The 72089-nt window shown below is 40.6% G+C and overlaps 1 non-coding gene across 1 annotated transcript; it reads left to right on the forward strand.

Moving 5' to 3' along the window:
• Positions 1 to 26077: 26077 nt before the first annotated feature.
• Positions 26078 to 26150, forward strand: trnak-cuu. Its single transcript has one exon. It is a non-coding gene; the product is annotated as a tRNA-Lys (tRNA).
• Positions 26151 to 72089: the final 45939 nt, after the last annotated feature.

Consider the following 72089-nt stretch of genomic DNA (forward strand, 5'->3'; position numbering starts at 1 on the left):
CAATTGTTCCCTTGTGGCTGGCTGCAGTACAGCTCATAAACCTGTCCCCTTCCATGTTAGCAGATGGTACATGCACCAAACTCAAAGTATGTGTCGATTAAATTTTTTCCCATAGATTTTTCTGTCATTTTGAGTAGTTCTTGCCACACTGATATAAGTGTTCATTTTTCTGATCAGTTTTGTTTTAATTAGTTAATTGATGCTATAAAAAGGGGCTGAAAAACCACCTGATCACTATGCACAGACTCTGGCTCCAAATGATGTCACCAGCACAAGATGTCAGCACTTGTATTTGCAATGTTTTGCCTTCACTTTTGTACAATGGAGGGAAGCAGAGTCATGTTGTCACCATATGAATATGCTGATGGCCCACACAGACAGTGTTGTTGTTACAACTTCCAGCCCTATTCTTCTTCAATTTTCTCTCTCTCTCTCTCTCTCTTTCTCTGAAGGGGAGAGAGAATCACATTAGTGACAAGTGGATACAAGGGTAGCTGCTGGAAATCAAGTTTTAAACAAAAAAAATAAACATTTAGTATTGTAACAAGAAAGTTAACCTGATTACCATCTTGAAGACATGGACAAATGTAAATTAAGGCCAACTGAAGGTGCTAGAAGAACAGTCATTATGTTCTGGGGACCATGAACAGAATATTTCATTGCAAACCGTTGGATAGTTCTGTATAAAAAGTTAGACTGACTTTCCTCAAGCCACGCTGCTTGTGTGATAAAGGTGTATATGAAATTTCCTGTTTTATTTGGTAACTGATTTTTGTTAGAATATAAATGACATGTTCTGCACAATGTGGAGAGAAAAGTGCTTTCCAGGAATCCAGCCATAACCTGAACTCTAAGTGTGGAATAATTAAATGTCTTAACATTACAGCTTTTTACACTTAGGAGGAGACAAGCCAGATATGACATCAGATATTCTGCAACTGCCAGGTACAACATCTGGAAGAACATGTGGTAGTCACAGTGATGCAAAGAGCGTACCTATTCCTCTGATCATACGCTCAAGTCACGCACACTTTCATACTCCATATCACTGCTGGAGCCATGCACAAATCTTCACTCAGCAGCATTCATACACACACACACACACAAACATACTGAATGATGAATGTCGCTGCCTCTTCTAATCCTTATTCCCACCCTGTGTCTTTTCAGGTTTCATGCGTTGTCAAGCCCATTGAAACACAGAGACAGAAAATTTGTAATGAGATGAGCATAAGTATATCCTGTACAGACTGACACAAACGTCATCCCTGCACCCACACCCACCCACCCACTCCGTCTCTCTCTACGTCTTTCACTCCTATCTCTTTAATTTACCCTCCTTGGACTCTCTAGTTTTCTAGAGTCTCTCTATTCATCTCGCTTTCTCTTCTCTTCATCTGCCTAACTCTATTTAGCTCAATCTGCTCAATTAGCTCCTTCCCTCAGTGGCAAACAGCTAATATGATATATGCAGTCACCGAGATGTTGACAGCATACTGCTTACCTGCTACTACAAATGAGTTTTCCATATTACTTTTGAAAGGACATGCTGCTGGGAGGTCTGTGTGTGATAGCACAGGCATCAGATTCAACAGAATATAAATTACTGCATACAGTATGAGTAGTGGAAAGGTCTTTTAGTATTATAGCTGTGTATTATTATGTATAGAGCCAGGCATCGATTCAGTTTCATACTACACTGTGCTTTATTGGTCTCCTTGTGTAATTGCAGTCTGAAGTGTGCTTTAGTTTAGCTTAAGGGCTCTAAGCTTGAAATCCAGCATTTTCCAAGCCTACACCAAACTCTTCATTTTATTTCATCTAAAATTTAATTGTTGTAAAGCTATTTTAGCTACTGTTAAACTGAATGAAGATCATGTGTTCATTTTTTGGGTTTTTTTTAATACTGTTCAATTCAATTTATTTATATGGCACCGAATCACACTAAAAATGATCTCATGACACTTTCCGAATAGAGCAGGTCTAGACCAAACTCTTTAATTTAGTCTTTAATACAGAAGGACACTGCATTTACCCATGAACAAGCCACAGTGGTGAGGAAAAACTTCCTTTTAGAAGGCAGAAACCTTGGAGCAGACCCAATACCACTACCACACATAACCTATACAAAAGACCATCGATGTGTTTCTAGAGACTGTCAGAGCTCCTTGACTCCTTGACTCCTTGTGTTTCCAGCTTGGATATAGAGTCTGACAGCAGCTGGCCATTGCTAGTTAGCTCTATTTATAAGCTGGCTGTTCCTGCAGCACTGAGCGGTGGTCAGTCTGTCACACTGTCAAAGTGTCAATGTGTCCTTAACTCCTGTGTCAAACACTGCATAACCCCTAAAGTGGATGTCCTGTGCAGTCCTCTCCATTTTTAAAATCTGCTGGGAGGGAGGGAGGGATTATTAATTTCTCAGGTCAAAATCCAGAAAGTCCAGAGCTTGCTAGAGTATGTCAGATTCATCTTCAACCAACCATAAATGTCTCTCCAAAAATTTGTGTTCATTCAATTGGTGTTAAAAAAAGAAGTGGCAGGATCATCAGGGACATTAGAAGTTATCCTCTGGAGACCATGAAGGTATCTACTAAATTTAATGTGATATTAATGTGATACATATTTAGTGATATTTCAAATTATATTCTGTAATTTAATGACATACTAGATACATATTTTGCAATATGAACAAAGACATGAAAGGCTTTTGTCCGGAGATAAAACATAATTGTAGCCTAGCAACAACAAATTATGTATCTCATCTTGAACAAAGGTGGCAAACAGGTTCAGGGTTAAAAGTAGCACAGAGAGGGAGCTGCCCTCTGTAGTGAATAAAAGTCCTGTCTTTGTGTAAACCCATCACACACTTTGTTCTTTGGCAACATTATCAGCTTTTCCTCAATGTTCTGCAACATCAATTTTTCCAAGTAGTAACAGTAACACAGAGACATCACTGAATTCATAATGAACAGTGAATTACAAACAAACCTTGTCAATAAAACCTGAGAAAATAGCCAACCACTAAATCAACAAAAAAAAAAAATATTGTGAGTACTGTTGGCTTTTCTAAAATAAGTGAATATGGGGCAGGAATTCATGTATGTCTTGAACATTCTACACTACATGTTATAACTTTATATCTGCACATGAACTATTTTGGAATAACTTGATACAAAATTCTTAACAAAACTTCAAAACTACAAAAACTTCTGACAGGGTCTTAGCTTCAAAAACTTAACTTGTAATACGTGGACAGAATTCAATGGTAGCTCCAAAAATGTAGGGGAAGCATATTACCACAGTAACTACCAACTGCTGCTTATTATACTTGCTGCAGCTATCTCTGGCTTTAGCATTAAATACTGTTAGCTCAGAGATTTCATTTTGAGCAAACCAGAGGTGATTGTGAAAAGACAAACCAAAACCAAGTTTTATTTTGTTTATTCAATTCAATTTAATTTCAATTTAATTTTATTTATATAGCACCTTTTACAGTCAAAATTGCCCCTAGGTGCTTTATAGAAATCCAGAGCCTGAACCCCCAAGCAAGCAGACACTGATAGTGTAAAGGAGGAGGGTAAAGGAGGAGAAGAAGAGGTAGACAGGACAGAGAGGATGAAAGAGAGAGAGAGAGAAACATACATGCAGTAAACATCATAAATTACAAAGGACAAACATGACAGGTTGTTATAATTGGAATTCTGAAAGACTATATATAGTATATATTTTTTTTGACTGATATGTTGTTTAAGTTAGTTATATTAGCACTACATAGAAGAACGTCATGGGCAGATGTTGACAGTAGACACTGGTTTGTCAGAGGGCCAGATGCACTTCAACATGTAGATCTGGATGGAGAGAGACCTGCAGAAAGATACAGAGAGAGAAAGAAAGGGAGGGAGAGACACAAAACTACGAGGAGAACTGGACACACAGTTAGTGACATAAAATAATGAACTGTATGTTAATCTGACGAGGGGAGAGGATAGAAGAGGAGAAGGAGGAGGGGAAACTGCTTGGTGGATCATGTTTGTGTCCCCCGGCAGCATAGGCCTATAGCAGCTTAGCTATGATAGAGATTTAAAGATTAACAGTTAGTCAGACCTATTCTACCTGTGGCTATATATCATGACGTGGGTGAAACTATGCCTACCAGCCCTACACACTTTATTTGACGTTAACTATACACTTTACTAAACAGAAAGGTTTTAAGTTTAGTCTTAAAAGTGGAGGTGGTGTCTGCCTGTCGAACCCAGATTGGCAACTGGTTCCACAGCAGGGGTGCCTGATAGCTGAAGACTTGTCCTCCCGTTCTACTTTTATGAATTCTGGGAACTGTAAGTAAACCTGCACTCTGTGATCTGAGTGTTCTATTGGGAATATATGGGACTATTAGATCCTGCAGGTATGATGGGGCGAGTCCATTTAGGGCCTTGTATGTAAGTAGGAGAGGAGGGGCTATGGGGGAAGAACTTGACTGGCCCACACCGAGCATTGACCTCAACTCCACTGAACAATTATGGGATGAATTGGAATGAAGATTGTGAGTCAGGCCTTTTCCAACATCAGTGCCTGACCTCACTATTGCTATACTGCATGAAGGGGCAAAAATTCCCACAGAAAGTCTTCCCAGAAGAGTGGAATCTCAAGGAAATTCAATCGAATGCAACTGGACTTAGTTATTTGTCTTTGAAGACGTTTCACCTCTCATCCAAGAGGCTTCATCAGTTCATGCTCGCTTGACTAGGCTGGGACTAGTCCAACTAGTTCCAAGTAAGAGTTTCTGTGTTGTTATTGCTGACATTCCAGAACAGAATACAATACAAGACAGATGGGTAAAGAACTTGTCAGACAGAGAACTTACCCAACCAGAGAAAGAGGTCTTAGCCAAGGGCTTGAACTTTGCCATGACACCAAAACAGTTACCTATAGTTGATTTGATTACAGCTACAGAATCAGCTATAAAGAAAAACAACTTAACAGAAACCGAAGCCGAACAGCTTAGGTTAAAAGTGTCAGCAGCTCTGTCCAACGCCAAGGCTCCCCCTTCCAACCTCACCTTTGAGGAAAGGAAAGCGGTCACAACACTCAGCAAAGACCCCAGAATCACAATTCTTCCAGCAGATAAAGGACGATGCGCAGTTGTGCTCAATACAACTGACTACCATGCCAAAGTCTCTACACTACTCAGCGACTCAGAAACATATGAAACCCTGAAAAGAGACCCGACTAGTGGCTACAAAAAGAAAGCAATAGAATGTCTACAAAAACTACAGAAAGAAGGGATTATTGACAAAGCACAATATCACCGTCTTTATCCGCAAGATTCTATCCCTTGCTTATATGGACTTCCAAAAATCCACAAAGAAGGGGCTCCACTCAGACCCATTGTCAGCAGCATTAACTTGGTCACCTACCACATTGCCAAACACGTGGCGAACATCCTGGCTCCCTTGGTGGGCAACACCCCCCACCATATACAAAATTCTATTGAATTTGTGAACAAAGTCCGGAACTTAAAAATGGATCCAGATGAAACCATGGTATCCTACGACGTGACTTCTCTGTTCACTTGTATACCAACCATGGAAGCTTTGGAAACAGTAAGAGAGCGTCTTACACAGGACGACTCTCTCCAGGACAGAACAAAACTCAGACCAGAACACATATGCCAACTCCTGGATTTGTGCCTAAACACCACATATTTCCAGTTCAATGGCAAATTTTACAGACAAAAACATGGCTGTGCCATGGGTTCACCAGTATCTCCCATTGTGGCCAACTTATACATGGAGGAAGTGGAACGCAGGGCCCTGAACTCCTTTGAGGGAGCAACACCGAGCCACTGGTTCAGATATGTGGATGACACGTGGGTCAAAATCAAAAGGAAAGAAGTGCAAGCCTTTACTGAACATATCAACTCAGTGGACAGGAACATCAAGTTCACCAGAGAAGATGTTAAAGATAATAGTTTGCCCTTCTTAGACTGTGACGTCCATATAGAAAAGGACAGGAGCCTCCACATTGGGGTATACAGGAAACCCACACACACAGACCAATACCTCCTTTTCGACTCACACCACCCTTTGGAACACAAACTTGGTGTTATCAGAACTCTGCAACACAGAGCTGATAAGGTACCCACCAGCTCACAGGCCCAAGGGGAAGAACATGAACACCTGAGGGATGCCCTCAAAACGTGTGGTTATCCCAGTTGGACCTTTGTGAAAACTGCAGCTGGTTCCAGGAAGAACACCACAAAGGTGGTTGAGGAGGAAAAACAGAACAAAAGAAACAACATAGTCATCCCATATGTATCTGGGGTATCAGAAAAACTCAGGAGGATCTTCAGCAAGCACCGGATCCCAGTGTATTTCAAACCCAGCAACACACTCAGACAGAAACTGGTACATCCCAAAGACAGAACACCACACACTCAGAAAAGCAATCTGGTGTATGCTGTCCAATGCAATGAGGAATGCAAAGACCTCTACATTGGTGAAACTAAACAACCACTACACAAGCGCATGTATCAGCACAGGAGGCCCAACTCCTCAGGCCTAGACTCTGCTGTATACCTACACCTGAAGGAGAAAGCTCACTCCTTTGAGGACAACAATGTCCACATCTTGGACAGAGAGGATAGATGGTTTGAAAGAGGAGTAAAAGAAGCCATCTATGTGAAATTAGAAAAACCATCTCTCAACAGAGGAGGAGGTCTGCGACACCACCTATCTCCAATTTACAATGCTGCCCTTTCATCTCTTCCCAGGAGATTCCACAACTTAGCCTCTAAGGAAAACTGCCATTCACAAAGGACCCCATGTGACTCTAACGACTGTCGTTACAACACAACAGAGCAGTAACGAAGTCGAAACCAACTTTACCATCCCCAACGACTGTCTCAACGACTGTCGTTTGTCACAATGGAACACTAAACGAGCTTATGACACCACTGGTCATGTGAATGCCTCCACAGAGGTTAAATACCTGGGTCTCCACACCAGCTAGTTGGACTAGTCCCAGCCTAGTCAAGCGAGCATGAACTGATGAAGCCTCTTGGATGAGAGGTGAAACGTCTTCAAAGACAAATAACTAAGTCCAGTTGCATTCGATTGAATTTCCTTGAGATAACCATGACCTGGATGAATGAGATTATTCACAGGCCCAGAAGAGTGGAAGTTGTTACAGCTGCAAAACTGTCTATGTATTTAGAATGCAGTGGCATTAAAGTCCCTGTTGGGGTAATGGGCAGGTGGCCGAATACTTGTGTCTATACAGTGTATATTGTTTAAGACTACATAATATTAACGAAGTCCAATAATGCAGCCATTCAGAAAGATGTCATTAAAGGTATTTTTCTTGTCAGAGGCCACTGGAGCTCTTTTTAATTTAAGTTGTGAGAAATGTGATAAATCTCTTGTTAATTGTTTGTGAGAGAGAGTAAAATATTTTTACTTTAATCTTTTCTTTAAGTCCAAAATGTCTTTTCAGTAAATTGTTAACTGTGACTATTTGCCAAATGAGTAAATTTTGTCAAGCTGAACACACTGAGGAAGAGATCAAGTAGTTTGTTTACTGTCCTCTGTGGAATCTCTTCTATGATCAGAGATGTGGGTGTCTTCAAAGAAAGTTCTGACTTCACAACCATGAATAAAAATCATGTCAGGCATGTGGCCATGATAATGTGTAGGGCTGAACAAGGTTATACAACTCTGATGTTTGAACATTCAACAGCTCAGAGACATCATGCTTCTCGTGCTTTTTCTTCCTTTCTTTCTTTCTTTCTTTCTTTTTTTTCCCCTTATACAAAAAGCTTCAGCTCAAACATCCTCCGGTAGAGCAGCATCTGCTTTACCTTTTACCTGTTTACTCAGCCCCTGAAATTTCCATCTGTCTTCTCTTCTCTGATTACACTGGTGCTATAGAGTGGCAAACTACCACTCAAAACAGCCATATGTCAACTATTGATTACTTCAGTCATTCAGTGAGTTCAGGCACTTTGGTTGGACAGAAGGAGCTTCCAGTGTCAGCTGCTAATCGGTGCCAAATTACCCTGATCTGACCTTAAGTGGCATCACTTATCATATTCTTCATTACATGTACTTAGCTTTCACTGCTGTCTACACAATAACCAGTGACTGACAAAAAGATATTAAATACCAAAATGTAGCAACGTAGCTGAGCAAATTTTGACCATGAAATCAGTCACGTAACAGAAGAGTGAAACATATTCTCTCACATTTGAATGTCTGATTTATGAGCATAATCTGAATGTCTAATTCTAAAATACCAAATGTAAAGGAATGTATTATTTATTTACCATTGTATTTTATGCACAAAGTTCCCAATTAAAATTCTGTTAATTCATTGTACAAGGATCCCTCATGGGTCGAAATATAACAGTACATTCGATACTTCTTTCATACTGGTTCAAGTAGTTTCACAAGTAGGCCTCTTAACAGTTGAGTGGAGTCCTTTCAGAGCAGCAGGTGTTTGAGTAGAGCCATGAGAGGACGAAATCATAGTGAAGAAGCTCTGTCCAGTCTTGAAGGGTGAATTTTGTCCATAGGCATTGACTATATATTTACATGTAGGGATTTAAACTGTGTGTTATTCATCAGGGCCAAACATTTTACAACTTTTCAAATAGAAGGAATTATGTAGAATTTCAATTTTGCACTGCAGGTTTGAATGTTGCTTTAGCTGATTCATTGGAAGCTTGTGTCGACCGGTTCACCCTCACCATCTTCATCAGATCGTTGTGACTTTTTGTGGTTTCAAAGCTTCCGGCTCTCTTGTTCATGCTATGTTGCTCTGATTTTTGGCTCTCGGCTCTGCCTAACTTGTGCTTTTGTTCTTGCCTCACCTGCTACTTACATTTTGTGTACTTTTTGACAATGACTCTTTGGATTCGGATCGGTTTTGGTACCTTAACTTTTGTGATTAAAGTGTTTAATCTTTATTCTGAGTCTGAGTGTGGTTTTCAGCATTTGGAATTCTTTAATTATTTGTGCTAATGTAACACATTTACTAGACTATGGAAGCTTTTGTTGGATTTTAACAGACATTTGTGAAGACAAATGTTATTCTCTGCTTGTAAGCGCCTTCTCTCACGCACCACCCCCCTCTCCCTCTCTCTCTCCTTCTCTCTCTCTCTCTCTCTCTCTCTCTCTCTCTCTCTCAACCCAACCAGTCAAGGCAGATGGCCGCCCATCTTGAGCCGGGGTCTGCTCCGAGGTTTCTGCCTTCTAAAAGGCAGTTTTTCCTCACCACTGTCGCCAAGTGCTTGCTCAAGGGGGAATGTTGGGCTCTCTGTATTACAGTTTAATTAAAGAGTTTGATCTAGACCTGCTCTAATTGGAAAGTGTCATGAGATAACTTTCGTTGTGAATTGGTGCTATATAAGTAAACTGAATTGAATTGAAATGAAATGTGTACCACAATCCAGGCCAAACATGTATTTTTTCTTTTCTTATTTGGGGTGTGTCAATTCATATCCACAAAAATATTTGTGCAACTTCGTGTACTTATTTGTAAATGTATTTTAAGTTCACATGCAAAAGCTATAGGCTTTACAAATATACAATATCACCATGTAAGCCATGTGACATTTGTGACTACAGTTTGGATTAGAAGAGTCTAACGTTACCAAGTGTTTGAATCTGTACAACAGAAGACAAGGAGTACAATTGATAAGTAATATAAACTCCCAGTCAAAAGCTTGGACACACCTTCTCATTTAATGATTCTTCTTTATTTTCATGACTTTTTACATTGCAGATTCTCACTGAAGGTATCAAAGGTATGGAATCATGTAGTAAACAAACAGGTGTGAAATTACTCAAAACATGCTTTATATTTTAGATTCTTCAAAATAGCCACCCTGATTACGGCTTTGCACACTCTTGGCATTCTCGTGATGAGCTTCATGAGGTAGTCACCCGAAATGGTTTTCCAACAGTCTTAAGGAGTTCCCAGAGATGCTGAGCACTTGTTGGCCCTTTTACCTTCACTCTGCAGTCCATCTCATCCCAAACCATCTCGATTGGGTTTACGCCTCCTCCTCCATGCTTCACAGTGGGAACCATGCATGTAGAGAGCATCCGTTCATGTCACTACTTCACACAAAGACACAGCGGGTGGAACCAAAGATCTCAAATTTGGACTCATCAGACCAAAGCACAGATTTCCACTGGTCTAATGTCCATTCCTTGTGCTTCTTGGCCCAAACAAATCTCTTCTGCTTGTTGCATTTCCTTGTGCAGTGGTTTCTTAGCAGCTATTTGACTTCCTGAATTCCTGATTCTAGCAGTCTCCTTTGAACAGTTGATGTGGAGATGTGTCTGCTACTAGAACTCTGGGTGGCATTTATCTGAGATCTAATCTGAGGTGCTGTTAACTTGCGATATCTGAGGCTGGTGACTCGGATGAACTTATCCTCAGCTGCAGAGGTGACTCTTGGTCTTTCTTTCCTGGGGTGGTCTTCATGTGATCCAGTTTCATCATAGCGCTTGATGGTTTTTGCGACTGCACTTGGGGACACATTCAAAGTTTTTGCAATTTTGCGGACTGACTGGCCTTCAGTTCTTAAAATAATGGACTCTCGTTTCTCTTTACTTAGCTGATTGGTTCTTGCCATAATATGAATTCTAACAGTTGTCAAATAGAGCTGTCAGCTGTGTACCAAACTGACTTCTGCACAACACAACTGATGATCCCAACCCCATTAAGAAGGCAAGATATTCCACAAATGAACCCTGACGAGGCACACCTGTGAAGTGAAAACCCTTTCAGGTGACTACATCATGAAGCTCATTAAGAGAGGGCCAAGGGTTTGCAGCGCTGTCAACAAAGCAAATGGTGGTTACTTTGCGTAATCTAAAATATAAAACATATTTAACATATTTATTTTAGTTATTTAACATTTTTTTCTTTGCTACATAATTCCATATATCCTGCTTCAAATATTTAGTAGTAAAAATAAAGAAAAAACACTGAATGAGAGTAAGAAGAGAGAATGAGAGAAAGTATAACCTACATTCGTGATCACAATGGGTTCATCAATGTCATCTACAGATGAGTGTGCTGTGCTATGCTTGCCTAATTATTGATATTACCTATGATCTGAAACCTAATGCTAATTGTAGTAGTAGTAGTGTGTATGAAGTAACTCAACTCAAATGGGTTGATTGACAGCAAGATGCTCACATAGTTTGCTGAAATAGTTGGAAAACCTCAGTGTTCCAGGATTGGTTTCTCAGCCGATGACAATAAATCTGGTGCTTAGTTTTTTAAATATCCTTGTAAATAATAATAAGACAGTTATTTAAAGTAGTTCAAAACTACTGTTTGTACTTCAGTGATTATACAAACTGCAGATTGTATCTGTCTGCAACAGAGAGTAACAAGCATTTTAAATGTATGCCAGTAATCAAGTCAGACCTTCACCTCATTGAAAAGGGGAGTCATAAGAGTCATTACTTCACTTTTCACTCAGCGTCCATCCCACTCACCCACACACAGCCCACTGCTCCTGGCTGTCAGTCAAAAGGCCACTGAGCACGCTCTGTAGCTGTTGTTGTCCATGCTTTGATACCCGTGGCAGAAAGCTTCATTGCAGAGCTCTCGAGACTGGTGACCTGAGACCTAGTACAAACACACAGAGCTGCACATTTGCTGCATGCATGTGCAGTTCCTTACACATTCACTCACCCTCTTAGTCTCTCTCACACACACACATACGCGCACACACACAATAAAACTGAGTGTGACACAATGAGAGGGAAATTGAAGTAGAAACTGCTGGGGATTCGGGGATTAGCAGGGATTTCTTTTCACTCTTTTGGGAGCACTGCTTATGGAAAACTCAACCAATCAGAATGCACCCACTTCAGACCAGATGGTCCACACCACCAAGAGCCAGTACCGTTGGTGGGAGCTGCCCAGGCTAACTATACCACATTAACTGTTGAAGGAAATGTGTGTAATAGTGAGTGATTGTGACATTAACTGACATTGTGCTGTGTGTTGTCATTATGAAACTCCACTGTGACCTTAATCCAATGCTGCCAAAGGCATTTTGAAGCTTTTAGACCAACCTCTGACTCTCTCCTCTCTCTTAAGGTCTGCTTCTCTCTTCGTCTCTCACTGTCCATCTGTTGCCTACTTTTCAATGGACAGTTTCAAGGCCCGCTCAGCATTTCAGAGGATTTAAACAGCTCTATTGTAACTTAGAAAGCTGGATTTAGACACTGAGAATGAGCGAGAAATAACGGGAGGGAGAGCGAGAAAGTGTGTGAATATCAGAGAGAGAGAGAGAGAGAGAGAGAGAGAAATCATCCACATAATGCCTCAATGTTATTGTGAAAAAAAAAATTACAACTCCCATGGGTATTAAAATGACACAAAAAGACAAAAAATGAAACAAGTGGATAAACAGATTAAGATAAAGGGAATAAGCTTTAAAACCTTAAATGACGTACCCACACGGAGAGAACAAGTGCAGCAGCAGGAAGATCAGCCATTCTGCAGATTAAAGTCTCTCCAGGTGGGATTAAAGTGCCTTGTTCTATGAATGTTTTCCTGCCTGTACTACCATGTCTGAGGACTTTTCCAATTTTCCAATTCCACATGCCTACTTTGTCTTTCTCATTATAATCTGCAGAGGTCTGCAGCTTAATGCCAATCCTGTGTTTTTTTCATTTGTCCTCATAGAGGTACACAAATTATGTAGACCTAATTTCCCCTCGGGGATGAATAAAGTCATCTATCTAGACGCCCTTGTTCATAGATTTGTTGTTTAAGGCAGATTTCCTAGTTTGGGCTGGTTCATTTCCAACTGAGATAAATCCTAATCCTGTAGCATACAGTTATATTTACATAATGTGTATAATTTACATAAAGCTATAGTAGGCGTACTGCCCCCAAACTATGCTAGCAGGAACCTGTCGACCCACTATGACCCACTAGAAGTGTGTGGTGGTATCTGGAGAAACCATGTGTGTATGTGCCTATTTTTTTCTTCTTATTATTTTGTCAAGTCGGGAACTTTGCTGGACATCAGCCTTGTATCGGCATGAGGGCTTGTATTCCCCATGCTATTAAAGTGTGCAGGGTGTGAGGTTGGACTATAGGCTAAAAATATTGAAACTGGAATTGAAAAGTTACATTTCTGTCTGTCTCTTTCCTCTACTCTGTCTCGGTCATGAATGTACACTATATAGACAAAAGTATCAGCACATACCTCTTTCTTTTTGAATTCAGGTGTGGTATAGGGCTGTTTTTCATGGTTTGTGTTAAGCCCCTTACTTCCAGTGAAGAGAAATCTTAATGCTTCAGCATACCAAGACATTTTGGACAATGCTATTCTTCCGACCTTGTCGCAACAACCCATGGAATGCCCCCCTCCGCCATAGCATGACTGCACCCCAGCACACAAAGTAAGGTCCACAAAGACGTTTCCAAATGAGTTTGGTGCCAAAAAACCTGACTGGTTCACACAGAGCCCCGACCTCACCCCCATCCAATGCCCATGAGATGAATGGGAACAGAGACTGTGAGCCAGGCTCCTCGTCCGACTTGTGCTCGACTCCACAAAAGTTCCACTGCATGTGGGCAAAACCCCCTACAGAAACACTCCAAAATTCCATAGGAAGCCTTCCCAGAAGAGCCAAAGCACTTAGAATGCTATGTCACCAAAGTCCCTATTGGTGTAAGGGTCAGATACCATAATACTTTTGTATATATACTGAATAAAGAGCTGCATGAGTGTGTGGTTGACATGCAGCCCACCTGAATGACCAAAAATGCCCAATGTACGGTTCCTAAGAATGCACACCCCAAGGAGCCAAACCACTACGTCGTGTTGCCCTCCCACCTGATGAACACCATGGAGAGGCTCATCCTCAGCCACCTTTGCTCTGTGGTGAGCACAGCGATGGACACCCTGCAGTTTGCCAACAGGCCAAACATCGCAGTGGATGACGCTGTCATCTCCCTGCTGCACCGGGCACTGACTCACCTGGAGAGTGCTGGGAGTGCTGTGAGAATCACGTTTTTGACTTCTCAAGCACATTCAGTACAATTCAACTAGTGCTGCTGAGAGGGAAGCTCGAGAGAGCAGGAGTGGATGGAAATTTGGCTGCTTGGATCATCGACTACCTCACCAACAGGCCACAGTATGTGAGACTGTGTAACTGTGTGTCTGAGGTGGTGGTCTGCAGCACGGGGGCCCCCCAGGGAACAGTGCTCTCACCTTTCCTCTTCACCCTCTACACCTCGGACTTCATCTACAACACCAGCAGATGTCACCTCCAGAAGTTCTCTGACGACTCTGACGCCATTGTTGGCTGTGTGTCTGAGGGGAATGAGACGGAGTACAGGTCAGTCATCGTGGACTTTGTGGACTGGTGTGAGCGCAACCACCTGTGCTTAAACACCAGTAAAATGAAGGAGATGGTGATTGACTTCCGGAGAAGGATATTACCACATACATCGGTAAACATCCAGGGCTCACACATTGAGATGGTGGACAGTTTTAAGTACCTGGGTGTTCACCTCAACCATAAACTGGACTGGTCACATAACACCGATGCCCTGTACAAGACGGGCCAAAGTCACCTCCACCTTCTGAGGAGACTGAGGTCCTTTGGAGTGTGCAGGCCCTGCTACGGACATTTTATGACTCTGTGGTAGCCTCTGCTACTCACTATGCTGTGGTCTGTTGGGGAACAGGCAGCACGGACCAGGACGGAAAGAGACCTAACAAGCTGGTCAGGAGGGCCAGTTCTGTCCTGGGCTGCCCACTGGACTCTGTGGAGCAGGTGGGTGAGAGGAGGATGTTAGCCAAGCTGACATCCATCATGGATAACACCTCTCACCCTCTGCATCAGACAGTGGAGGCTCTGAGCAGCTCCTTCAGCGGCAGACTGCTACACCCTCAGTGTAGGAAGGAGCTACAGCAGGTCAATTTCCTCCCTATCCTTACAGAACTGTGCAACACTTACCCACAATCACCACCTTCCACCACTATGCTGATATGTATATAACCTGTATGGCGATATATTGTACAGTGTTTATTTTAAAACTGTTAATCTATAAACCCTTTATATTTTTGAAACTGTTCTGAACACTTTTAGCTTTTTGCACCCTATCCTGTTCTTGTGAGCTGCCATGACAAGTTAATTTTCCCCGCTGTAGGATCAATTAAGTTCATCTTATCTTATCTTATAAAAACTCTACACTTTATGTGCAATCTGCAGTCTGTTTACCCAATATTTGTGGAAACATAGAGACAACCAGTACAAACTGTCCAAAAGCTAGGACTATTGTTGTTATATTAAGCAAAGCAGGATGAATACAGTGAAGGAAATGTGTCAGCAGTAGCATTCCATAAAACTCACTCCTCTAGAGTGTTCAAAGATGGTAAGAATAATAGTCTGATGAGATCAGTATTTACAAGCAGTGCTGCTGGGAAGAGGAGTGAACTCCAATGATGATGACACAAATACAGCTTCCATTGGTCGAGAAAGGCCGAATGTCTTGTTTGTCAGGATAGCAGGAAGCAGAAAGCATTGCCTACATCCCTCTGGAATAAGTTCAACTGTTGTCTCTTTGTCTCCTGGAGGGATTTTAATGTGTTCAAGTTTCATGTTTTCATTAGGGGCATAAATAACAAGGCCAAAGGCTAAAAGAAGAAATGGTGCAACCCTAACACAAAAGCGATAAAGCACACACTGCCAAACTGAGGAGAACGGAAGGACAGAACACATTTAAAAAACAAACTCACAACAAAAAGTGAATACTGCTGCCAAGGCTGCAAATTCTTCTGAACTACTTTAATTTTTTAAGGGAATGTATTCCATACAACGACTTGACAAATTAGCGCTTTGAATGAAAGATAAGAATAAAGAATGTGGACATTCCGAAAAGTCAGCTTGCTTTGCAGCAACAGCTATAAATAGCATCACAAACAAAATGCATGGATGAAAATATTAGCTGTACAGCGTGTCAAAATCATTTAAAAAAAAAGTGTGGAAGTACAAAACAGAGTGAGTCCAATCAAACAATAATCCAAACGAAAGCAAGGCAAAAACAACAGAAATAAGTCCAGCAGATAAATGAAGACACAACATGGAGACTAACACAGAGTCACTGGGCACATATAGAATTAAGATGCAGAGAACACACACAAAGCGCAGATGAACCGACAAACTGAGGAGGCTGCACAAAGACTAAAATACACAAGGGAGGGAAAACAAACGAGACACAGGTGAAACTAATCATGGTAAAACAAAAGGTGGCAAAAAGACATACAGGAAATGTAAAGAAACCAAGAGACAAGAGAAGAAAGCTCTAAAATGAAACAGGAACTGACTGAACTGAAACTTCCAACCATGGCACAGGTTACTGTAACTTGACTTAAAAAAGTAAAGACTTATTAGACATACTGCCTCAGTGTTCGTGAATGACATTAGGTGAGCTGCACTTGTGGAATTCTGCTGACATGAACATGATGTCATGCTGAATAATGAGTACAACTAGTGTGCTGTGGTTCACCCCACATGAGCGTACTTCTTGGCTTGTTGCGTTCTTAAGAGCTGTCATATTAACCATTTAAGGTGTGCTGATTGATTCATGACATCAACTCATACTGTGAATAATACACAAGAAAGCAGTCACTGACAAGCACAGTAAATTATTCAATTATTTTTTATTCAGTCTAGCTAGCTAATGTTAACTAGTAAAGATGAAAAGGCAACGAAGCCTCCTTTCATCATTCACTCTTCCGAATGTTTCTTCATTAGCATCTTTCATATTTGCAAGAAAACATTACAAAGACTGTTAAACTGAATCCACAATACCTGCAGGAAATGAAAGCTCTACTATAGATCTACATAGCTCTAATGTTGGCAGTAAATCTTCTGCCAACATTTTATAATCAATTCATTCAATAATCCTCATTTTATTAGTTATAGGCTTCTCAAACTACTTCTTCTTTGGGTCTTCAGTCGATCAGAAGAACAGTTCTTTAGGAGGAGGACATAGAAAGACATGCAGAAAAGACATGGAGGGACAGATAGACAGAGAGACAGACAGAGATTTCTTTTTCTGTAGTTAGGAAACCATCCAAGATCACTAGTTGCTACAGAAAGATTGTGAGGCCCTGGGACTCTGTCACAGAGATATACACATCTCTGATGGGTGTAATTTACTCAACAGACGTGCACAAAAAAACATCTGCAATCTGAGTGGTTACTTATGAGAACTGAAGATTATTGTTATCATCTGTATGACATGAGCCTGTGAAAGCCTATGATGTAAACTCCATGCTGTCATAAATAAACCTAAAACTGCATCCATAATGCTGTGTGATGTCCATATCCAAATCTGAAATTAAAATGCGTCAATGCTGCCCAATAGGAAATAGAATCCCTTAACCTTTTTAACCCTGCCCAAACCATCTGTAAGTCCATTCTTATAAATGCATGTTATTCTGTCGAACTGACCCACAGAACTCATTTCAGATTTAGTTATTAGAGTTCTCTAATATGTCAGTATGTCGGACTGAATTTTTCATGATGATTGATGATTATAGTGTAAAATACATTTTTAGAGTTCCTATCTATATAGTTACTAAATATATTTTCAATTATATGTTGTATCCATAGGGATTAAAACAAGATATGTAATTATTATGTTTTTAGAACACTAAAAAAATTAGTCCAATGGCACAACTTGGCCCAAGGTAGGGGTAAAATGAGCATAATGGAGTGAATTGAGCAACGTTCCGTCTATTGAAGGCAGTGGCTCTTGCCAATGACGTAGCCTCTGAGGTTCAGCATGAGAGATGGTGGCGCTTCCTGAAAAGCTCAAACCAAACCTGACCTAGGTGAAAACCCATCAGTGAAAGAATTTTGCAAGAAAATAACCTCGGGTTTTAACTGTGTAATATAAAAATATAATTTATTTAAAAAGAAGGAACCTGCTCTCTTTTGCTTGGTCCAGTTTTCAAGAATAGAAATGCCATTTTTGCAGAGAGGCACTGACTTAAAGTAATATGTAATTATGTCCAAAATTTGTCTGCTGTAATTAAGACACAAAATCTTTAACTTAAATAACACGATGGCCATGTGAATGTTGTGTTTTACTGACTTATTTGTTTTTTGGTTACCTAGATGTGGTGGATCATTTTACCCACTGACTTAACTTACCCCATTCTCCCCTAACTTTAATGAAACAAGCAGATTCACATGTATAGCCCTATTTTTCCATGACTGAGCTGGGTGTGTGCAGTGTTATCCAGACTGCAAATGTTATCATTTTGGCTGAATATGCCAACCACTCTTGTGAAAACACTTCCTAACATCTAAAATGCTGGTTTCCTTGGCATGACAGCTCCAAAAACAAAGAAACACCATCTAACTCTCACAGATGTATTCCACAGTATGAAGAAACAGACCTAGATTTCATCATTTTTTATGAGTTTAACTATTATATCTGCCAGATGAAGTACCTAAACGTATTTACAATGCTTAATGGCTTTCTCGGTATGAAAATTCAATCATGTTGTGAACAGCTGGCCATGCACAGTATACTGCATGCATTATTAAAAATGTAATGAGGATCATCCCATCAGTTTCACAGTAAAATACTTACATGTCTCATGTCAAAACACATCTGTGTGTGCACCAACATGAATGTTAATAATTTTCCATTCGGCTGTCACCGTGTCAGTTGTGTTTAAAGCCTTCTGCATCAAGCTAACCGTCTATATTCTTTGTCAGCATCCAGCCTTTTATCAAATATTTACACCACAGTTGTGACATCTTGTTTCACAGTGTGTCAGTAATAACGGCCTGCTGTCTGATGCAAGGGGAGGAGCATTGGGGGCAGATGAAGGGACCAGCAGACAGCCGAGCGTGGGCTGAGGAAGAGGTCAGGGTGGTCCAGCAAGAGGTGGGCGTTGCAGCCATTAAAAACACCCTGACATTTGAACAAGAGCTGTCTCGGTGGTGCAATTCTTAGAAATATGGAGATCTGTACTTACCTTGACACCTACCAAAAGGGTGGGTTTCATATTTCTACAGTAATTAATCCTGTTAACTTGTTTTATCATATACCTTGTAGTTTCGCCACGTGTTACAGAGTTAATATTTTGAACATAAAGACTAAGGCACATGGTGGCCTACTGGCTAACCACTACTTACTGTAAACAATAAGGAATAAGTAACTTTAAGAAGAAAAAAACAACAAAATGTGGTCCTTCTTACACCACTATATATTAAAAAGTCTGGCACACTCTTTGTGTAAAACTGATTTATCATACAGTACATAGACAAATATATTTAGACACTCGACCATCACACCAACAGGGATTTTGGTGACATTGCGTTCTGAGTGCATGGACATTGGTGTGGAGCTGGTCCTCCATTTGCAGTTGAGGCAGCTTTTGCTCCTCTGGGAAGGCTTTCAACAAGATTTTGGAGCTTTTCTCTAAAGTTTTTGCTCATTCATGCAGTGGAGCATTTTGGGGTTGGGCATCCTTAGGGGTTTTCGATGGGGTTGAGGTCAGGGCTCTGTGCGGGCCAGTCAGGTTCTTCTACACCGAACTCATCTGGCCATGGACCTTGCTGTGCCCATTGGGGCACAGTCGTGGTGGGGTGGAGGGGGACCTTCCCCAGGTTGTTGCCACTTGGTTGGAAGCATAGCATTGTCCAAAATGTCTTGGTATGATGAAGCATTAAGATTTCCCTTCACGGGAAGTAAGGGGCCATTTTGTCTGCGTAGTGTATATTAGTTCAGCGTTTCTTTCAACATAATAATTTAATTCAATAAAATTCAATTTATTTATATAGCTCCAGTTCACAACAAAAGTTATCTCATGACACTTTCCAATTAGAGCAGGTCTAGACCAAACTCTTTAATTAAATTGTAATACAGAGAACCCAACATTCCTCAGTGGCGAGGAAAAACTGCCTTTTAGAAGTCAGAAACCTCGGAGCAGACCCCGGCTCAAGATGGGCGGTTATCTGCCTTGACTAATTGTTAGATTGTTTGATTGTTAGAGTTGTTTGGACTAACAAGGTGTTGTGTTTTGATAACTCTACACTCACCGCTGTAATTGCCCTTGGAATATTGCAACACTGCCAAAAAAGTGTTTTAAACAACCTATAGTTCAGATAAGATTGTTAACCAATTTGTCATTCTTAGCACTCATGGTTTTTAGACTATTGCTTGATATACTGCCTGTCTCACTGACAGGCCATGCCTCCTTATCAGCAATTGTTATGAAAAGAAAATCTTCTGAACATCTTTAGAAAGGTAGTCAACAGTCAGTTCGCATACATCAGTGGGTGTCTGATGAGTTTATGAATAGCTGTGACAAGTCCATTGCCTTTGTCCATGTCAGTGGGGCAGTCCAAAGTGCACTGTGTTGCTGTAATCACAGGTTTGTCTTAGATCTCTCACTCTGTTTTTGCCCAAATGTTTCAGTGTTATTCATGCTGCTGCGCCTGCCTGAGCATGCCATTGTGTCACACAAATTCATGACTCACATTCCGTGACACTTGAGTGACAGCTGGAAAAGGTCAGTAATGTTTTAACACAGTGATGGCCGCACTTTCAGTTATCAAATGCCATTCATGGGAAAAAATGTCACTTTTGTCATCAGGAAAAGGGTGAATCGTGTAACCCAGTTTGTGTCTTTGATGAAGCAGCAAAGATCAACCTTAAGTTTCTGCAGCTTAAGGCGAGAGAGTGGGGAGAACAAAGAGCATGTTAGATTGAGGTGAACCCGAGTCATCAGCCCACTTCCTCCACGTGTCTGAAATGTATCATTTTACTTTGAAAAGGCAAAATCAAATCAGAAGAAGCAAAGGAAAATTCTGCTTCTTGCTATCTCTTTATTCGTGATATACTACAGTGACAGCATGCATGGTGTGAATCACATTTTCTGTTTATTGTGCCATTTCCCAGTAAAGGCTTGATCTGAAGCTGCAGATCACAGGGAGCTTCCCAGTCCCCGGGTACATCTGATTTGGCAATGTTTCTATTGACAGAGATACAAGTCTCAGCGGAGCTGCCTTTAATGGCATCAAAGAGAAAGGCGAGAGATTAAGAGAGAGGGAGGATAAGGAGGGGAGGCAGAACCATAAAGAGAAAAATTAAATATATGGCTTCACTGGAGAATAGAGATGACAAAATGGTTAGTTCAGTGCCAGCGCTGCAGGTCTGACTGAGGTAAGAGAATACAGCAGAGCAGCTCTTTTGATCTACTGCCAACTGAATCACCACCTGGAAAATAGTCCTCGGCATGCTGTAGTTTCTCAGTAATCATGTGTTGAAAGAGTCAGGACACAACAGCATCCAGCTTTACACTCACTTACCGACTTACTTACTTTCACACTGGACAAAAAAAAAATCACTATTTTCTGAGTTCTGTCTCCACTGGGAAAGAGTACAATCTGCACTCATTTGCAGGTCACATGAGTGACGCAGTCAGGGGTGTTTATCAACTGTTATGGAAAAAAAAGACCCCCGTGCAAACAGGGTGATGCCAGGGTAGTGGGTGTGTAGATGGTCCTTTCGAACAGCGTTCAGTCGGCGTTGAGCTTGAAAGAGAGCCTGAAGTAACAGAGATTAAATAGAAGTAACCTCTGAAACACTGTCACTGGCCGCCATCTCCGTTTTCTGCCGTGTTCGTGATGTAGAAACATGACACATGTTAACAAATAAAAAGAATACAAACAGCCGGACTCATCTAGTGGCACTGGGGAAGGAGTCAATCAACTTATTTCTAGCAGGTTTAGAAATGATGAAAAGATGATTTGGTTGAAGTAAAAGGCTTCAGAGTTCATCTTTGAAGACAGACCTCTGATTAGTATTTTACCTTACTGTAAGCAGCAGTGGTGGAGAAAGTAATCTGATCCTTTACTTAAATAAACGTATTAATACCATGTTATAAGAATACTCAATTACAGTATAAGTACCACATTGAAAATGTTAAGAAGAAGTATAAAGGTATAAACAGGAAGATGTTCTTAACCCACTTTTCCAATGTTTAAAGAATATATGACGCTGATAGCTGAAGCTGACATGTTGGTTAATTGCATTAGGCTGAAAAGCAGTGTTTCACTGCTCTTTGTGGTTGGCAGTTTTAGATGACAGGTTTACAATCTTTCAAGCCTCTCTTGAAACAATAGTCAGATGCCCATATGAAAACAGAAACATATTTTGCTGTCCGGATTCATTACTCCTGTTCGGAAAGGACATTAAAGGTCTGTCTCTGAAGTGCTATCGGTGTAAGATATGTGAAGCCCATAGTCCTCCATCTGTGTGAAAATGTATTCCAAAGTCTGTCTGAAGCTAATGAGGCTTCAACAGTCTGAGGTGGACAATCAAGTGTTCAAAACCTCCAAAAATACAAAGTTTGATGGACTACTAAGGTCCCTCTTTGTGTCACCAGCCCTTTCACTGCAGCTCAGCATCTGAGGAAGGACAAAGAGGGAATTCTACATAAGGAAAGCCAACACTGTATGTCACCTCTTTAGCCTGATTTGGGCATATTGTTGGGGACATACTAGCATACTGTACCTGCCAGGCACTGCATCCAATGAGCAGTAAGAGAGTGTCTGTTTTCTCCAATGAAGTTTCATCATTTGTATCAAAACAGTGTTACAACATTTTCCTAAACAACTGAAGCAAATGAGGATTTGTTTTAAAACATGAAATAACTGGAAAAACACACACACACACCTTTCTCAATTATATATGGTTAAATTAGTCCCACTTTCATTAGCTCCTAGAATAAACAAACATAGCTTGAATTATTGTACTGGCTTGATTAGATGATTTAAGTTGACTTCTTTGTTAGGTTGTCACACGTGATTCCGTGCCCCTCTAAGCTGATGCCGCGCCCCCCTCGCCAGATCCGGGCCAAAAGTTTGAAACTGAAAAGATGAGATCCGAAAGTGAAAAATTTTTATTTTTCTCAAACCCGAAAAAATAAGCTCTGAAACTGTAATAAAAAAAGGTGAATCTGAAAACATGAAATCTGCAACTGAAAAAAAACAAGACTTCAAATACTGAAATATATATGATATATATTCAAAATAGATAGATAGATATACTTTATTGATCCCAGGCTGAGAAATTACAGTGCAGCAGCAGCAATACACATAATAAGCTATACAAAATGTTAAAAATAACAGTATAAAAAAGTGGCAATACAATATATATATATATCTACAAGGCAATATAAAAAAGTGTATATGCAATAAATAAACAGTGTAATGTTGTGCAAAAGAAAAAGAATTTCAGAACTGAATAAAAATGATATTTAAACTGGAGAGGAGAATCCGGCCGATAGTCGAACCTCGGATCCAAGAGGAACAATGCGGTTTTCGTCCTGGTCGTGGAACACTGGACCAGCTCTATACCCTCCGCAGGGTGCTTGAGGGTTCATGGGAGTTTGCCCAACCGGTCCACATGTGTTTTGTGGACTTGGAGAAGGCATTCGACCGTGTTCCCCGTGGCATCCTGTGGGAGGTGCTCTGGGAGTATGGGGTCCGGGGTCCTTTGCTAAGGGCTGTGCGGTCTCTGTACTCTCGGAGCAGGAGCTTGGTCCGCATTGCCGGCAGTAAGTCGGACCTGTTCCCAGTGCATACTGGCCTCCGGCAGGGCTGCCCTTTGTCACCGGTCCTGTTCATTATTTTTATGGACAGGATTTCTAGGCGCAGCCAGGGGCCGGAGGGTGTCTGGTTTGGGAACCACAGGATTTCATCTCTGCTTTTTGCGGATGATGTTGTCCTGTTGGCTTCTTCAGGCCAGGACCTTCAGCGTGCGCTGGGGAGGTTCGCAGCCGAGTGCGAAGCAGCTGGGATGAGAATCAGCACCTCTAAATCCGAGGCCATGGTTCTCGACCGGAAAAAGGTGGTCTGTCCCCTTCAGGTTGGAGGAGAGTTCCTGCCTCAAGTGGAGGAGTTTAAGTATCTCGGGGTCTTGTTCACGAGTGAGGGAAGATGGGAGCGTGAGATTGACAGGCGGATTGGTGCAGCGACAGCAGTAATGCGGTCGTTGTACCGGCCCGTCGTGGTGAAGAGAGAGCTGAGCCGCAAGGTGAAGCTCTCAATTTACCAGTCAATCTACGTTCCTACCCTCACCTATGGTCATGAACTTTGGGTCATGACCGAAAGAACGAGATCTCGGATACAAGCGGCTGAAATGAGCTTTCTCCGCAGGGTGGCGGGGCGCTCCCTTAGAGATAGGGTGAGGAGCTCTGTCACCCGGGAGGAGCTCGGAGTAGAGCCGCTGCTCCTCCACATCGAAAGGAGCCAGTTGAGGTGGCTCGGGCATTTGTTCCGAATGCCCCCTGGACGCCTTCCCGGGGAGGTGTTCCGGGCATGCCCCACCGGGAGGAGGCCCCGAGGAAGACCCAGGACACGCTGGAGGGACTATGTCACTCAGCTGGCCTGGGAACGCCTTGGGGTCCACCCGGAAGAGCTGGAGGAAGTGTCTGGGGAGAGGGAAGTCTGGGTATCCCTGCTCAAGCTGCTGCCCCCGCGACCCGGTCCCGGATAAAGCGGAAGAAGATGGATGGATGGATGGAAACTGAAAAAAACTTTTCCTACACTTCAATGTTACAATGTTACTCACTCCATAATAATGACTACATTTTTATTTTTGGGTGAATTGTTCCTTTGAACACCTCAGTCCAAATGAACAAGACTAAATGGGCTCAGTTTCAAAGAAATGTGGGAAAAGGTGGATAAAACATTCATAATCCCGTGTGAGGATAAAAGCTGAGGCTCTTTCCCACCTAGGTTGCATCGGCACTGGGGACTGAAGCCTCATTCATTAATTTAGACTGATAAGGTGGCTGCACTCATATCCACGTGTTCTTCAGCTGCCATCCAAATCACAGCTTTTAAAGGAATCAGAATGGGTCAGAAAATAAATTGAAAGCTTCTAAATATAATTGTTTTGTTTTGTAGGGACTTTGTGTAACATCTCTCATTGGATAAAACACAATTCAGAACAGGGATTTACAATTTAACAGTAATGCAAAAATTGATATTTCAGGCAGCATTATTATTTTCTCTAATATCCATTTTTTTTTTTTAATTCCATACAAATCCTCCCAAGGGAAAATAAAACCCTTTAATTCTCTTTGCTACTTGCATTTTCTTCACCTTTTGACTTTTTGGGATTTTTTTTTTGTTAGTTTTTTGTTTTTGTTATTTTTTTTTTTTCTTTTTCTGCTCCCATGTGTGGAGATTAAAAAGGAGCTCTTTGTTTTATTCAACAAGGCAGACAAAGAGTAACAAGGCAGCATCAAATGTGAACTTTGGAAATGACACCATTTCCAGAAGAAAACTTCAAACCTTCTGCAGAACAAAGGTGCTTGAGAAACTCTCAAAATCCATCAGACTTCAGAGAGAAAGGGAAAAGTGATCACAAGAAGCTGAAGGCTCGAAAATGACACAGAAGCCACTGCAGGGATGAGACTTTACTCCCATAATGCTCACGTTTCTACTGTCAAAACCACTGATGTGTCTGTCATATATTTGTAAGGTGAATTTCACAACCAAACACCACATGCTCCTTGTCAACTGTGTCATTTACGCACGCACATAAACACCTTTGAACACACACATGCATGAAACTGCTTACTCTCCGTAAGCGTGTCCCCTGGGCACTGCATCGCTTCTGGTGTCAGGTATTCAACGGCAGAGATAACTGATGTGTGACTCTAAGCAGCAAGCGTCATCCACGACAACTTCACTACACGCTTGATTATCAGTCATTATTTTGTTGTACACATCATCAGGAGGGTTGGAGGCAGCTGCAATGTGGTCATTTATCTGGGTTCATTTGGTTATGTGTTCAAAGAGAGACTTCATAGTTGAATTTTTTTTGTTTTTTAACAGGATTACAGGTTACAGGATCCATTAAATAGAAAAGGGTTTTCCCCAAACTGTTGCCACAAAGTTGGAAGCGTAGCATTGACGATAATATCTTGGTGTGCTGAAGTATTAAGATTTCCCTTCACTAGCCCGGCTAGCTCAGTCGGTTAGCCCGGCTAGCTCAGTCGGTAGAGCATGAGACTCTTAATCTCAGGGTTGTGGGTTTGAGCCCCATGTTGGGCGCAAGCTTTGGGGGCAGCCGTGGCCTAGAGGTTGGAGAAGCGACTTGTGATCGGAAGGTCTCTGGTTCGATTCCCCCGACGGACGGACATGAAAAATTTGAGTGTGTGGTGGAGTGATAATGTCCTCACCCTCCATTAGCTGGCTGATGTGCCCTTGAGCAAGGCACTTAACCCCCAATATATAAGATCCCTGGGTGCTTGATGCAGCCCACTGCTCCTGTGTGTTTCGCTGCATGTTGCATGTGTGTGTGTTTCAGTCAGTGATGGGTTAAATGCAGAGAAGTAATTTCCCATCTTGGGATTATTAAAGCCTGCGATTGACTGGCGACCAGTCCAGGGTGAACCCCGCCTCTCGCCCGTAGTCAGCTGGGATAGGCTCCATCCCCCCCGCGACCCTGACGGATAAGCGGTATAGAAAATGGATGGATGGATGGGATTATTAAAGTAACTTAAAATTAAATTAAAAGTAAGGGGCCGAGCCCAACCCCTGATAAACAGCCTCATCCCCATGTGTGTCGCTAGACCCCTTTTACTGAGGCACATGCCGCCGTATGAATGTGCTGTGTCCCTGTAAAATCTCATGCTCATGAAAAACATGAAAAAATGTCACCGCACTGAGTCAGATTGTTAATATTGAGAAAAGAGGTATTTTTTCTACTCTGAAGTATTGCAACATAGTTTGTAACTCCAACAGAAGGGCATGCACATTCTGTATTTTGTGTGTCTATGCATATCAGTGTGTGTGTGTGTGCAGCAGCAGATAAACTATAATGCAACTATCTGTGTATCAGCAAGAGAAACTGAGAGCAGTTTTAAGACATAGTAACACAACGCAACAGAAGTAAGTTTTTAAATGGAACCATTCTCTGGACGAAGCAGAGACGGGAGAGATGAGGATAAGGGAGGTAAGAGCTGGCTGTAGCTGGTTATTAAAAGTCAGCCAGCAGTCAGTATTCCAGGTTAATCTCTGGCGTGGAGCTGTATGTCTAACAACACCCCCGTCCATCCCGATACTTTTATCTATAATGTATTAAACATTCATGCTTTTCCTCACATGCACAATTTGTTTTCCAGGGAATAAGAACATTATTTACTGCAAAAAAATGTAGAAAACAATGTTGAAAATGTGCTATACATGATACACTTTTCACAGTTAGAGCATGGGGAAATAACAAAAAAAACACATCATTACTGACGGAGACCTTGGCATGGGCACAGATGTTAGAGCTTAATTTGTCTGGGTAAAGTAGTTTAGTTGTAATTACGATTTCCTACCATCTTAAAAAGGAATTAATGTAAGATGGAGTCACACTAATTCCTTGTTAGGAGAACCTAACAACAACATGTCAGTTAGATGCAGTTTATGTCACAGCCTGTGTATGTGAGGCAATAAGCCCAGTGACTGATACATCAATTTTGTAATGACTGTTCCCTGTTTGGTAATGTTATTTTTATTCTGGATTAAAAATCAGATATCACTTAACAGCACATAGGATGTAGGTCAGCTGGTGGCCTGTTGAAGCAGCTGGACTATATGATATAATCCTTGACTGTGGACCAGGCGAGTTATGAGATCGCCTGTGTTAAAGTTAGAAAAAAAAAAAAATCACATTTATATTTCATGGCCTGGATTGTTTTAACATCTGCCAGCTTTTGTTATCATTTCCCTCTGCATATTTCATACCTACATGTCAATAAATGTCTCAGTTTACAAGTTGTAGAAAATGTGTATTTCTACATCTTTTTTATTAACTTAAATCTCACCTTGACCCATCTGATCACCTGTCACTGCTCCTGTTTCCTGTATTCTGAAGAACAACAAAGCCAACCACTGAAATTATTAAAACTTGGCCTGAAGATGCTCTCTCTGAGCAACAGGACTGCTTTGCTCACACTGATTGAGACCTATTCAACTTGAGAGAGCTGGAGGAATTCACTGAAACTGTGCTGTTCTACATCAACATTTGTGTAGCATCACAGTCAGCAAACACATCCAAGTCTTCCCCAACCAGAAACCCTGGATGACAAGTGTGATCCAAAGACTCATTAATAACCAAAATGCCACCTTCAAATCCTGAGACACAGTACAGCACTGCGAGAGCCAAACTAAGGAAGGGGATTACGGAGGCAAAGGAGGCCTACAAGAAAGCAATAGAGGTCCATCTGACCCATAATGACCCACATAGGGTGTGGAAAGGACTACAACACTTGATCAATTGCTGTTATTACAGTGCAGCTGTCATTGATGCCTCACTGGCAGAGGACTTCGAGGATAATAAGACAGGTGTAGTCTCAGTGCCCCCACCTGACACTGACATCCCCACACTCCCGCACTGAGGGAACAGGAAGTGAAGAGGGTGCTGAGGTCATTAAATCTGAGGAAGGCTGCTCAGATTTTTAACACATCCTGGCACAAGCAGTCATACCACCCTGCTTCAGATCAGCCAACATCATCCCTGTCCCAAAAAAAAGAAGAAGAAACAAAAAAAGGGAAACAGTCCAGGAGAGCCTGAATGATTACAGATCTGGAGCACTTACTCCTGCAGTCATGAATTGCTTTGAGAACCTGGTCCTGCAGTACATCAAAGCCACCCTTCCCTCCTCCTTTGACCCACATCAGTTTGCATACAGAGCCAACAGGTCAGCTGAGGACACCATCAGTCCTCTCATGGTTGGCCTACACCACCAGCTGTTGTGAAAAAAGTACAATAGAGACTCTACTTCCTGAGAATGCTCAGAAGAACCAATGCTGAGAGGAAGCGGTTAGTGGCTTTCTACCGGGCAACCACTGAGAGTCTCTTAATGTAATGCATCTCAAAAAAGCTCTGCAAAGAGTGATTAAAATGGCAGAAAAGATCAGTGGCTGCCAGCTGCCCCCTCAGCAGAGCACCCAACATCTTTAATGACTCCACCCAACCTGGCCGCCACATCTTTGAAGAAGCCTTCTGGCAGGCACTAGTACACCATTCATGGATTTACATTGCCCTCACACAAACACAAATCATATTCAGGAAGAAAAACTATGCAGTCAACTTTTCACATAATTTAAACTCATTAACATCAGCATGACTGTTTTCTATGCACTCATATCTAGCTGTATCAGAGCTGGATTGAATTACTGGTAACCTAATTTCCCACTGCCGCTGCTGCTTCACTTTGAAAGCACTCAGGGTGATCTCTGTTGTGAAGGAGACATGGTTAGATTATTATTGACTTATGAAAATTTGTTTGGCTGCATTTTAACACCAGTTGCTCCTCTGTTGTATTTCGGAATCAACAGTTTTTCGTAATATTAAACTGTTTAACTTCAACCTGTTGCCATGCTGGGTGTTGCAAAATCAACCAAGATTTTAATCTTAATACTACAGCATGGATCTCTTCAGTGCCAGTATGAAGAGTAGGGACAATTACAGTAACCTTCTTGAGAACAGTCAGCATTATGACCTTTCTTTTCAGCTTATATCATCCTTTTGACACTGATTCTTTGACTTTCAACATTCATGTTTAAGTGTTCACAGTTGGTGGAAAATGGTGGAAATCCAGGTATTATATACTGCTTCTGGTGGTGATTCAGAATTAGAACTGGGGTTGTCATTTAGGCCAACTATTGTTGGTCACATGAACCAGTGCACCCAGAGCTTAGAAAGATGTAGCAATTAATGACAACTGAAAGGTGAATCCTCTTGGAGATGGGGGTAGGAGTTACACTGTGGATTTAAATGTATTTTTTAATGTGAAGATGGCATGTCAAACCTAAAACATGGCATTAATTTGCTCTTTAAGGCATTGAGCAAAGCATTTCATCAAAATGATTAAAGGATTGACCAGATCAGAATGGGTTAAAACACAAATTTACTTTTAAATATGCCCCTGACCGCCAAAGATTCCCCCTCTTCTAGCATCCTAGTTGCTTTAATTTGCTGATTTATGAAATGACTTTTGATCCCCATTAGAATATGGATGTGGTGTAAATGAATGATTTAAATATAAATGTAAATTATGGCGGTGTTGTGGAAGTTCTTTACAGAATAATGTGTGGCTGTGGGCAGCAGTTTCCCATGTGATGCTGATGGAGCGTGACAAATACAGAGAGAGACAGGCAAGAGTGAGACCCTGACAGCTGCATTGCGCTTCTTCCAGCAGCCATTGCAGGAGTAGCCATTTAGGTCCACTGCTATGTGTAAATAATGTGTGTATAAGAGTCAGGCTACAAGAAGAGAGATATTCAAAGAAAACCCTTATGGGGCGACTGCAGTCAGGAACACTGAATGTAAAACAAACTTTGTATTCCGGGAACATTTGTTTCCAGCTGGGAAATCTGCTGTAAATGGGAGCAGTGGAAGAAAATGCTGCCACATGCAACTTAACAACCCATGACCTGAACTTCAACTTGGCTATTACAAATATTTTTATATTAGTAGTGGATCACATGACTGTAAGAAATGAAATGTGACACTCTTAGAGATGAACCCACGAGGACTCACTAACTCCTCGGTTCCCTTTAGTTTTATGGAACTTAGAGATTTAGGGCAACTCTTTTTGTTTGTCCTCACTGCCCTCATTAGCTTTTGGCTGCATCTGTCAATCAGTGAAGAAGCAAACATGTCTATTCCACACTACCTGCTCAGCACCAAACACACAAAATTAGCTCATTTTCTGGTGAATGTAGTAGATCATATAACATGAAGAGACAGTAATTTTTCTTAGGAGTTGGTGGAGACCAAAGCAAAGCTATATATACAGTATAAAATCTGTAGTGTAATCTGTAATCAGTAATCTGTAGTTTGTAAGTTCAAACCTAGAGAAATCTGTAATTTTATTCAGAGTAATAGAGGATGTTATTTGGTTGCCTATAGCTTCCTGGAGAGTCCTGGAGAGAGAGTGAGAAAGGAGGTCACATGACTAACAGCAACAGGAATAAAACTTTAAAACCTTGTCTGTGAACATTTCTGTCTGAGTCAATTCAGATAGATTTTCATTGGCATTAGTCATGACCACAATTCCCATGACCCCATGCCACTGAAAAAAAAAAGCAAGAAGAAAAAGAAAAAGCAGGACCCCGCTGCAGAATCTGACGCAGAGATGCGAAACTGTGGCAAAACATGACAAGGCAAGGCATAGATATCCTGGCATGAAACCAAAAGACAATATAACACACTGACACAGGTGACTGGGAAAACAAGGACTAAATAGACAAGACAATGAGGCACAGGTGACACACATTAGGAGGGAGAAAGCAGTCAGGAAAACCAAAAGCAAAATTACATGAAAACAGGACACACAGGGGAAGAGACACCTTCAAAATAAAACAGGACATGACAAAAACCTTGAACATAAAACATGGAAACACATGACAGGACAAACATGAAACATGGCACATGGACTGAAATCAAAAGACAAAGCATAACAAAAAACACCAGGCATGACACTGACACCTTTTGCTTCTTTTTTTTTGTTATCTACTTATTGAGAGACTCCCAGTGCCACAAACTATATTCTGTGCATTTAAAGGTTATAAACACACAATGTTGGGTTTACAGTTAGTTCCTGCTGCCCCCATGAGACCAAAAAGTACATTTTAATTTTTTTCCCGGCGCTGACTGTGTGTTGTATTCTATTTCTGCCAAATCCTGAGACACCCATCTTTTGGTTTTCACTATCTCCCTCTGAGTAGTAGTAGTTATTATATACTGTGTCCATATTGTGTCTGTGAGAAAAGAATGTTGACATTGCCATGACATCACATCACATTAATTGAGTGACATAAAGGTGTGTACATAGTGATATAGTTCATAGATTTTTTTTTCCCATTCTCATTTATTAAATAAATATCTACTAAAGAAGGGTCACCACTCAGTGACATCTCCTCCCAGCAGCCATTGCTGTCTCAGTCTCTGCTGTCTGTGCTCCTCAAACACTCGTTCCTGCATCTCCTGTCTCTCCCACAGTGTTTGACGTGCTTTCTGTTGCTGGCAGGTTTTTTTTCCTCTCTCTTCACCCTCCTCTTCTGGTTACACTTCCTGCTGGCTGCCCTGACCTGAGAGAATATATTCAATCAATACTGATGCCCTACACCACAGGGCTGCATGTTTACTGTGTATGGAGTTAGCTCTGGAAGTGCAGAGACTGAACACAAAGAATAAGTACAACATGGTATAAAAATGAAAAAACTGATAGTATTTACAGAAAACATGTTAACATCAATGTAGGTTAAGGAACAAGATCACGTAGCTCCCATTATCCACCCTAAAAGTCACATTTATACCTTATTTAAACCAGCTAAACTCTCTTCAACTTACCTGCCTGATTAGACCTAAGTGAGAACTTTCTCTTTTTCATCTTCAGTTGTAAAGTGTAGTTATACCAACATACTGCTTTTGTCAGGGTTTTAAGAGTGGGGTGGAATGTAGTTAAACAATGGATAATGCTGGGTGGTATTGAGACGTACTGTCTATTTTCACTTTCCTGTCTATAGCAGTCACTATTGTTATTGCTCCTTCTTAGTTCTGATGTACAGCTTGCGGTTGGGTTGCCTGCTTTTTTCAGATGAGAAACTGCTGCTTCATGTCTCAAAACCAGACGAATCAGTCAACTCGGTAGAGCTGGCTGATTCAAAGGTCTGGATCCAGGCAAATTCCCACCAGTATTATTTATGTTTGTCTGTCTCTTTGCAATCTTCTCTCGCACTGTCCATCTCTACAGGGTCCCTGGAGGGACTCATTGTAGCTGTAAGGCTCCAAAGATGAAATGCTGAGCCTAAATGGTGGGGTGATGATAAAACTTGCCTTGGGGTCCCGGGTGTGCCCAGATATACTGGTCAACGACATGCATCTGACTGAATTAATGTTAATGAATATATTCAGAGTCACATGGTGTGTCCCACACTACAACACACTAATTGTTTACTGTATACTGTATGTCATAGTATACTATTTTTAAATTCTCTGATAACTACATTAAATTTTCATGTTTGTGGGAAACATAACAAAAACAAAAGAGTAAATCATAGGCTGTCGAACATCAATGAAACTATGAATGTAGCTTCCTAATAAAAACACTCTCCCTAAAAACAAACAAATAAAAAAAAAAAAAAAAAAAAACCCTCTTTGAAATTCAGACAGGAGGTTCAGTTCACTCCAGTCCAAAACAAATTCCTCGTAGGTGGAACCTACCTGGCTGCATGCCTAGTGCACAAGTGAAAGTCATGTTTTAACTACTTCATCTTCATTCCCAACACCCTGCTGAGGTGAGCTGGGTACTTCTTTATGCTTTCTTTCTTCCACAACAAAAACACATTGGTCCATACCAGATCACAGCTATATCTGCAAGCATATCACAATACAATGAAATGTAGACTTGAGAGTTAACTGCATGACTATGAAAACATAATACTTGGTCCACCAATTGGGACTTTGGGGATATGGGTAGCTCATCTCTGTAAGGTAATATATCTGTAATCCAAAAATATCTCAGCACCAAACATGAACCAACACTCACATCTCTAAATATACTTTGGTATCACCTTTATACTACAGTATTTTTTCATGGCACTGAGGAAAACTGTATATTTAAAGACTCCTTGTTTCATTTGGAGCTGCCTGTGTGTGAAGTTGTCTAGTTTAAACAAAGTGGCAGGAACAGCCAAAAAAGGAACTGAACAAAAGGTGTAAAAGAGTGCAGAAGCTGCTGCAAAAGTGTCCTCCAACTCACCGTAAGCTTAAGTAAGTGCTCGTCAGGTATTTGTGCTTATTGATGTGGGATTGTGGAACAATCAAAATTGTGTTTTCCTACTTTCGTCATTTGCTGATGCTCACAAAAAGGAGGTGGGAACAGAGGAACAAACCCCACTTGAGCATTTTTTGTTCTCTTTGGTAGATAGCAGGCAGCCAACATCAAGCAAGTCAACCATAAAAGCCATTTCAAAATAAATAGCAGAATTTTGTGCTTTAAGGCTATGTAGGCAATAACCCACTGTATGTGCATTCAAGTGCTGCCAGTTCAAGTCCAGAGGAAACCTTTTATCAACCTGCTCCTTACACTGAAATCTTTCTCTCCTTTCTTTCTTCTTCCTACCTTTCTCTCCTCTTTCATCCCGTCTCTCCTTCCCTTTGTGTCAGTGTCCCAGAACTCGAACACACTCTGAGCCCTCTGGTTGAGAGCAAAACAAAACATGCAGCAGCCTTTCATGAATCTCTGCTTCAACAAGCCTTTTTTTTCCATAGGAACAATTTTTATTTTTTGCTGCTGAAAAAGACTAACTAAAGTGTTTGTGTGTGAGTGAGCGTATTTGTGTGTGTGGGAGAAATTGCTCTCCACAGAGAAAATAAAATTCAGTTTGAAATACAGAGAGTTTGAGAGAACAATGGTACACTTTCAAATATAAATAGACTGGGTTCATTACATACATACTTGCCTAATCCTAACCCTTACCTTACAAACTCACTAACTACTCACTAACTTATTAAACTTGAAACAACGAAAATAAATCCAAAATATATTACATGATAAGATGAGTAGGAACACAGAGACAACAGGAGAACACAGGATAAGGAACAGATACAAAAAAAAAACAGGTGAACTGACAACTGAAAGAGAAAACACATGAACTAAATACACATGGAAAGGTGTTATTAGGGTAATCACAAAGGTAGAAAGATGCAAAGACAGGAAGAGTAAAGCAGAACATAACAGGAGAGACATTGCAAAATAAAACAGAAACTAACTGAATTAAAACCCCTGACCATAAAAACAACAATAAAACAGCTTGGCAAGCTGTAAACATTTACAAACCTGAGAGGATATTTGCAGAACTTGTTGCAAATAACCCTTGAGAGTGCAAAATTTTACATCATCAATTTTGCTACTTTTGTTAGAATACTGAGAACAGGAAACAGGTCCACTAAATAAGAGACTTTCATGAAAGGCAAAATCAAGGACAAGCATACCCTGCCTGGAGAGTTACTGGGGCCCGACCCTGGAGCCTGAGGGCTCGTCAGCAAGCACCTGGTGGCCAAGCCTTCATCCATGGGGCCCTGCCAGGCCCCGAAGCAAGGACATGGGTCTGTCGTCCAGTGGGCACGCCACCTTCAGGAGGGTCCAGGACAGTGTGAACCGGATGGCAGACAAAGGTGGGGACCTTGGCAGTCCGATCCCTGGTTGGTGAAGCTAGCTGTTGGGACACGGAATGTCACCTCACTGGTGGAGAAGGAGTCTGAGCTTGTGCGAGAGGTTGAGAGATACCGGTTAGATATAGTTGGGCTCATCTCTATGTACAGCTGGCAGTCTTTTTGAGAGGGATTGGACTCTTCTCTTTTCTGGACATGCCTTGGGTGAGCGAGGGAGGGCAGGAGTGGGCGTACTGATAGCCCCATGACTCTCTGCCTGTATATTGGGGTTTACCCCAGTGAACAAAATGGTTGCTTCCCTGCACCTTCAGGTCGGGGAACGGGTCATGACTATTGTTTGTGCTTACGCACCAGGAGTCCCTGGGACAGGTGCTGGAAGATGCCCCTACTGAGGATTCCATTGTTCTACTGGGGGACTTCAATGCTCACGTGGGCAACAACCTGCCTGAACCCGAGTGGTGTTCAGTTATTGGACTTCTGTTCTAGTCACAGTTTGTCCATAACTAACGCCATGTTTGAACATAAGGGTGGTCACAACTGCACCTGGCACCAGGACACCCTAGGTTGCAGGCCAATGATCGACTTTGTAGCTGTATGACCGGATCTGTGGCTGTATGTTCTGACACTCGGGTGATGAAAGGAGCAGAGCTGTCAACTGATCACCACCTGGTGGTGAGTTGGATCAGGTGGCGGGGGAGGAGGCTGGATAAACCTGACACACCTAAACAAACAGTGAGGGTCTGCTGGGAACATCAGGCTGAGGACCTGGTCAGAATGGTCCTCAACTCTCACCTAAGGCAGAGCTTCAACTGTATCCCGGGGGTGGTGAGAAACGTGGATTGCAGAGGCGGCTGTTGGCAGTTGTTGTCAGAAGGTTTCCAGTGCTAGTCACAGTGGAAATCCTTGAACCCGCTGGTGGACACAGGGGGTGAAAGGTGCCGTCAAGCTGAAGAAGGAGTCCTACAGGGCATGGCTGACTTGTAGAGCTCCTAAGGCAGCTCAAGTCAAATTCATTTCCTGGTAGGGTTGGACTCCGTCAAGGTTGCCCTTTGTCACCAGTTCTGTTCATAATCTTTATGGACAGAATTTCTAGGTGCAGCCAAGTGTGAAGGGTGTCAGGTTCAGTGGCCTTAGGATTCCACCTTGGCTTTTTTGCGGATGGTGTGGTCCTATTGGTGTCGACCAGTGACCTCCAGTTTGCACTGGGACAGTTTGCAGCTGAGTGTGAAGTGACTGGGATGAAGATCAGCACCTCTAAATCCGAAGTCATGGTTCTCAGCCAGAAAAGGGGGGATTTTCCACTCTGGGTTGGAGAGTTGCTGCCCCAAGTGCAGGAGTTTAAGTATCTTGGGGTCTTGTTCACGAGTGAGGGTAAATGGACAGCCGAAAGGCGAAGCTCTCTGTCAGTCAGTTTACGTTCCAACCCTCACCTATGGTCACAAGCTGTGGGTAGTGACCAAAAGAACAAGATGACGGATACAAGCAGCCAAAATGAATTTTCTCCGCAGGGTGAGGAGCTCAGACATATCAGACGGGCTTAGAGTAGAGCCGCTGAACCGCAAGAGGAGCCAGTTGAGGTGGATCGGGCACCTGGTAAGGATGCCTCCCGGACATCTCCCTGGGGAGTTGTTTCAGACATGTTTATTTGGGAGGAGACTCCGGGACAGACCCAGGACACGATATAGGGATTACATCTCTTGTCTGCCCTGGGTCTTGGTATCCCCCTGGAGGAGCTGATGGAAGTGAGTGGGGAGAGGACAGTCTGGGCTTCCCTGCTGAGGCTGCTGCCCCCGTGACCCAGACTCAGATCAGCGGAGGAAGATGAGACAAGACTTATTAAGAAGTACTGGCTGCTTCAGTCATAGCACTCTGAACTAGAGCTGCAGTCAAACACTGAAAATTAGAAAACAATAAGCAGAAGGCCACTACAGGGAATGAATCCCCAACAAGGTAAAGTTGTGAGAAAAACAACTGAGTGTTGCTCTGCTGCTCTGTAGGTTTGTGTGTGGTGTTGAGTGGAGAGATCAGTAGCAGAACCTTCTGATTGCTCATTCTCACTTCCTCTACTGTTATCCTCAAATTACATATTTATTCCTTTTACTGTTAATAAACATTGCAGTTACTCTTATCAAGTACATACTGTTTCATGCAGCATGGACACAACTGGGACTTAATATGTAAGATTTTATCTTGAACTTTTGCTTAAATACCTATCGCAGTCTGATATAGTTTATATATTAATGTTATGCGCATGAGTTGTGGTGATACAAGTAGTATATGTGGTACTAATTGTAACCTTGAATGGCCAGCAAAGCATGTTGGTTTGCATATTGCAAAAGTGAACAGACGCTGTAAAACATTCAGGTATTTTCAGCAATCTCCATTTGACATACTATGTATTTTCTGGTGTACTAAACAGTACAGTATTATAGGTAAGGGAACTATTTCCATGAATTTGCATTCCTTCCTCCCTAAAACCTCAGTGCTGTTCTTCAATAAATAAGGATTAGTGCCTGTATAAAAGTTGTATGCAAATCCTATCTCCATAGTTTCAAAGTTACCTAATTGTAAACCCAACTGTGATAGTGAAAGAAAAAGGTGTGTAGCAGAGTACAGCACAGATCAGAACTGAGGGCAGACTGGCATGACACCCTATTTCTTCGCCATTGTTTCTGCTTGACGCTCTCAGTTGTGGCCCTGAGTGGTGGCAAGGTCAGCTAATTTACTGTACTGCCTCCAGTATAATCACCACAACACTGTCAGGAGCCACTCAGAAGAGCTGCTTTGCACCCTAAGATTTGATTATTTAACTATAACACACTCTTCATTTCTTTGACTGTGTGCATATCCAATGTTTTTTGCATTACAGATGATGGCCAAACACACTAGAATGTGTCTTAGTTCAGTAAATGGACAACTTGTAAAGTGTTGATCAGTAAAGCTTCTTATTTATAGACACAAGGTTCAAATTAGACAGATTCTGACGAAGCATCAGCTTTTGGGTTTTGGGCTCGGAGCTTTAGTTATTTTCAATGTTAACAAGAAATTTTTCTCATCTTGTACCAGTCATGTGTGTTCAGTCAGGTTAGGTCGGTAAAGATGCTGGTACAAGCCAGATTCAGGTTTATGTCCATACAAAACTTAAGAATGAACCCTGTGGCTTCACTGTGATAATGGGACTCTCTGAATGCTGTGTGCAGTCACTGTGGTTAAGACTGCTGTTGATGGTCAGAAAATACCACCACACCCTTGACCCTTGAAATACACAAGATGCAGTTTGTGAGTGTGGGTTTGGAGTAGCTGGATGATATCTCGAACAGAACTACTGAGTAACAGTCAGTAAGGTACTCTAATCAAAAACATTAGCTGCAATTTCTTTTCAGGGAGGAATAATATTGCATGTTGTTAATGATAAAATCATGTCTTAAGTTATTTTTCTTCTCAGGAGTTTTTATTGATTTGCTCATATTTCTTTAGATCATAAAGACTTAAGTCAAGGTCAAGTGGTTTTTTTTATTGTCATTTCAACTCTTTACAGTAGTGTGGTGAACAGTGAAATGAAGGAATTTGGTGCTCTCCATAGTGGAGCCATCAAAGTCCACAATCATCTCTTTGGTCTTGTTAATGTTCAGGGACAGGTTGTTGACACCAATCTGTTAGAGGTTGCAGCTCTTCTCTATATGCTCACTCATCATTCTTGCTGATGAGAACTACAGTTGTGTCATCAGCGAACTTGATTATATGATTCATGCAGTTCACACAGCTTACTCATGACTGTGTCGCGATGCACAGCATGAGTCATGAGTCAACTGTGTGAACACCAGAGGGCTGACCCAGGACACGATGGAGGGATTATATCTCTCGTCTGACCTGAGTACGTCTTGGTTTCCCCTCGGACGAGTTGGTGGAAGTGGACATCCCGCGATCCGGATTCAGATAAGCAGACGAGACGACAAACATTGTACTCAAACTAAAGATAAGTGTAGAATAAGCTTTTTTTCAGTTTAAATATATTTTTTTTCAGTTCTGAAAGTCTTTTGAATAAATTTTCAGTTTTCACTTTCATATATATTTCAATATTTGAAGTCTTTTTTTAAAGGCTGAAAACCTTCCTCTATCACGTTGCCCTCAGGGAACATAGGTACTGTGAGAAGTATGACTCCACACTTTCTATAAAACACATTCACATTATGGGCAGTGAAAAAACTGACACCATTGATAAGGTTCTGTTTTTTTTCGTTTTTTTAAAAAAATACTCTATTAATTAATTTTCAGACGTACAGAACAATACAAAAGAACATCAAGGTAGTTAACAATCCCCAACAATTACCCCTTCCTCCCCACCCCCTCCCTCAAAGCAGGCTTGGAGAGAGAAAACAAAAAGAAATTTGAAAAAAAAAAAAATCTGTATTACAAGAATTTCTACGGCCATCTGCAAGTGTAAATACATTATACTTAAAAAAATACAACAGAATAAATATTAAGATACAAGCAAGGCATAGAGGTGTCATGAGGGCCCTCTCTGCAGTGCGATGTGATAAAGAAATGGTTGCCATATCTAATGGAATCTATTTGATATCCCTAATACCTCGAATCTAATTTTCTCCACATATAAAGTATCTCTGTAAAGTAACTCTGTGAGCCAGATTTCAAAACTCGGAGGTATCTCTTTATTCCAGACTTTTGAATGATTTTCTTAGCAATGACCATTCCATACTGGATTGACAAAACCTTCCAGTGGCTTAGAGTTTTAAGCTGTTGAGACCAGTCAAGAATACCTGTCTCTGGGTTAGGAGGGAGAACGCGTCTATAAACCTCAGAGTAGAAATGGAAAACCTCACACCAAAATCTGTGGAGTTTGGTGCAAAACCAAAACATATGTGCCAGTGGACTGTTTGCATTTTAAACATAGTGGTGAGGAGGATGAAAAGAATGAATGCAGTTTAACACGTGAATAAAGGAGTCTATGTATAACCTTATCGTCGCTGCCCTGTGAAAAAAACGTATCTCCAAAATTCGTTTGTTCCAGGAGCGGATTTTATTTACTATGCACTCCAATGACGTGCGGTTATTTACGATCCTCCGGTCTCATTTTTATGTCCCACCAAACTTGATTGCAGGCTGTTCTACAGTATAAAAATCTGGGTAAGGTCACCATTTTTACAGCATTAATTCTGCCTAATATTGACATGGGTAGCGTACCACTTTTAAGCAGATCAATCAGAGCCTTGTAGCTCAGTGGATAATGCAAATCAGGCTGTTTAGGGACTGTAGTTCCAAGATACTTAATGTGGGTAGTCACTTTTAGTTGGGGTCTAAATCCTCACTTAGAGGCATATATTCACAATTTTTGCCCGTTTATAGTATATCCTGATAGCTTTCCAAAATTTCCAATAATGGTGGGAAGGATTATTCAGGCTTCAACAGCAACAAAATTACGTCATCAGCATACAATGTTACGTGATGATCTATTTTGCCTAGATGTATAGGGATAATTTTTGGGTTATGTCTGATGCTTACTGCAATGGGCTCAATACACAGAGCAAACAACAGAGGGCTCAGAGGGCAACCCTGTTGAACACCACAGTACAGACTGAAAGGGCGAGATCTGTCTGAACTGGTAAGGTCTGAGGCAGTTGGGTGCACATAAAGCAATCCTACCCATGAGCTAAATTTTCACCTAGGCCTTATTGTCCCATGTAAATAATTAATAGGACCAAAAATCTTCGATTTATTCCCGATGGAGAACACAAGTACTTGGCAATCACAACAAGACTCCATTAACAAAAACAGTAAATGTACTGAGCAGAACACAGGAGTTGCTGGAGTGTCCCTGCCTCGATCAGTTAGTTGGTTGGGTTATTGTGAGAGTTTCAGTAGTAGAAAGAGTATTCAGATAGCATTTACACAAGTAAAAGTACCACATGGTAACTAACAGACCGAAGCAGCTGTGTATCACCACCTCCTCTGTTCTGCTCGGTTAAATTGGTGTTTTGTCAATGGAGTCTGGATTTAAGTCAACTTAAATCATTTAACAACTGAAAGGGGGACTAATTTAACCATGCGTAAATGATGTATGTAGGAAGTCGCATTGCTGATTAGCACCTGCTTTCTCAAGGATCTTGAGAAAGGATCTCAAGGTTAGATATCAGTGTATAATTGCCCCAAACCTCTGGATCAAGAGTAGGCTTTTTAAGGAGAGGTTTGAGTACAGCTACTTTAAAGGAATGTGGTACGTAGCCCGTTATTAGAGACCGATTTATCATGTCTAGTGGGAAAGTGCTAAGTAGGAGGAAAACTTCTTTGAGCAGCTTAGTTGAGATGGGGTCTAAGAGGCATGTTGTTGGTTTAGATGAAAAGATCAGTGAATTTAGTTGATGAAAGTCAATGGGAGAAAAGCAGCCAAGATAACTGTCTGGTCCTACAATTGTTTCAAAGGCTTCTGCATTTGAGAAAGTCAGTACCAGTTGAGGTAAGGAGGTGTTGAATTTTGTCTAATAAGTAAAATTTTATCATTTAAAAGGTCGTAAAATCATTACTCCTAAGGGTTGCAGGAATAGAAGACTCAGCGCTATGACTCTGTCAGCCTGGCTACAGTGCTGAAGAGAAACTTGGGGTTGTTTTTATTTTCTTCAACCAACACTGAGTAATAGGCTGCTGTGGTATTCCATAGAGTCTTTCTGTATGATTTGAGAGTATCGGGTCAGATCAGGCTGAATTCTTCTAATTTGGTGCAGCGTTATTTACTTTTGAGTTTTTGTGTGTTTTGCTTTATTGAAAATAATTTGTGTATCATTCGCTCATTTGATATTCCATTCAGAATCGAAAATCAAAAAATGGAAAAATTACTTATGTTTTCATTGCCACACTTTGATTTTTGCACTTTTGATTTTATGCTCAGATCAAAAATAGAACATTTGAAACACTGAATATTTGTTTTCTGATTTGTCCAGTCTAATCTTCCCTAAAAACTGAGCATAAATGATGAGACAGGGAAACATGACTGCTCATCACAAAATAATCCTGAATAATGCTATTTTATCCAACACTGTCAATATCGATACTGTGTTTGTGTCTCTTTTCCATTATTGTATGCTGTGTTTGTGTCTTTCTGAATAAAGACAAAAAAATATTCTGTCAATATGCAAGTTCAAATATCATTACACATAGACAGAGTTCATATTTGCAATTGATGCTGACAGCCCCCATACACAGGTACTGTAATGGGAGGTCATAGAGGTCATAGAAGTCAAGTGTTTGTGGGGCTGTGAGCATGTAAATGCTTAAATGCATGGATACGTGTGTACATGGTACTGAGGGGACACATCTAGCCTTGAGCAGACTGCTCCACTCTGTCGCTGCATTTGCATGAAGTTGAACTCTGATGAACTTCCTCCAGTGACTGGCATCTCATCACCAACCTTTCTCTGCTCACTGTCACTCCTCATCACCCAGAAACCATCTGAAATGGATGCTTCCTTTGTCGTTTTGTCACTGATTGTGTAAATGCAGTTACTCTGCCTTCAAAGCTTGACATTCACAAACCTTCTTCCTTCTACTATACTTGCAAGCCACAATACGCTGACCACTGAGATTAAAATACATGGTTGGCCAGATATTACAAAGTCCTGCTGATGACTGTTGTCAGTAAAAGGCTTGCACACTCCAGAAGAGAGGAAAGGCATATGTCAGTCATAAGAGCAATCTGTTGATGTTCATGCTGACAGCATCCTTTTATTGACTCGCGGAGTGTCAACTTGTGAATGACATGAACAGAGAGCAGAAAAACAGAGCATGGACTATCTTTGTGCAGTGTCAGTACTGTTGACAAGATCAGACAGCTGCCGTCCTCCTTCTATGTTGTAAGGCAGGCAGTATGCCTCGAATTTGCTATCATCACAAGCACAGTAGTGTTTGGGTCACATGAAAAGAACTTGACAAATCTATGTTGTATCATTGCCATTTATGGCAGGTACTCAGAAGCATGCCTACTATATTAACGCGCATAACAAGCATAATAAACTAAAAGGGTAGCGTTTCAGACCTATGCTTCCACACATTATTGATTCAGATGGATTCATCTTTAACCAACTGTTTGGTCATGGAAATGAAAATTTAAGCACAAATCTAGCCTTTATGTATCCATTCTTGATGAGTTGTTTGAGACCTTCATCGTACAAACTAGTCAGTCATATGTAAAATCTAAAATTTAGGTAGGTCAAGCTGTGGGCTTACCACGCTAAAATGACACCAGATAATAAAAAAAATTATTTAAAAGGCTGACTAACTCTGGTACACACACCAGTTGTTAACCTAGCATCATTAAGGCCAAACATGCCATAATACACAGTTGTCATCATCAGTGCTGCCAATTCTCATGCACTGACATTTCACACACACATCCATTATTTCACACCGTGAAAAACAAATTTTTACCTGATAACTGACCATACACAAACAGCAGCAACATGCAGCTGTGAGGTATTCAGACCACTGAGGTGCCCCATTCTCTGCTGTCATACTGTTTTCCTACGGAGAGAGCAGTGGCCCCCAACAAGCTAAAATGTTACCCAGGGGTGGTGCACCCCGCTTTCAACTGCCACTGACCTTAGCTATGCCGGACAGAAACAATGACCGGAGCTTTGTATTTTAGTGAAAGCATAATGGTGACCAGAAAACGTTAGCAACAGTAAATCCCATCATGTTGTTACATTCTGATTTGTTATCATAGTCAGACCTGCACTGTGCTTTGTTTCTACAGTTGTTAGCACTATGCTATGCACCCTTATCATGTGAAGGCAGCTTCAGGAAGAAAGCATGAAATAGAAACAAGGGTATTATCATATTTTAATGTATTCCTGTGTATGCTGTACTCTCAGTCAGCACCTCTGCCCCTCCTCTCAAGCTTTATAGCCCATATGCAGGAGTGAGTGAGTTGCTAGGGTTACGAGGACACTCTGTATCTCTGTTGCTTTCTTTTCTTTCTTTTTCCTATAACAGGTTTTTATGTTAGTATGTCTAAGCAAAATCCTGAATGTAATTGTACCTCAATATTGAAATAAGTCACATACAATAATTTCTCATTTTTGTTTAAAAATACACAGGACTATCAACATGCATCTCTCACAAATCAGTCTCTCAAGGCTCATGCCATATAAAAGGAAGCTTTAAAGCACTTGCTTCATTTAAAAATATTTTTATATCTGTTATATATCTAGGCTGTCTGAACTTTTTCCCTTCATTCCAAAGCGCACAGTTTGTGTGGGTTTAGATGACAGAGGCAAATCCACATACTTTTCCATATATATATATATATATTTTTTTTTCAAAAACTGTAAACATATATGCAGGCATTTGCTCTTAAATTTCACATCTATGAAAAGTAATGTGACTTAATCTGATTAAAATAGATTAGGTTATATAAATTAAAATCACCAATAATGTGACGCTAGAAGAATACATTAAGAATCATTATCATCATGCATTAGTATTTTTCCCGGTTCTTGTGTATCAGGCAGCAGCATTGCTTTATAGCTTGGTTTGCTGCCAAAGTATCAGGAGGTTAATTGCCTTCATAGTTGGTAAATTTGTGTGAAAGCACCTTTGACATTATTAATCAGAAAAATATAACAAATCCGACACAAACTTAAGATAAGAAATCTTTCCTCCTCTTCTGTTTTTAGGCTGACTTTCTAGTTTAATAGAATCTGAAAATATTTTATGGAACCCACTCTCTCTGAATAATGTGTAGATGAACTATTTCCTAACACTCCAGGTTCTCCTGAATGTCCCATCTGACAAAAACTCAGCTCTATTCCATAAACTAAGAATACAGGAAAATTGTCTCTGAAATTTATTATCCTTGTTACATTTGGTTTAAGATGTCTGGGGGTTCGAATGTATGCTGATCAAACATACTTATTCATCACTGGTCATGATTAATGGCTTGACAACCCTGTACTGGGGGTAATGTTAAATTGCCCACCCATAAAATGCACTGACTTTTTGATCCAAATCTCACTCTGAAGTAAAAGTTGGCAGCCCTGTATTGTTAAGGCTATACACAAACCATAATACAAAGCTAGTGCTGCAATATACACTATATAGGCAAAAGTATTGGGATACCTGACCATTACATCAATGGGGACTTTGGTGACATTGCATTCGAGGTGCATGGACATTAATATGGAGTTGGTCCCCTCTTTGCGGCTGTGGTAGCTTCAGCTCTTCTGGGAAGGCTTTCCTCCAAGTGTTTCTGTAGGGGGCTTTGCCCATTCATGCAATGGAGTGTTTGTGGGGTTGGGCCCTGGTGTTGGACAGGGGGGCCAAGATCACAGTCTCCGTTCCGGTTCCTCCCAGGGGGTGTTCGATGGGGTTGAGGTCAGGGCTCTTTGTGGGCCAGTTGGGCTTGTCCGACCATGTCTTTATGGACCTTGCTTTGTGTGCTGGGGCGCAGTCGTGCTGGGGCTGTTGCCATGGGGTTGGCACCATAGCATTGTCCAAACTGTCTTGGTATTCTGAAGCATTAAGATTCTTCTTCACTGGAAGTAAAGAATCTATCTATCTATCTATCTCCTGAAAAACAGCTCTATATCACAATTGATTTCAGTAACAGAGAGGTCTGTCCCAATACTTTTGTATATATAGTGTAACACAATGCTGACTTTTTAAGATGCAATTTCCTGACAGAAATATTGTCTTATGTTCAGGAAAAATATATAAGCTGTATTAAATATGTTAAACTGTACACTTGAGGAAAGGCCTGAGAGTTTTGAGAGCACAACATAAAATGTATCCTTTTCTCTCCTTTAAGTGAGAGAAAAGGATACAAGAAACTGAAGGCAGTGTGAATGGCAGTATCTGTCTGTACATTTGGATGTGTGAGGGTTTTTGTTATTATCAGAATGATTAATGCACAGACATAATTTATTACACAGTGAAAAATTATAAAAACTCAAAACTTCTTCTTATTTACATATCCGGGCTATATCCGGGCTATCCATTCAAAAACAGGATGGCATCCAGTGTGTGTGAATATGTGCCACCCCCCCCCCCCCCCCAGCAAGGGAAATGCTACTGACATGTGTAAGGAGCTTTTGTCTAGTGGGCTGCAGAAAAGCCTTTGAAGAAGTGGCCCCATGGCCTCAGTGGAGACCTCTCTCCTCACACACAGTGGCACACACATTATGTGAATGTTGCATCACTACAAAGGGCAGCAGTGTTCACACTTAACACAGTTGGACAGGTTGACAAGTTCTGATACATTGCTGCCACAGGAGAGCAAAGTTGGGAGTCTAGCAAAGACTTAGTGTACTTAGAAAAAAATACAATAGTATACAACATCTTATTTACATTAATGTGGGAAACCATCGTTATGTTTAAATATTGTACAACACCAACTCTGCAACTTTTGGACAAAACTTTTGGACACTAAAAAACTTTAAACTAGAGCACATGTTAGTAATGAGCTTAAGAGAGAAAGAGTGGCCTTTAAATGATTGGGTAAATGATACGGTATCAAAAAAGGGGGGGATTAGGAGATTTGATAGAAATACTGAGAGCACTAGAAAGTGCTCACAGTATGAATCTTTTCACCAAGGTTCCACAGTACCCTCATCTTAGTAATCAAATAAAAGATTGGGGTTTTTTTTGTTGTTTTTTTTTTTAAATGTCATTCATTCAGGTCATTCAAATCTTCAATCAAGTCTTCATTACTTCTGGTGGTATCTTGCCATGCCGCAATGTGGCAGATTGTGTTTGTGTGTTTACAGATATGAAACAACATTTTATATATATATATATATATATATATATATATATATATATATATATATATATATTTATGTATAAATATATTCATTGTGGGGTATTAGTCTTTGGTACAAAGTAGTTCCAGTACAAAAAAAATGTACATGTTTATGGATGGTGGTTTATCTATAAAATATTTACATATGTTCTAGAAAGATGTGTCTTATTATAAAACAGTGAAAGGTTATTGGAAGAATAAATTATTTTAATGAAACTGTTACAATCAATGGACTGATTTATGCTGGGGCAAAGTAAATTCAAATCTTTTGCATTGATTTCAACTTTAGCGAACTTCAACACATAGACAGAGTTAGCTGGTAACCAAGTTGTAAATAAACCACTTATGATAAAACATGAATGAAGCAGCTAATACCAGTCATCTGGTGAAAACGTGACTTAAGTGATATGCTCTATTGGGAGCAGCAGTTTAAAGAGCAGGTCTGTTATTTTTGTGTTTTTGAGGTTTTGATACCATTCTGTAGCTTCCAAGTAGAGTTCTTTTTGTATTCAAATGCCACCATTCAAATATTGGTTTAAAACAGCATGTTTCAGCATCAAAATGCTATTTTCCCAATCTCTTTTTTGAAATATTTTCCTGTGGGACCCCCACAAAATTGAAGCCAAAATATTCTGGTTACAAGCGCTGCCAGCTCCAGTGAAGCCGCAGTATCGAGTTCCCACCCATACACCCGTCTGATCAGAAGTAGCCCTCAACTGTCTGTAGTCCATCTGCTAATATGAAGGGGGGGAGGGGTTAATAAGCTGTACTGCAGTCAGCCACCAGGGAGCTTTACGTTTGGGGAGCTCTCATGTTGTCCATCTTTAGAACATGTTGGAAAATGGCTGGCGGGGGGGCGGGGGCTGAACTACAGATACAGAGCCAGCTACACACGGTGGATTAGATAAAGCATGTGTTTAGGCTGAATTCACATACAATTCACTGATGTGGCATTTTTTCCACACAACCGTTTTTGTGCTTCAGAACACAACAGCTGTTAAACAGCCAGGAAATAACATTTTATTTCTCTAATTTACAGCTTGATTCACACTAATACTGCTCTTTCTCTTCCCTCAGCTGCTGCAGCTGTCTGTCTCTCTCAGTCTCCCTTGGTGAGCTGTAGAGTAACTTTTAATAGTGTTTTTACAAATCCTGAAATGAAGGTTTAATAATCATAAAATAAAAGTTTAAACTTCCTCAGCTTATGCTTTGGTCACTCTATATTTTTTTTGCATGCCAGCAAACTTCTGTGTGGGTGTGTGGCCTGATGGAGGGGAGGGCATCAGTGCTGTAAGCCACATAACTGCTTTCCATTAACAGCTGATTGGCAGTTTACATTTGAAAAAGTGTAATAGAACATGGAGTAGCCTATTAAGGGATAACAGCAAATACACAAATTAAAAAAAAAACAAAAACTTTTCAAAAACAATTCACTTGTTCTTCATCACTTCCGTAACCTTTCACCAAATTTCATTAAATCTGTTTTGGAATATCAAGCTAAAAAAAAAAAGCATTAGTAAACCTCAAGCTGTTTAACATCTAACTGTACAGGAACAAAAGGACTCATGGTAGTTCAGAGATAACGCTTACAAATGAATATGTGCCCAGGCTGAATGGATAGTTCTGTTTGAAGTGCTTCATTACAACCACGTTTGACCAATGCAGATGAAAGCAGAAACAGACAGGAAGGTCAGCAGGGTCATGTGAAGCAGCATGAGGTTTCCCGCTTGCTTCTGACAGATGGATGGCCTTCAGGCGGAACACGTGACTGTACCCGAATGCTGACAATGCACACACTACTTAGTTCTTTTGTAGTCTCTCTCTCTCTGTCGCTGTGCACACAGGTACACATTCACAAAAATAAACACCTCTGGGTTTTTCCTCTCTATGCTTCTTACAATTGAGGGTGATTGATAGATCACATCAGCACTCATTGCTGCAATTGTCCAGTGTTCTTTTTTTTCCAATGCCTGCTTCACTACATTGTACTACATTATATTCCTATCTTGATTATATCCAGTGCAATTTACTTCCATGTTAAATAAATGTGTCCCAGATGTGCAGTAATATTTCAGAATTCATTTATTCCTTTCCTATCATATTGTGTGACATTAGCAGATAGTGATGTTATCTAGTAACAGTAGATGTTGTCTAACAGTAGCTAATGGGTTATATTAATGTGTTACTTGGAAATATGGCACAGTGTCCTTCTGAATTGTCCCTATCTATTGTTTTTTTCAAGTTCTGATCACTCAGGAAGCAATGAAATGAATGGTGGTTTGCCAGTTTCCCTACTTTATAACACTTCCAAACTGGACCATATCAGTACCGCATGAGCTCCCCAACCTGAGCATGACATCAGCGGAAAATGGCCGCAGTGTGAATATGGTGTATTGCTGATTAGCTGCAACTGCAGGTACACTGACTAAACTGCCTACTCTTGCCATTCATTCATAAAAGACAACACCTGTAAAGAAGCAGTAGCCCATATGTTCAAAGGGGGATTTGATGGACTGTTGCAAATCCTTCGATTTTAATTTGAGTTGTTACTGTGATGTGCTCTGCTCACAGACAATGTAATAAAATTAAGTTACCAGTAATAGCTTTCTGTAGCAGCTTAATGAAATTCACTGCTAACATACAGCCTGACTTGCTACATTTGCATGTATCCTCTTAAGGGTATGTCCTCAACAAGAAACAGGCTAATCTAATTCATGTTAATCCATCCATCCGTTAATTTATCCATCCATTTTGTATACCTGCTGCTCCTGCTCTTGTTTGTGGGTATTTGCAGTCCAGTGTGAAATGACTGCCACTCAAACAGTAGGAATCAGAAACAGACCAACACATTCGCAGCTACAGACAAGAGAGTTTCCAGTCCACATAAAGCCATGTGTGTTTGGATTGTGGGGAAAGAAAACCCCCTGCTGACCATATTCAAAAGGTTCAAAACCAGAGCTCTCTTGTTGTGGATCTACAATGCTAACAATATGATAGACAGGGGGTGGCACAGCAAGACGGTTCCAGGTTCGAATCCCGGTCTGGGTGGAGTTTGCATGTTCTCTGGGTGGTTTTCTCCGGGTACTCCGGCTTCCTCCCACAATCCCAAAAACATGCACATTAGGTTAATTGGCTACTCCACATTGCCCCTAGGTGTGAGTGTGAGAGTGTGTGGTTGTCTGTCTTTGTGTGTCAGCCCTGCAATTGACTGGCGACCAGTTAGCTGAGACAGGCTTCAGCTCCCCTGTGACCCTGATGGATAAGCGGTATAGAAGATGGATGATAGACAGGACCAATCTTTGAGTAAATACCAGTTTTCCCATCACATTCAGTCTTGTGAATCATGAGCACCTCTCCAGATACAAGCCATTTAAAAATTGCTAAACAGTGACAATTTTGGTCAGTCACACTTATCATTTCTTCACAATGTTTCACATCAAGTAAAACAGATTAATCACTGTTAGACATTACATAGATTTAAGTTGTAAGATTTCTCAACAAGCATGAGTCCATAGAACTGATAGTGGCTCTGTAAGCTGCTCACAACAACAACATGAAAATGCTAATTAACACAAACGCACAGCATAGGATGATGGGAATGCTATTGACCTTTCAGAGCATTCCAGGATTGTTCTGCAAATGATAAAAATTCTATCGGATAGTTTGAAATTTTAGAAACAAATGTAAACTATATAGACCAAAGCATTCAAGCACACCTCTTTATTACTGAAGTCAGGTGTGGTATGGGGCTTTTTTGGGGCTGCTGTCAGTGGTTGGGCTAGACCTCTTATTTCAAATGAAGGGAATTCTTAATTCGCTAACATACCAAGTAATTTTGCATAATGCAATGCCTCCAACCCTGCAACAACAGCCTGGGGAGGGCCCTTTTCTATTCTGTGCCCCAATACACAAAGCAAGGTCTATAAGGACATGGCCAGATGAGCTGAAAGACACTAAAAAGCTTCATAGAGGTGAGGGGAACTGCAGAGTTGATGACAATGCTCATGTTTCTGTACCTTCATCCCACACCACTTATTGTCTCTGCCTATCTTCACATGAAGACGCTGGCTAGATTTTCAGGCTTGAATCACAAACCCAGGTGATTAGAAACAGGGGCCCCAAGTCATTTTTCATTTTAGACTACAGTGACTACATTTTTTTCATTAGAGCTAAATTCTGTCTCCTCAAGATGCAATGTGCTAAACTTCCTCCTTTCCCTTATCTTCTAAATGGTGTTACTGTTGTTCTGCCTACAAACCGCTTCTCTCTGTACTGTGTTTGTATTAAAGGTGTCCTCCTAATTAAAGCTCTTGCTTTGTTGATGATGAAGCAGTTTCCCAGGGACAAAGGAATGTTTTGACTAATTCTGCTGTCTTGTTTTGTACAGGCCTTGTGCTCATTATTGGATATTAAGAGTGATGGTAACACTATTAGTTGCACAGTTGCACCAATTTTAAAAGAGCCCTAATAAGAAATTGTTATTTTCTAGACATACAGTGCATACATAGGAGAGCACGGTCACATTTTGAAGGGGGTTGGCTCTGTACTCCAGGGAAACAATGACTATGGAGTCAAACTGCTGACTCTCACGTTTACTTTGACTTTGTGTTCTTTGTACGATCAGCATCAAGTGAGCTTTGTAGGAATCGAATTGTGGCCATTTTTAACCACAATTCTTGGAGACAGAAGACGATCACAAGGAAACAACTTAAATTAAGTCATCATATTTGACGTAGGATTACAAGTCAATAATGACTGAAGTCTCTGACCCCCCCAAAAAAACGACATAACAAAGTGAGTGAGTGCAGGTTTGGTTTAAGATGCGAGGATAACACAATCAAGTGTGAGTCTGTGTGTATATTCTGGCCAACTGAAAAGACAAATAACAACACATCCATCCATCCATTTTCTATACCGCTTATCTGACAGGGTCGCGGGGGAGCTGGAGCCTATCCCAGCTGACTACGGGCGAGAGGCGGGGTTCACCCTGGACTGGTCGCCAGTCAATCACAGGGCCAACACACAAAGACAGACAACCACACACTCTCACACTCACACCTAGGGGCAATTTAGAGTAGCCAATTAACCTAATGTGCATGTTTTTGGTATTGTGGGAGGAAGCCGGAGTACCCGGAGAAAACCCACGCAGGCACAGGGAGAACATGCAAACTCCAGAAAGAAGGAACCCTCTTGCTATGAGGCGACAGTGCTAACCACTGCACCACCGTGCCGCCCCAAATCACAACACAACCAAAAAAAATTGCGAAACATAAAATTTAAATTATATATAATATAACTGGGGCGGCACGGTGGTGCAGTGGTTAGCGCTGTCGCCTCATAGCAAGAGGGTTCCAGGTTCGAATCCCGGTCTGGGCCCTTCTATGTGGAGTTTGCATGTTCTCCCTGTGCCTGCGTGGGTTTTCTCCGGGTTCTCCGGCTTCCTCCCACAACAACAAAAAAACATGCACATTAGGTTAATTGGCTACTCTAAATTGTCCCTAGGTGTGAGTGTGAGAGTGTGTGGTTGTCTGTCTTTGTGTGTTGGCCCTGCGATTGACTGGCGACCAGTCCAGGGTGTACCCTGCCTCTCGCCCGTAGTCAGCTGGGATAGGCTCCAGCTCCCCCGCGACCCTGACGGATAAGCGGTATAGAAAATGGATGGATGGATGGATAATATAACTTAAAATAAAATATAAATGTGTATAACTGTGTAAATGTAATGTGAATATACACTATATAGGCAAAGGTATTGGGACACCTGACCATTAGACCATCTTGGACTTTGGTGACAAAGCTATTTAGGTGCTTAGACCTTGGTGTGGAGCTGGTCCCCCCTTTGTGGCTATGGCAGCTTCCATTATTCTGGAAAGGCTTTCTGCAGGATTTTTGAGTGTTTCTGCTGGGTTTTTTGCCCATTCATGCAGTGGAGTGGTTGTGGTGTGAGGCACTGGTGTTGGACAAAAAGGTCTGGCTCACGGTCTCCATTCCGGTTCATCCCAAAGGTGTTCAGGGACGTTGAGGTCAGAGCTCTGTGTGGGCCAGTTGGGTTCTTCTACACCAAACTCATCCAACCAAATCTTTATGTACCTTGCTTTGTGCACTGGAGCATGGCCACGCTGTAATAGAAAAGGGCCTTTCCCAAACTGTTGCCGTTTAGTTGGAAGAGCAAAAAATGTCTTTTTTGCTTTTATTTTTCTGGCCTAGCCTAACCCCTGAAAAGCAGGCAAGTGTCCAATATTTCTGCCTGTGAGGAACAAATAATAACTCTAAGTAAATAGCATTTAAAGAAACACTAAGTCATTTTTTTGTTCTGCAGTAGAGTATCATCGGATCTTTAAGTCACGATGACATACAGTTCATGACATGCCTCGACAAATACAACAAGTCACAACTAAAGGCCTTGTTGGACCATTTCATAGTGACTAACCCTAACAACCTCAGTTGTTGAATCAGGGGTTACGTGAAACTTTACAAAACAGAAAATCTGACAGTCACTGTTCATATACAGCGATTGGCCATTTTATTGTATACAATTACCTGAATCACTTTTCTTAGTGCAAGTACAACACCATAAATGCCTTTGGTCCCAAGTGTGCACTATTATCTCCATTTGTTTGATTCAAGAATACAAAAACATCTTTACAATTTCTGTTTTTGCCAGCAGCTACCCAAAGTAAGTGAAGTGATGAATGATTCACTTTTATTTGGTTTCTTTAGGAGTTTGATGTAGGCTGCTGCCATCCACTGAATGTACAAACAAACCACAACATGAATTATAACAGGTTACACCACAGCAGCACACAGGCCTGAGGGATCAGTATTAGCATAAACATTGGGAATAACATAAGTCTGTGTCATTCACATAGCAATAGCAATACCTAAACAAAAACATACACATGTGAATACCCTAATTTTGTGTTCATTATGCAGTGTTTACACAGTCAAACCCAAAGATGCAATATTATTTATTTATGTAATCATTCATTAATTTCTTGAAAGAAGAAAAAAGAGAACAACTTAATTTTTGCTACAGTTCCCTTCATTAGTAACACAGTGGCACACTGTATGGCTTTTTGGTCATGAGTTTCATACACTTTCCATAATAAAACATCTAAAAGCAAAATTATCTTATCAGATGGGGGGACCCTGCTAGCTTAGCAAATTGTAGCAAACTTATTTGTGTCAGTTTAGGGGTCCTTGATGTAGAAAGTTTAAAGCACACAGTGAAGCCTCTAAGTCATGCCTCGATAATAAAGGAAGAAAGCAGTGGTCTGGTCATGGAGAAAGTGGGTGTGTCTGTCTTCATTCCAGTGATTCTGCACAATGACTGAACACTGACTGCTGCCCTGCTGCTCCTTTATCTTTACACAGCAGAGCTCCTTCATTCTTATCATAAGCCCAGTGCACAATGAGAAGGTATCAGATATGGACAATACAAACCCTAAAAGGGGGTATATTGGAAAAAGTGTAAAGAAAAAATGTCTTTTGAAACCCTCTAATACTATATAATCATAGAGGGTAAGTAAAGGTGAAAGGTGAGAGTAAAAGGATAAATGAGGCACAAAGGAAGGAGTGAGGTGACAAGGCCTCATCAGACCATGTCAACATCGTAAATTCAGTCCATTACAGGAGGCAAATGCATCTCTTTATTATGATTTTCTGAAGAATAAAAAAGAACATAAAAAATGTCTGAAAAGGCAACTCATCCATGCAACAAGCATGTTTCCAATGGTATTTTATGACAAGACACACACACAAAAAAATACTTTTAAAAAGAAAAAAAGAAAATTGTCAGAAAAAAAGAAATCATTCTGAAATTTTCAAAGATCTTGACATTCAGAAACTCAGTAGATTTAAATGCAGAATGTGTACAATAAAAGCACTGAGATAAACTCCACACATTAATGGCATTTTACAAAAAAGCCTCAACAGAATTTACATCATGGTTCAAATATATGACTAACATAGAGGGAGTAATCTACAACAAATGAATGAGGCTGCTGTCAGTTGACTGGTAATTTTAGTCTTCAATTCAAACCTGAATGCAGCTCAAAAAGTTTTAATTTCGAAATTATGCTGATGTATTTGCTGTAAAATGTAAATGGGAATGTTCTGTAAATCTATCTGATGCTCATTTTAATCAGCTTAATCCTCCTCAGACTCCTCATTGTGTTAAAAAAATAGAAATCCATTTAATTTAGCTAATGGGTGACAAACACCGAGTGTTACTGTACTGTGAACTGGCAGCACCAAGTAATATCCGGGTCACTCAAAAAACTCATTATTCAATCTAGACGTACCCCAGACCCACACCCCACTTACATCCCATCCACATCATAATGTCATACAATTGTCATTTGCCCATTATGCAATATGTTAATCCGAAAGTGTGCTCTTTTGTCAGTAGTTGGCAATGGTGCTGCAGGCTTTACATTTGGTATGAATTTCTCTTTGTCGTTTTATACAGGGACTGGTGATAAAATGGTAACTCTAATCAGATTGAGGGCTGAAAACGACCACCTGTTACCAGGCACACAGTTATGTGGTGTCCCCAGACGTGCATTAGATTCTTCTTACCTGGGGTTGGTTGTACAGTGCATCGGGAAAGTATTCACACCGCTTCGCTTTTTGGACATTTTGTTATGTTACAGTCTCATTCCAAAATGGATTAAATTCATTTTTTCCCTCAAAATTCTTCACAAAATACCCCATAATGACAAAGTCAAAAAAGTTTGCTTGAATTTTTGTATACAAATATACAAAAAATATAACATGTACATAAGTATTTACACCCTGTGATCAACACAGCCCCTTTGGCAGCAATTACAGCCTCAAGTCTTTTTGAGTATGATCTATAAGCTTGGTACACTTATTTTTGGGCAGTTTCTCCCACTCTTCAATGCAGAACCTCTCAAGCTCCATCGGGTTGGATGGGGAGCGTCAGTGCATAGCCATTTTCAGATCTCTGCAGAGATCCTCAATAAGGTTCAAGTCTGAGCTCTGGCTGGGCCCCTCAAGGACATTCACAGAGTTGTCCTGAAGCCACTCCTTTGTGATGCTGGCTGTATGTTTAGAGTCTTTGTCCTGTTGGAAGATAAACCTTCGCCCCAGTCTGAGGTCCAGTGCTCTCTGGAGCAGGTTGTCAGCAAGGATGTGTCTGTACATTGTTGTAGTCATCTTTCCCTCGACCCTTACTAGTCTCCCAGTTCCTGCTGCCACAAAACATCCTCACAGCATGAGGCTACCACCACCATGCTTCACAGTAGGAATGGTATTGGCCAGGTGATGAGCAGTGCCTGGTTTCCTCCAGACATGACGCTTGTCATTCATGTCAAAGAGTTCAATCTTTGTTTCATCAGACTGGAGAATTTTGTTTCTTGTGGTCTGAGAGTCCTTCAGGTGCCTTTTGGCGAACTCCAGATGGGCTCTCATATGCATTTTACTGAGGAGTGGCTTCCGTCTGGCCCCTCTACCATACAGGTCTGATTGGTGGAGTGCTGCAGAAATGGTTGTCCTTCTTGAAGGTTGTCCTCTCTCCATAGAGCCTGGAGCCTAGACACTGGAGCTCTGTCAGAGTGACGGTTGGGTTCTTGGTCACCTCCCTGACTAAAGTCCTTCTACACTGATCACTCAGGACTCTTCTAGGAAGAGTCCTGGTGTCCTTCTTCCTTCTTCCACTTACAAATTATGGAGGCCACTGTGCTCTTTGGGACCTTTAATGCAGCAGAAATCTTCCTGTACCCTTCCCCAGATCTGTGCCTCGACACAATCCTGTCTCACAGGTCTACAGACGATTCCTTTGACTTCACGGCTTGGTTTGTGCTCTGACATGCACTGTCAACTGTGAGAGCTTATATAGACAGGTGTGTGCCTTTCCAAATCATGTCCAATCAATTCACCACAGGTGGACTCAACTCAAGTTGTGGAAACCTCTGAAGGATGATCAATGGAAACAGGATGCACCTGAGCTCAATTTTGAGTGTCATGACAAATTGTGTGAATACTTTTATACATGTTCCATTTTTTGTTTTTAATTTTTAATAAATTTGCAAAAACGTCAAGCAAACTTGTTTCACTTTGTCATTAGTCAGTATTTTGTGTAGCATTTTGAGGGATAAATTTAATTTAATCCATTTTGGAATGAGACTGTAACATAACAAAATGTGGAAAAAGTGAAACGGTGTGAATCCTTTCTGGATGCTCTGTATCTTAAGCTCCCTCTCTTATAGCTACATTTTCTTAGTTTTGTTTTTATAGTAACATGGGTGTATAATCTTTAAAACTGTGCTAAAAATGTCTAAATCCCCTTATATTTTGCCAATTAAACTAATTTGAGACGGAGTAGAGAGATGTCCACATGCCAATCACCAGAATCCTCTACAGTGTCCTGCACTTGCTGGAAGATAAAGGGCACATGGCCCCTAGCAACAGTACCCATTTATTCAACTGTCATTATGTGTTTTGTCATGTCTTCTGATGTGTTCTGCGATGGCTTGTACAACTATCCATGAAGGACTGAGCAGAACATGACACATCTGGCCCAGTAAAGCTTCCATCTGGCTCACAGAATATTAATGAATTCAGAAAGTACACATACTATATCTACTTGCTCATCAGTGGGAAAGGCATAGTTAGTTGAAAGAATGATCTTTAATTTCCAACCCCTGTCAAAAAACAGTGATTCATAGAGTCAGTGATTCATATTTCACCTGCTCTACAGAATCAAATTTTTCTCCCACTCCATCTGCTGTACTCAATGGACCCACCATCAAACCACCCAGCTCCTAGGCTGCCCATTACCAGGAACTGACAGCAGCTCACCTACAGGAGGTAGCTATAGGCTGTTGGAGAATCACTAACGTTGTCTATGAGAAGGAAGAGGTTATTTATATATATATATATATATATATATATATATATATATATATATATATATACCCACAAGTAAAGTACTGAGATCGACAAATCTACGAATTCAGAAAAAACAGAAGTTACTGTATTTGGACCAAAACATCTCAGGGACTCTTTTTCTAGCCGGGCCACCACCCTGGATGGCATCACCTTTAACTGTATTACAGCGGTGAGCTGTAACATTGGAGTTATTTTCAACCAGGACCTGTCCCTCACTTCTCATATAAAAGAATCATTCCTTCAGCTGCCTTTTGGCAAACTCCAGACAGGCTTTCATATGCATTTTACTGAGGAGTGGCTTCTGTCTGGCCCCTCTACCATACAGGTCTGATTGGTGGAGTGCTGCAGAAATGGTTGTCCTTCTTGAAGGTTCTCCTCTCTCCACAGAGCAATGCTGAAGCTCTGTCAGAGTGACCATTGGGTTCTTGGTCACCTCCCTGACTAAGGCCCTTCTACGCCGATAACTCAGTTTAGTTGGGCGGCCAGCTCTAGGAAGAGTCCTGGTGGTTCCAAACCTCTTCCACTTATGGACTGTGGAGGCCAGTGTGCTCTTTGGGACCTTTAATGCGGCAGAAATCTTATCTAATTAATTATTTCTGTATTTGTGGAAAGTATTTTATTTTTGCAGATTACACATTTACAAACAGATTGGGGATATGTTCACACATGTAAGAGTGGAACCATAAAGTTGGGTATATTGGAGAGTCATTTTAAAGTTTCTCTGCATTTTCCAATTCTAAAGTTTCTAAAAACTTTTTTGTTAAATGTACAAGGCTGTTAAACATACAGGGCCCTGATGTTTTGAAATTTTGTTCCCTTTCTGATAGCTATTGATTCTCTCTTGTTAATATTCAAAACAAAATGTTAAAAGGGTGATGTCCCCAATGTGTCAGTCTATTAAGAGATTTTTCATGCGACATTGGTTTAGCAAGGAGTAGCAAGACCCTCCAGTCACCTCATTATGGCCTTGTTTGGTCTACAACAGCTAGCTCAAGAGACACAAACTTGGATCATGCTGGATCACCTTAGGACATTGTGGTCAGTGAGTGTTAACAGTTGATTTTAACAGACAAGAATAGCCACAAGTATCGGGACAGTCCTCTTCACTACTGAATTCAGTTGTGGTATGTGCCTGTTTTTCAGAGGCTGGACTATGCTCCTTACTTCCACTGTACACCAGTGCACAAAGCAAGGTCTATAAAGACATGGCTGGATGTGTTTGGTGTGGAAGAACTTGACAGGCCTTAAAGTTGTTTGATGATTCTTTAGCAGGTGATTATAGATTCAGTATAACCATCAGCTGGTTAGCTGCTTAATGGCAGAGCACTCAGTACTGTCCGTAATAAAGGCTTTTGTGAAAGGATATCAGTCTGCAAGCCTCAGGTCTTGGGGCAGCCAGCAGAGACCTGGCAGAGGATATGAGGCTGCACCCTGGCTTGGAACCTGGAGGGAAGCAGCAATTCAGTAATGCAGCTGGGAGCTAAACCATGAATTTCTCAGAAGAATCTTAAAAATAAATTCTAAAATTGATGTGAAGAGAGCCACAAACAGGGCTGATATGATCTTGTCTGCAAATATTTCTTAATGGCCAAACAGTTGCATTTTGTATTAGCTGAAGACACAAAAATGTTTTTTGTCTCAACTCTCAATATGATGAAATCCAATAATCTATCCAAGACGAAATAAAGTCACAGCCTTCTCCAGACCAAAACAAGTGCAACAAATGATCTTAGTGATGCTCTTTTATTGGTAGAAAGAATGGTACTGGATTTTGTGTTTGTTTTTATGTTTTAGTGCTGGCATGTACTAAACGACAAAAGGCCAAGGATGGAGTCTTAGGGAACACCTCAAGTCAGAACAGCTACTGAGGAGAATGAATTACCCACGGCTATTGAGAAAGTCCTGTCAGATAAATTAGAGTTAAAGAGTTGAAGAGTAGAGTCCCTGTTGCCAATTCACTTTTCAAGATGATTTAATATAAACAAGCGAGCCACAATGTCAAAAGCAGAGCTCAAGTCCAGAAGAATTAAAACTGAACAATCACCAACATCAGCTGTACGTTTTTTGAGCAGATTCAGTGCGGTCACAACAGTGGTAAATTGATGGAATTTGTCAATACATCAAAAGTAAGCGTTGAGAGTCTTATCTAAAACTTTTAGATGTAGAAATAGATCAAAAAAGAGAATAGAAAGATTTTATGAAATCTGTGGGCTCGATTTCTTGAGAAGAGGGTGCACTAAACTGAATGCTTGAGAACTGAGGGAACACAACCAGAGGACAGAGAGCTATTTACAATCAATAAAGTAGTTTGACCAACACTGTTAAAAACCTCTTTGAGAAATCTAGAAGTCATACAATCTGAATGAGTCGATGAAGGATTTAAATTGGCTTGGCATTACATCTGAAAGTTGGTGAGCAAGGCAGAGAGATTGCAGTGTGGAGTAGGAGGATCACCAATGATAAAACTAATATGCAGTTTTATTTCAGCTATTCTGGTTGTGAAAGAGGACGGAAAGTGTTCACAAATTATCGAGGTGTTTTCAGTTTGTTGGTGGGGAGGAGGAGGATTAATTACATTTTGAACAGAATTCTGGGGTTATGTCAGTTTGTTGTGTTGTTAGAGAAATAAGAGGACCTGCCACCTTTTACTGCTTTCTGATAGGTGGATGATATTATTTTAAAGATGCTGCAGAATAATGTACAGATTTACATCTGCTGTGAAAGTTAGCTAATAATTGTCATAGTCCTTTGACTTTCAGTTGTCTGGTTGCTTTAAGTAGATGCAGTGGTGAAGGCCTTGTGAAATTTGTCAGTTATATCTTCATTGAGGACACATGAGAAGACATAAGAACCCACTGTAGCAGCAGGTGGAATGTACAACTTATTGACGGGAACATTTTAAACTCTCTATATCAGTCACATTCATTCCATCTCCGTTACCTGAGATCTTAGGCTGCTGCTTCGTTCAGCGTTGCAGATTGCCACATCAAAAACAGAACCAGTGTCAGCAAGACCCGCAATGTCAGAGACAGACAGTGTGGCGAGCTTTATGTTTGGATCCATGTGACGTTCTTAATTCCAGTATTCACTGCTCTGTTAGCTCTGTTTGGTCTCACCCAACACCTTAAATAATATCTGGTTGTAGGAAACAGAAACATTGCTGCTTCTGCTGTTGCAGTGTGGACAGTGAAGTGCTCCATTTTGGGAGTCATTATTACTGTGACACCTTTCACAATACCCATAGTTATTTATATGATTGATAATAAGAAAATAATGTTAAGTGTAACAATGAGGCTTGCTGGTGGTCTTGCTGTTCCTAAAACTCTTTTGTTACCTTATTGTTCTGCTTTGACAGTGAAAACATTCTAACTGTATAACATAACAATCTGCTCAGGAGATGCCTTTTGGCAGGGAGAAGTACATACAATACTACAGCCACATTTTATCTGTATCAATTCTGCAAAGGTGTAGAGCATTGTACATTTCTACAGACATGCTTGAAAAACAGATTTACTGTGTAAATAAATAAGTCTTTGTTTAGTCGTAGTCAAGAGCCTTAAGGCTTTGTTTTAAAAGAATGCAAATCATTTACACCAGACTGTAATAAAGCAAAACAAAAAAGAAAGAATTTTGATAATGTGGTCAGAGAAAGAGTTTGATGTTATTCATCAAATGTTGTGCTGTGGGTGCAAATCATCCTCTGTGTAAGGAATGTAAAATGCCACTTTAGTGAATTTAAGGAATGAATTGTTGTAATAAATGGAATCATAGTCAATATAGTTTGGCTTTTTTTGACAAGAATTTACACCTAGATGCACCTTTGGCCACAATCACAGCAGTAGGTCTGTATGGATAGGTCTCAATCAGGCTTGCACACCTGTACTCAACTCAGCCCTGACAGATTCCACAGGGATTGGGCATGAACGGCCCTTTTCAAGTCCAGCCACAAATTCTCTATTGGTTTGAGGTCTGAGCTTTGACTTGGTCCCTCCAGAACATTCACCCTGGTACCTTTAAACAATATCTGTGTGGCTTTCACTGCATGCTTCAGGTAATTGTCTTGCTGGAAAATAAATCCGATCCCAAGTCATAGTTCTCTTGGAGACTGAATCAGATTGTCCTCCAGGATTTCCCTATATTTTGCTGCATTCAATTTACCTTTTACCTTTACAAGCCTTCCAGGGACTGCCGCTGAGAAGCATCCCCACAGCATGATGCCGTCACCAACTTGCTTCACAGTGGGGATGGTGTGTTTGTGGTGATGTGTAGTATGGTGTCTGCGTCTAGTCTGATGGCCAAAAAGCTCTATTTTGGTCTCATCCTACCAAAGAACCTTGTTCCAGTTGACGTGGGAGTCTCCCACATACATCTGGATAAAGTCTAATTAAGATTTACTATAAGCTCTTTTTCAACAATGCCTTTCTCCCATAAAGCTTTGACTGGTGAAGACCACTCTGCTAGAAGAGGACGCCTCTGTTAATGCAAGCACTGGTGTGCATTTAGCCTATACAGGCTTTGATGCTAATTAGTTGAAGTAACTGCATGATTAAAAGGCCACACCTGGTTTGCCATAGCCTCTGTCTCTTTGGATTTTATGACTGCAGTGTAGTTTCATCTAAGCACACTGAGACTCTACAGCTTGCTGTTTCCCAGATTAAGAAAAAAGCAGAGCTATCCGGACAATAAATAAGAGTCTGATGGGACCACATAACTGAACTTTTGGTTTTGGTGTGGATTTTCAAAGTCCATAGTATGTTGTTCTGGCTTTATTTTTTATTTTTTTTTATTATTATTATTGCAGCAACATTAGATAGTTTTCTCATAAGCAAGTTCTAATGAAGACATTTTGTTTTTCATCAGTAGAAGTAAGAATATGTGTGATCATCTCACCATGGCATTAATCTACAATCTCAGACTCTTCTACAAATCATAGATTCTTCTGCAAAGCTCACAGTTTGAGACAGTACATAATTACTAACCTATGCCCTCCCAAGAATTCCTATCCCAGAAAAAAATAACTGACGTTTCTTACAAATATGAACAATGATTTATAACTGAAGAGACTGAGAGCCTTCAGAGCATGAAAAAATATACAACAAGCTGTAACCACAAATTACATCATCGCAAAGAGTAATTAAAACAGGTGGGAGGTGAGGCTTTTCCACAGCCTCCATTATGGCTATGTCATTTCTTTGGAGCACTCTTAGGTTACATACAGAGTTACAAGGCTACAAGCATCTCAACAGACAGTGACAATAAGATGCATTGTTACAATTTAAATCCAGCAATATAATACAGTAGTCATAACCAGCACTAGTGGAACCATTTAAAATACTGAAAAACTGCTTATCCAAGCTGTTAAAGACATTAGACTTTACTACTCAAGTGAAGTCTAATCTCTACTAGATGATTCACATTAAAAAAAACTGATGATTGCGTCTGCTAAATTAATGAGTACAAAACTGTTTAACTGTAATGACTGTACATTGACAAGAACCTTAGATATGTGTGGTGCAGAGACACACACATACACACAAAGTGATTAATGGCTTCATTTGTGTACCCTGGTGTGACTGTCTTGGGGCTGCTATTTTACTGCAAGGGGTAGTTGACCAATAGCTTGCGGCAGCAACTGAACATTGGCTTCACAGCATTCATGTTTAATGTGACAACTGCAGTCAGGGTTTATCAGTGGGCCGACACACACACACACACACACACACACACACACACACACACACACACACACACACACTCTCTCTCGCTATCTTGCAGACATGCACACAACACATATGATGTGACACACATGGACAAAGTGTGCACACACATAAATGCACTTGCAGGCACATATTTGTCAGGTACACACACATACAGAGTACACCTTAACTCACACTGTACTCTACTACATGCTTACATGGGTCATACGATGTATTATATATTCATCAACTATTGCTTGTTTTCACTGTACCCACAGGGGAAATCCACCCTTTTCCGGCTTAGAAACATGGCCTCAGACTTAGATGGTGCTGATCTTCATCCCAGCCACTTCACACTTGGTTGCAAACAGTGCGAGCTGGAGGTCACTGTTTGATGTCACCAACAAAAAAACCCTAAAACTGTGTGAAGCTCCATGGGCTTACATGTTCTGGCTCTATCAGTTATATCATATAGTCTTCACTTGAAATAAATTTCACCCAAGTAAAAGTGCCAGCGATGGTTCTTGATGACCCTGTCTGAACAGCACAGCCGTAGCCAGGGTTTAGATATTATTGAGGTCCATTTTTTTCATGGAGACATATTTGTTATTATTAATTATTAAATAAACAAGGTTGGTTGTTCTTTAATTGCTTAAAGTCAAACAGAGTAGGATAGACCTTTAAGGATAATTTCACATAAATTTCCAAGAACAGTAAGGGAATAGTACTACACTATATGATATGATATGACAAAAACACTCCAGAAGAATCTTGTGGGAAGCCTTCCCAGAAGTGTGAAAGCTGTTATAGCTGCAAAGCTGTTTATATATTTAGAATGCAATGTCATTAAAGTCCCTGCTGGTGTAACGGTCAATTGTAGTGTATATTATTTTTGAAATATTTACAGAGATTTGAAAAAAAATGACCAATGTTTTCGGACCTCTGTGACCTCAAAAGTGCAGGAGCAAACTTGGAGATTGCTCATCTGCAATAGAATTGTAGATGTCCAAAGCTGTTTATTTATCTGAGCATCTTTAGGTCATCTATGTTGTCTTAAAAGCTGACTTGACAGTTCATTATAGTGCAAGATTTACAGCCTTGAGTATTTTCTGCAGGCTTTTCTCTGGAGATGCTCGCAGTTCCAACATTATCATCAGAAACAATTTGATTAAGAGCACGTATACGTTTTGGAAGTCGGTCTGGCTTTAGAGAAGCTTATGCCATTAAATCAAACTGTGAAACAGACTTCTTTTACTCATCTTGTGGAAGTTATGTCTTTGGATCCTAAATGATAAAGCTGTATGCTCAGTGCAGAAAATGACCACATGGAGTTTATTTTTTATTTAATTTTTTTAAAAAATCTGTCCGTAAGCTGAGATCATTGTCTGTGTTTTGATGCATTTGTACCAGTTTAGTAAATCACACATCCTATCAAAACAATTTCATTGATTCCAACATTGTCTTGAAACAGGATACTTTGCTTTGAAAACAGTCTACTTTTTATTCATTGTCAAACAAGAAACAAGCAGAACCTTTATGACATATTTATGTTTGGTTTATTTCATGAATGAGCCTTGACTGTCTTGATACATAATAAATATGGACATTACTACTGCAAAAGAAGACTTTATTTTTTCTGTGTCTTGGGCAGCACTTTAACACTCATTGGCACCAAGCACTGCCTGTGGAATATATCCTTATAACTGGTTTAGCCCAGAAAATATGTGTGGGTCCAGTTAGAGAGCTATGGGAAATGTTTGACTCACCACCTCTTAAAAGTCCTGAAAGAAGCTGATTTTGTGAATTATCCAGTAACTCTGAAGAAATTGCAAGTGATAAATTGGCTGTAAATATTGTGACACCTCCTTAAAATGGCATGCCCAACTAGCTTCTGATCCTTCCCACAATGATGGAAGCTGATAATCAGCAGCAATTTCAAATTTAGGTCTTTATCTGTCTTTTAAACCTTCAAACTGTTGCTGGTCAGACTTGCAAATTCCTAGTAATGTGAAACCTCTTCACTTACATGGCAATAAAGTCTTTTCTGTTTCTGTTTCTGCAGACCAAGCCCTTGTAGCCTGTTGAGAGCTCAGTTCATTACATGCATAAATTACAACTATAAAGGGGGACAAAATTAGGTATTTCAGGTTAGTGTTTGCATTCTGAAACGTTTCCTTTCTTTGATTACCTGAGAATCAACATTGCAACTGTTATTTACATCAAACCCTTAATAGGGGAATCCACACAGTGAAACCAGGGAGTAAATGGACCCAAATGCAACACACAGGACAAAGTCAGTAAGGAGCAAAAAACTTTATTAATTAGATAAGGGAAGCGTTGCTGAGGGAGTAAAACATCCACCAGGGAGTGGGGCAGGTCAAAGGAGTCTACTGAAAGGATCAATAACAAAAAGTCCTTTTTAGCAAAAATTTAGCCACAACGAAAAAATCCTTCTTTCAAAAGAAACCTCCACTAAAAGGTCCAATAACATAAATCTCTTCAGCAAAAAATTAAGTCACAACAAAAAATTCCTTCTTCAAAAACGAAGGAAAAAAATCAGTCTACTTTACCAAAGGAGAAGGCAGGAGGCAAAAACGGAAACAGGCAGGGTCATCAATGGGGAAGGCAAACTGGAAAACAGAGCAGAAGAGTCATGAAGAGCAGAGGAACAATCTGGCAATGAGAGATGGGCAGGGGTTGCCTTTGTAACCTGTGTGGAGAACAGGTGAGAGCAGTGAGGCTGATTGAGGTGATAATGGGCTGAAGGATGAAGCGTTCAGGGGAAAAACAGAAAAACCAGTGACTTATAGACAGCAGATCATGACACACAGGGAGACCTCATATTTTCTTCTTTAGCTATTATGCCTGTCTGACAGTGCAAACTATCGCAAACAAATCCAAAAATTGTCCCCATGCATATTCTGTATGTGTGTAATATCACACTTCAAGACATCAGTAAACTATGAAACTGAAAGTGTATCAGATGTCTTCATAAGACTCTATGAGGAACAGCAGTGCTTTGTGCTAAATACTAATACCAGTACGCGAACATGCAGACAATCACAATGCTCCCGTGCTGTACATATGAACTGTCACACAGACCCATAATATGTAAATATGTGTATTATCATGTATTGTTTATAAATAACTACTTTTTCATTTACTTTTCTGCAGTTATCTAATCATATTTTTTCTATTTTATTGCAATCCTGCACTAGAACAAATTGCTTGTACGAATTAAGTCTTACTCCGATGTTTAGCAGCTATAATGTTAACCATCTTAATTTAGCATGCTAACATTTGCTAATTAGCCCCAAACACAAAGCATCCCTGAGGCTAATGGGAATGTTGGTTTTGGTCATTACTGGAATCCATCCAATATTTTTTGAGATATTTCATTAAAAATAACAAAACTGTCAATCTACTGGTGGAGCTAGAGGAAGTCAATGGATCTCCAGAGTTACTGTGATTTACAAACTTCAACAATTGTGAATTTGGGAAGCTCTAGGCACACATGGATTAACTTAAATCCACATGTTTGTATTCAGATCCTGTCGGATCCATGATGGGCCATCTTTAACAAAGCCCAGCGTCTGCTCCACTCCTTGGAAACCCTTACCAGCGCTTCTCCCCCGATATCCTCTGCTCATCCCCCACCCACATATGCACTCCCTTTCCCTTCAAGAGCCTCAGGGGTTTAACACCATATGGATCAAATCCATTAGCAGGCACTTTCAGGCCCATTTATGTTAACGCTGATGTGATCAATGTTTCAGTCTGTGATTTATTTTAAACGGTTTCTTAATTAAGCCTTGACCTTGGAGTCAAATGTGATCGGGGCAGAATCTGTTAAAACGTTCATACTGTTGAATTAAGAGAGGAGAGGACAGATAAAGGCCTTCAGTCAGTGTCAGTAACATAATTCTGCTATATACAATATTGTGTGTAGAAGTATTTTGGTTGCACTTTTTTCCTCTTGTAAATTCAAACACAGCCATCCATTTGACACCAGCATGAGTGGACATATGCCTCAGCTTAAGTTTTACATTTGCATAAAATGAAAATCAAATGATGATGCTGCCATTTTACTGCATTTTGTTAATGTCAACAAATCTCATAAGACCAAAATCAACCCTGGAGTCCATCCAACAGTTTCTAACTTTCCTATCCTGGCAGTCAGCCCCAAGAAAAGTGAGAAATTACTCACTAATAGATCATTTAAATTTTTATTTTAAAAACCCTCAGCAATTTGCTAAAACAGTCGGTCATTGTAGATTTTGTCAGACAGGAGGAAGTATTTGTCGGCCTTTGTTATTTTCAGCAGTGGATTAATCCACATTTGGTGCTCTAGTGAGTATTTGTGTATATGAGACTGAGTCAAAATAAACTACTAACTGTGTGTGTTCATTGTAATGAAGAAATTGTCACCCGGTACAACAGCATTGATGTAACACATCGCTGATGTGTTTTTAATAGTTTCTGGACAACAGTGGAGCTCTATGTTGCAGAGGAGGAACATATAGCATGCTTTGATACACACACACATTTTTCACTCCAGTCTTTTCATTTTCAAAGATTAACATGTGATTTTCTAAACCACGAGAAGGGAATTATTTTGAGATAAAATTGACAGTTATCCCATCAGTGGGGTGAAAAAAAAATGCAACTAATGGAGGAGTGTGTGTGTGCATGTGACGGTGTGTAGGTGCAGATTAGTATTTTTAAAAAAAGGAAAAAAAACTAGTAATGTGTCTATCTATCCCCCTGTGAGCCGCCCTGCCGCTCTTATTGCATTACACATGTGAAAGAGCTGGAGTGTGTCTGCAATCCATCCTCAATTGGTCCACATCTGTTGACTTTGGAAATGGCTGATCTTAAATCTGATAGCCATTTGGACACACACACAAACACACATACAGATTGTGTGTGTGTGTGTGTGTGTGTGGAGGGGCTGGGTACATGCCAGAGGGGTGAAACAGCAGGGATAGAGAGCCCCTAGAGAGGAAGAAAGACCACTTAGTTAGCCTGCAGGGGATGCTGGATGTGTGTGTGTGGTGTGTGTGTGTGTGGCGTCTGTTTTAAGGCTTTCTGCAGTTTAGCTATCCGTCTGTTGCCTTGTATCTGACCCCAGGGCTTCTCAAATAGACAGTTTCATCAAACAGCCAGTGGAAATTGGGTTTGGACTATCACTGCACTTATCTGAAAAAGTCATAAGTTTAAGGTTGACATGGCTGTGTGGTTAGTTGCCTTTGGTCATCATTCTGTGACCTCTCAAGGCTGCTTGGATAAAATTGTATGTTTTCACAAATGTTTAAGCTGTATAGATGGAACTATTTTTATGCCTTGCTGGGCTGCAGCCTGCTATTAGAGATAGAAGGTTGCCATGTATCTATGCACATACATGATAAATTGCAGGACGGTCAAACATTTTTACTTTTACTTTAATTGCAAACAAATCTCATAAAAAGATCCAAAACCGACAAAGGGATTTGATGGCAGTATGAAGACAATACAATAAAAACAGAGTTTTACAGTGCTGACATTGAGTTTTAATTTGATTATATTTCCATCCATATCAGATCATTTGTGCAGGTATATTCCTCAGAATTTCAGAGGACAGATTCGAGGACAGTTTCTGGAGTTTGAGGACATTCAGGGCTCAGTCCAAACGTCTGTAGGATTTGGGCTCCATTTTGAACCTTTTTTATATACACTCTGGCACCTCATTTACATTCAAATTACATGTTTTGATAAAAATTGACTTAAAAGCAGCCCTTCATCTCTTACTGTTTCTCTCTTCTCTATTCGTCATCTCCTGTCAGACTTTGTGCTGCTTCTGGGTGTTTTTAACAGAAGTAATACTAAAAACCATGCAGCAGGGAAAAACATATCACAGGTTAGAAGTTGTTCTTACTGTTACAAATGTGATAAAATGAATGAATGAATGAATTAATGTAATGATTGCTTGATTTAATTTTTATTAGCTGTTATTTTAAAAAAGCATACAGTTAAGTGTCTCTCCTAATAATAAGTTAATTTACTGGGTAAAGAACAAAAAGCAAAATACATACATGTAAATGCACATCTGGTATATTTAACAAACCGACTGAAACTGTTTGAAAAACCAGTGTATTATGATCATTTAACTGGAGACAAGTCAACCTCCAGCCTGTATGAGGAGGCACGGCTTCACTCTTTTAGTGAAATGAATGAGTCGTCACAATTTTCTTCCCTTTCATGGAAATATAATTTATTTACAAGAAAACCCCTGCTGAATACAATGAAAGTTGCTTCGAGTTCAGACATGTTTGGCCTGCTGGCTAAACAACTGCACCTATAATGAACTCTTCTTCTTGACTAATTCATATCATAATCAATCATCATGAATGTCAATCATCTAAAATATCAGGAAACAAAATCAGGCAACTTCAGTGATCATTAAAAACATTCAAAGTTGCAAAAATTAAAGCTGGAATATATAAAGATTTTTCTATTGGTCAAATGACAACATGACATCTCTCAAAAATAATATATGCTTCAGTAATAAAATTGAACAAATTAAAAAATGTTGCAAAGTTTAAAGGAGCTACTGGCCGCCACTTCTGCATGCCCTGCCATCACCTCTGAAAGACAGGTTGCAGGACAAATCTCTGTAAGCATGGCTGCTTTTCCTTCCAGGAAATACATCTCATGTCCATGACCTTTCCATTAACACTGGGAGTCCTGTGGTCTCTCTGGTTTAGACTGCAAGGAACCTGGATGTGACACCGCCTGACCAGCTGTCCTTCACTGCCAAAATCACTGCAATAACCCATTTCTGCAGATTCATTGTTCATACCTCAGCAGGCAGGATGAATATCCGTTCCTCGCTAAAAGACAATGCAATTATTGTGAGACACTCTGGATAAAGCCAAGCCAAATGCATATAATGAAATGAAAAAGGAACTGAACTGCAGTTAATGTAACATCATTCTTTGTATATCTTTAATTTACAATGCATGCTCATCTCCCTCTCTCTCTCTACCTATATCTATCTATCTATCTATCTATCTATATATTATACATATATACATATACACACACACACACATGCACACAAACACATTTTGGTATTCAGCCACAAATAGTAACACAAACATCATAACATCACATAAAGGTTCACAGTAAAATTCCTGACTAATGTTTTTCAATATGTGCAATATGCAAATCCCCTGGAGTGTTAATGCATTGTTTACAAGGGTTAGCGACCCTTTTATGTTTTTTGTAATCACTCACTTCGGCCTTTGCTAGATCATCTTAATGTGAATATGCAACAGCCATTAACCCACCACTTAGATGCAGAAATTACAAAAAACTTAACCTTCTCAGTGCACAGTTTTTTGGGCATATTCTACGGGACACATGTAGCAAATGGAGAAAGGTAGATACATATCTATCCCAGATCTTACAACGTACGTGTTATAGCTTCTATCAAATGATTCTGATGGATTAATTTTTTGTTTGTAGCAACTTGAAACAAACCTGTTGAGAGCTGGTGTGGTCAAAGTGCTGCTTTCAACCCATTTATCTTATTGTCTCCAGTGTATCTGTGTAGCAGGAATCATCTCTTTTTAAAACCATTACCCAGAGTCACTAATGGCAGAAAATGATAATTCACACATGGGCTTCAAAATGTGCTGTGTCTAATGATTGTCCTGTCTTCATTAATAAGCTCTCACTATTTATTTTAACAGCTTTAACTGATATTTAATATGAAGCTGTGTTTGACTTTGAGAAGAGCTTACATAAATAGTACAAAAGCAGTTCCACCTCCACCATCTCATCAGGGGCCTTTTCTTCTGTAACTGCCCACCACAGAGACCTCCTCTTTTTCTACCACAGTGAAGACTCTCCATCCTGGAGGCTTTCCAGGAGGCAGATTCTCTGCAAATCCGCCATACCTGAGTCTGCCTCTCCATCCATCTTGAAACACTGTACTGATTTGCTGTCTAGCTCTTCTTTCAGCCCTTGGCATTTTTGAGCTTCTCATGTTCCTTCTTGATGTTGCTGTCCCTTGGGATTTCTACATCTATCATCACTACCTTCTTCTATCGTTTGTCCACCACCACAATGTCTGTCTGGTTTGCCATTTTGCCAGTCTGGATCTAGGAGTCCCAAAGGACCTTAGCTTGGTCATTCTCAACCACTTTGGAAGGTGTCTTCCATTCTGACCTTGGGATTTCCAGCCCATACTCAGTGCAGGTGTTCCTAGCAATTTGATTATGGTGTCCCATGTGTGCTGTTCCTGCCTGCATCTTACACCCTGGTGTTATATGCTGAATTCAAGGGCATCTTTGGACAGCTTGCACCTGGGGTCCTGTCTGGTGTGGTAGACCCAAGCCTCTATTGTGCTGCCATGATTC

Source organism: Scatophagus argus, chromosome 13, assembly GCF_020382885.2.
Source record: "Scatophagus argus isolate fScaArg1 chromosome 13, fScaArg1.pri, whole genome shotgun sequence".
Lineage (NCBI taxonomy): Eukaryota > Metazoa > Chordata > Actinopteri > Scatophagidae > Scatophagus > Scatophagus argus.